The sequence below is a fragment of the Mangifera indica genome, chromosome 9, assembly GCF_011075055.1.
Source record: "Mangifera indica cultivar Alphonso chromosome 9, CATAS_Mindica_2.1, whole genome shotgun sequence".
Taxonomy (NCBI): Eukaryota; Viridiplantae; Streptophyta; class Magnoliopsida; order Sapindales; family Anacardiaceae; genus Mangifera; species Mangifera indica.
This window is the reverse complement of record NC_058145.1, coordinates 4,107,078-4,179,166: the sequence shown is the minus strand read 5'-3', so window position 1 is coordinate 4,179,166 and position 72,089 is coordinate 4,107,078. Positions and strand designations below refer to the sequence as shown.

Below are 72,089 nucleotides of genomic sequence, written 5' to 3'. Positions count from 1 at the left end.
TTAATTACTTCATATGGAATATCAGTGGCCTTAAAAAAATCCATTTTTCTAAAGTTCGTGCGTAAAAAGTCAGATGGAGACATTTTGACAAGCATGAAAGATGACAACCCGAGGGTCTACATATTGCATTCCTTACTCCAGCTAGGAGAAGGGGGATGAGAAACAAATGACATGTCCAACTGATGAAAGTATTAGAATTAAAAGACTTCATAGATTGACATCAATTTAGCAAGTAAAAATTTAGATATAACCTCCTCCTCCTCTTCTGCCTCCTCCTCCTCCGAATAATAATGATAATAATAATAATAAGATTTGAAACAATTGATTTGTGAGGACAATTGCAATGCAACTAAAATAGCAAGAGTAAGAACTAGATAATGTGCATTTGCGGATTGTAGTTTAAGCCTATTATTAGTTGTCACTAATTAGCGTATATTCCTTTGATAGGTTTAATTGTGACTTATTTTGACAAGAACTTATACAAAATAATTTTATCATCGTATTTGATTATCTAACATGATAGTGATATTGATAAATAATAGACTATGGGTATTGATCAATTACAGTAATATTTAAAAAAAAAGTGAATATACATACATACATACATACATACATACATATATACATATTTATATATGCACACACAAAAATGTTATACGTACCCAAACCCGGTACATTAAATGCTACCCACTGATATGGCAGCTAACATGATAGATGTCATCTCATCTGCCACGTTAGCTTGTCGCCACATTAGTGGTTAAAAAATTTCTAATAAAAAATATTAAGTTGCTATTTCTAAATCAATTCTCTTACGATTTTGAAGCAAGAATCACACAAACTTTGGACCATCATTTAGTGTAAGACATTGGATTGAATTGCACAAAAATAAGGAAAGTGGTTATTTGGTGAAAGACATTGGATTGAATTAATTTTTAATTACCTTTAGAATTTCCTAGAATATACTTATCTTTATTTAATCCATAATTGAAAAGAAACAGTTGATAAAGACATCACTTTGTTGGGTGTTAAATCAACAAACCTAGCGGCGTGAATTGAATTTTTATCCAATTTACATTTTTTAAGTTAATTGGATGTGGGTTTTTTAAAACCAAAACCAAACCTTTCAAGGCAGTGCATGTGTCCAATTTAGGCATTGTGGGACTTTTCTTGTCTTCAAATTACACTATTTTGTTGCTGTTTATACTACTGGGTGGTTGATTGTTGACTATCATTGATGTTATTGTCTTTTGGTTAACTTGTCAAATGATCCAAACATAGAGAAAATATTTAAAATTATTTTAGTCAAAGAAGAATTGGCACCAGATGTTGATTTGGAAGATGGATACTTTGATAGTGATATAAACGAATGGTGTTTCTTCTTTTTTATTTTTTTTAAGTTTTGTTTGCATAATCTTTATTTTAAAATGGAACTTTTTTATTATAATTAAATAAATTCCATGTTAATTATTACTTTATTTTGAAACTTTGTGCATGTTACTAGTACACTAAGTGTATAGTGAATTTTTAGATGGATGTAAGTTTGAGACCTTACAGCCAAAAACCTCTCTTGTTTGCTAATTTGGCTATCTATTGTACTTCTGCATTATTTATTGCCCTTTTGCCCTGACAATTTCATCAATTTCTTCCAAATGATTATCCTAATTCATTGATATTAAATTAGTTAGAATTAGAATCGATAATACTATAAAAAGGTTGAAACAAAATATGAAAAAGAATAAAATCATATTGATGAATAAAAAGATTATTATAAAGGAATAAAAGTACCCCTATAATATTGAAATAAGAAGAAACGTTCTTGGAATGTGTTTGATTGTTCTGTTCACTTTTTGAACTGTAATGCAACACCAAGTTTAAAATTAGTGAACGAAGAGTAACTAATTTTAACATTTTTCTAATTTGTATTTTCACTTACATATCATGTTACATAATCTTTCAATCTATACCATTTAAATATTAAGAATGGATAAATCAAAACTTTTGTTATTTTACAACAAATGCAAACGATCATATAAATTTGTATTTATGTTGAAAGTTAATTTTCTAAATTTAATATTACATAAATTATTGCAAGAAGAAGAATTAAAGAAAAAAATAAAAAATAGAATGTTTGTTGGCAATCAGAGCTAAAAACTAAATCTACAAGATTCGCAAACGATTTTGACATCAATTTAACTTATTAGAATATATTCTTTTTTTTATATTAGAATATATTCTGAATATTCGGCTTCATGTTATGTGTAATTATATATTGATTAGTTTGATTATATTTCCTTGTATAAAATTTAGGACATGTATAATCAAACATTATGATATATACAAAAAATTATTTCTTCAATTATTCGAATGGAATCATAGCCTTAATTTTTTTCTACCACTGCCCATATTTTTCTCTATTACAGCCACCTCCATGCAAGTTGAGGAACTTTGCTTCACCCCTACACAAGGGAAGACACTCTTTCCATCCTCAATTTGTTTTTAGCTTATTATATCTGTTTTTGGTCAGCAACTTGAGGGTTTATGGGTCTTTCTCACTAGGTTATCCCTGTTTTTAGCTTGTTATTTTTTCTCTCCCTAGATTGGTTTCATTCCTTTCGGCTGTTCCTTTATTCTCCAATTATTTACGGGTGCATAAGAGGGATTCGCCGTACCACTAGTTAGGCAACGGAAGATTATTGGTTTTGCTTGGGACGAGTTCTCTAGTAGATAATCTTTTCAAAAACCAAAGCGTTTGGTACTCTCTCTCAAATTTTGGTTTTCTTTCTAGCAACAACCAAACAAATCTCTTGGTCTCGTGGGTTCCTCTTCTTTTCCAGAAACCAATCTTTCACACAAAGCTTTTGTGAATTGTTGTTCGGCCGGAGAAATCCATGAGTTCAATTTTTGGAATTGTTTATTGGCTTAGAGTTGGTTTTCCTTTAATGCCTTGAAATTATTTATTGTCTTGGAGATTTGCAATTATTTGTTGCCTTGGAGATTAAATTACTACCTTCGAAATTGGGTTGTTGACTTTCCATTTAGTTACTTGGATAACGTGATTTGTTTTGAATTTAATGATTTATTTTTGGAGATGAATTTCTTGGATTGGGCTTTTTTTTTTTGCTTTCAACAATTGGATTATTGGATAATATTGGGTTATTTTGGGCTTTGCATTATTAGATTCTTATGGTGGAATACTAAATTATGTTGGGCTTATTGGACTATATTGGATTGTTTTGGTTTGTTGTTGCATTTTGAATTATTAAGTTGTGTTGGGCTTGCATTACTACTATATCTTGGTAGTGTTGGAGTTAGCTTATAAGTTAATATTATTTGGAGTTACTTATCTATGGAAAAGGTAGAAATCTCACACCCTATTAGTATCATCCTTAATGGTACGAACTATGTTATTTGGGCACAAGAAATGTCTAGGTTTCTTAAGGGTAAAAAATTATGGTGTTATATTATTGACGATATACCTCAACCAATCAAAAGAGAAGACATGAAGACATCCAATTATATTATATTGCTCAAAGATGAGATGGCAAAAACTACCAAATTATTACTTGCTTTCGTAATAATTGTGTTCCAATAATCAAACTTCAATTTGGTCTTCTTGAGACTGCTAAAAAAATATGGGACTTGTTTGCTAAATGCTACTCCACTACCAATGTCATTAATCAATTTCAACTTTATGGTAACCTCAGTCGCATGGTTAAAAAATCGGGTCAGTCCATTCATGAATTTCTTTCAGAAATAATAACTTTATGGGATAGTTATCATTGTCTGAACCAAAATGGCACGATCCTTATGATGTTGTACTCTATGCAAAGGAAAAAGATGAATTCCAAGCCTATTAGTTTATTATAGCATTGAATGATGAGTTTGATCAGTGAGATCCCTTTTGTTACATAGTGATACCTTCCTAAAGCTTGACACAATGGTTATAGAATTATATGCGGAGAAAACTCGTTTAACTACCTTGAAATCTCAATAATCTTTATTCTCTACTGATACTGTTTTGGCTACTCTTGCCTCTTATTCATCTCAACATAAAGTATTTTGTCATTATTGTCATAAACCATGGCATGTTGTTTCTGACTATTTTAAGTTACAATCGAAAAAGGTACTGAATGACATAATCAACCTAACTCTAAGTCTAGCGAGGCTTCTAATTCTAATGTTGTTACTGTTGCCACTGAAGGTTTGCTTTTAAGTCACTCTTTTGCCATAGATAAGCTTCTCAGTAAGGTAAACATTGATACTTTAAAACAAGCCTTAGCTTAGTCCATCACTAGTACCTTAACTTCTTCTATTTTATCTATCACCCTAAGTGCATCTTCATCTTAGTACTTTAACTTTGCATGTTGCAATCATATGATTGCCAATTCTTGTCTTTTTAAATCTAAGAATATTATGTTATATTCTCTTATTATTCATACTATTGATAACTTTGATTTATCTGTTAATCACGTTGGTGATATCTACACTTTTACTTTATTGTTATCTAATGCCTTTCTTGTTCTTAAACTCTTACTAAATCTTATTTTTATTGGATAAATATGTGATCTTGGTTTTGAAGTACATTTTTCTCATCATAGTTGTTCTATGCAAGATCCTAAACGAGACAAATCTTTGCTTTGAGACTAGACGTAAAGTTAGTAATCTGTTTGAGTTGACATCTCTTCAACTGTCTTCCTATATTACATCTAATGTCTCAAAATGCACTATTGTTGTGTCCTCTTCTACTTGACCATCTAGATTAAAATTTTTATGTTCTAGTGGTATTTTAATAAATGTTAAAAATGATTATTTTGATTGTGTTTCTTGTGAACTTGGCAAAATTATGTTTTACTGTTCAATAATATCACTTTTATTTCTTCTATTATTTTTTATCTTCTGCATATTGATATTTGGGAACCATCTCCCATACCTATCATAAGAGGTGTTATTTATTTCGTGATTTTTGTTGATAATGTTTCTCTATTTACTTGGATATATTTTATGAAAAATCACTATCAATTACTTGAAATTTATGCAACTTTTGCTGCTCTTGTCAAAACTTAATTTTTTTTGTCATTAAAATTCTTTGAAAAAATAATGCTATGGAATATAGAGTTACTAAACTTCTTAATATTCTCTCCTAACATAACACTATTGTCATAGGTCTTGTTCTGGTACATGCCAACAAAATGGTCATGCAAAACATAAACATAGATATATTTTGGACACTGTCTATGCTATTTTAATCTTTATATCATATTCTAAACAGTTTTGGGGTGAAACAACTCTTACAACTTTCTACACAATCAACTGCATTCCCACTACAATGATTAACAACCAAAGCCTTTATGAATGGTTGTATGGTAAAACTCCTAATTACAATATTCTTAGTCTTTTGATCTGTTTGTTTTGTTCTCCTACAACCACATGAACAATCAAAACTAGAATTTCGTTCTAGACTATGTTGCTTTTTGGGTTATGATATTGAACATAAAGGATTTCATTGTTAGGATCTTGTTTCTAAACATCTTTGTATCTCTCACCATATTACATTTTGGGAACATAAAAGGTTCTTTTTTATGTTTGACTTTTCTTTGCCTAAACACAACTAACCTTTTTTCACAAATCCATCTATTGAGTTGTTTTTTAAGGCATTGCTTTCTACTGATGCAGTGACACTACTATACTTTTTCTTGATATTTTTAATACAAGTCACACAGATGATAACATTACAACTATTTCTAAAGCATTTAGTTCGTTTGTAGATCCTAAGCCTCCATAAAGTTTTCCCTCACCTTCAAATAATAAGTCCACGCAAGTACGTCAGCCACGTATTTATTTATGTGATTATCATTGTTACTTTACTACTGTCTCTTTGCATAAATCTTCTTCTTACAAAAGTGAGTGTTAATCCTCTTTGGCAGCAAACAATGCAAAAAGAATTGCAGGCCTTAACAAAGACTCATATTTAGGACTTGGTTGACTTACAGCCTGGTAAATCTACTATGGGATGTAAATGGTTTTACAAAATTAAAACTTATGCTGATGGCTCAGTAGACTGTTATAAAACTTAGTTAGTGGTAAAGAGATTTACTTAAGAGTATAGGAATGATTATGAGGAAACATTTACTCTAGCAGCTCGAATCATTTCTATTCGCAATCTTATAGCTATTACAGTTATCCGAAGGCCAAAGCACTATTTCCCACCCAAGGTTTGTTGTTTTCTCAAATATCCACCTTTTAACTACGGAAATACTAAAAGCCCACCCACCAATGGTTAATTTTAACACTTTCTGTTAGGAAAAAGGGTAATATGGTAAATCTGGTTCTCTATTTTAAAATCAATATAAAATATTTTCAAAAAAAAAATCTGCAACATTTAATGTTACAGGGGACGCGTAAACACGCAACGCACAGAAAGCTGACACATGGCATTGTTATTTTAAAGGCAAAACGATTTTTTGACGATTTTTGGTGATTCATGGTTTATAAATCTTTGGTGTTGACGTGGCAGCCAAAAAGGAAGACACCTGTTGAAGACAGAAAAAAATCAAACACACAAAAAATGAATCAACCGTCGAAAACTCTATGCTCAAAGGACGTGCTACAGTTGGTATTAAATGCAGAATGATTATTTTAAAATCAATAGTGGGAATTTTTTGGGCACAAATCGATGACAATGGATTAGTCTAAGGAAAGTGAGCGAATGAACATGCAACACGTGAAAGGCCTTTGTGCCATTTCATTCCAGTTTGAAAAAAAAGATTTTTCTCTCTCACCAACGAACGAGTAACACGTCTCCAATCGGCGTCAGAATTCAAATTTGAACAAAACTAAGGCAACACCCTTTAGCCTTCATTCTTTCGTTCGACATTTCATTCACGTTAGTCTTTTGGCTACCTTGTTTCATTGTACTCCAGTATGATCGCTGATGAACTTTTAATGGCAACAACAAAGACGACCACAATAGGACATCGTTCGACATTACCAAGGGTGAATGAAGTAGTTTAGTACCAACAAAGACGAGAAAGTACAACTTTTTTAGCTGGGTATGGCTTGTCTGATCACCAACAATTTTGACGACAAGCGTAATGGCTTTTCATGGTGAGTTAAGCAGCAACGACGACGAAGTCTGCTCCAAGTGAGGCCTTTAGAAAATATTTCATGTTGTCGAGGTTTATTCTTTCATATACCTTGTTTATCGATGTTGTTGAGTACTATAATAGTCTGTGTTATGTTAAGGTTAGCATTATATGTATATTTTGGGTACTATAATAACCTATATTATGTTAGAGTTATGCATTATATATATATTTTAGGGCCAAAAAAAAAAATTAACGTAGGGGTTTTGCATGTACACTGTTTACATATTATTTAAGGTTGACTTCTATTTTCATGAGTTTTCAATTCTGTGTGTGAGTATTATGAAGTTAAAGTTTGTAACAGGTTTTGGTTTTTTAGGGTATTTGGGTGCTATAATGGTCTTTGTTATGTTAGGGTTATGCATTATATGTATATTTTAGTGCAAAAAAAAAAAATTTAATATAGGGGTTTTACATGTGTACTGTTTACATATTATTTAGTGTTGGGTTATATTTTGGTGAACATTTAGTTCTGTGTATGAGTATTAACTGCTTTGGTTTGGCTTGTGTATGAGTATTTTTGGTAGCATTGAGTTCTATATATGAGTTATATGTTCAGTTTCTATGTATGAGTTAGGACATGATCAGTTTCTATTTTTAAGTATTATGTATTAGTTTTTATTTCATAATGTAGCATACTGTTTTTAAGTATTCTTCTATGATATTGCATACATACTGATCATCTCATAATGTTGCATACTGCCATGTTTCTGTATATGGGGGGTGTTGTTTTTGTGTCATTGGGTAAGTTACATCATTGTTACATAAGTTGGGAAACCTAAGAGTGCAGTGCTACTGGGGTGAAAGAGAAAGTTCCTTAAACTTTAATTTTCTCTAGTGTAACAAGATTATGTAACAGTGTTGCAAGTTGCAACAATGATTCAACAATAATTTAACATACTGTCGGTCAAGTGTATACCCATTTGCTTGCTTTTTAGAGTCATTCTACATCAATAATATTCTTCTGTGATATTACATACATGTTAATCATCTCCTAATGTTGCATACTATCATGTTTCTGTGTATGAGGGGTGTTGTTGTTATGTCATTGGGTAAGTTGCATCATTTTTACATAAGCTGGCAAACTCAAGAATGCACTGCTACTGGCACGAAAGAGAAAGTTTCCTTAAACTTTAATTCTCTCTGGTGTAACAAGGTTGTGAAACAGTATTGCAAGTTGCAACAATGATTCAACAATAATGTAGCATACTATCTGTCAAGTGTATACTCATTTGCTTGTTGTTTATAGTAATTTTACATGAGTGATATTCTTCTGTGATATTGCATACATGTTGATCATCTCCTAATGTTGCATACTTCTATGTTTCTGTGTATGAAAGGTGTTGTTGTTGTATCACTGGGTAAGTTGTATCATTGTTACATAAGTTAGGAAACCCGAGAGTGCAGTGCTATTTGCGCGAAAAAGAAAGTTTCCTTAAACCTTAATTCTCTCTGGTATAACAAGGTTGTGAAACAGTGTTACAAGTTATAATAATGATTCAACAATAATATAGCATATTGTCTATCAAATGTATACCCATTTGCTTGTTATTTAGAGTAATTCTATATGAGTGATATTCTTCTGTGATATTGCATACATGCTGATCATCTCATAATGTTGCATACTGTCATGTTTCTGTATATGAAAGGTGTTGTTGTTGTGTCATTGGGTAAGTTACATCATTGTTACATAAGCTAGGAAATTACCTTCATTGTTCTAACTGTTAAGCAAAATCAATCCACCTTAATTCTTAAATTAATTGTTATTGTTTAAACTAATTTTGTGTGTTATGTTAGGATGGGTTCTACAAAGTTGTTCACTCTTAAATTTGAAGCTTGTGGTATACCATGTGAAATAAGAAATGTTGATCCAGAAGAGTATAGCTTAATTTTGTTCATCAAGGATGTGAAACATTGTATTGCAAATGAAAATAAGGAAGTGCAGCTTTATCCAGGTGAGTAGATAAAAGTAGAAGCTAGATCAACTAATGGAGAGGGTAATTACATCATTGACAGTGATAAAGACATGGTGTAAGTCTTTGAAGAGTATTATAAAACAGATCAACAAATTATTCAGATGTATGTTGAATTTATTCTAGTACATAATAGATATATTCCATCTCTACTATTTCAAAATAGTCAACCTAACACCCAACCAATAGAACCTAACTCGCCCAACACCTTCGCAACACCTGTAGCAATAAGCTTGTCTGAAAGTTCTGATGAGAATAAAGTATTTACCTAACATGATGATGACTTTCATTGGAGTGATGCATCGCATGAAGATGAGGCTGTTAGTCATGTTGAAGTTGAAATCAGATATGAATCTGTTGAGGATGATGAGGAGACACAAGGACTTAATTATGAATTTGACAATGGTGATGGGGAAAGTGATGAGGGAGAAAAGGATGGTGCTAGTAGATTAGCTAGACATATGAGGGGAAAGACTTTTAAGAAAGGTGCAGATAGGAAGATTTATTTTAAGGTTGGACATGTTTTCGAGAATATTGACCATTTCAGATGTGTTCTCAAAGATTAGATGGTCAATCGTGGGTTTGCTACAAAAAAGATATACAATGAAAGAGAAGAATAAAAGTTGTGTGTAGATCTGAAGGCTACCCATTTCATCTCTATGCAGCTCTAATGGTAGATGGGCATTCCTACCAAATACGTTAGTACGAGCAAACACACACTTGTCTAAGGGTTCATAATAACCCAGATGCGAGTGTATCATGGATAACAAAGAAATTTGGAGGTTTATAATGTCATAACAAGAGAGTAATATTAAGTCTCTAACTGCCCAGTTGGAGCAGAAGTATTTTTTACGGATAAATCATAAAAAGTTTTATAGGGCTAAGAAAATTGCCACTGGTTTGTTAGCAAAGGAGCATACAGAGTCGTATAACTAGCTGTTTAAATATTGTCATGTTGTGTTAATGACTAATGCAGGATCAAAGGCTGCCTTAAAGGTAATTAAGGATGAAATTCTCTCGACACCGCGTTTTCATCAGTTTTTTCTAAGTTTTACTACGTAGAAGAAAGACTTTTTAAAGGGATGTCATCATTTTATAGGGGTTGATGGATGCCATCTGAAGGGGTATTTTGGGGGAGTCTTGTTGTCTGTTGTAGCGATTGATATGAATAGTAGGATATTCCCATTGGCAATCTATGTTTGTAAAATAGAAAACAATGATAGTTAGGGTTATTTTTTAGAGATGTTGAAAGAATTCATGAGTGATATCTTGCATATCACTTTCATGAGTGATAGGCAAAAGGGAATAATACATGCCTTGTAAACTCAGTGGCCTAATACAAAGAGTCGATTTTTTGCAAAACATGTATATGCGAATTTCAGGAAAACTTTCCTTAGGGTACATCTTCGAAATCTGTTTTGGGCTATTTCTAGAGAATCAAATAAAGTGAATTTTCATGAGGCATTAAATAAAATGAAGACAGTAGATGAAATAACTTACAAGTGGATAATTGACAATGAGCCAGATCAATTGTCTAGATTTGGCTTTGACATTAAGGCTAAATCTGATCATATCACAAATAATATGTCTAAAACATTTAATAGTTGGTTTGGAGAAGATCGAGAGTTGTCTATTCTCAGTTTGTTGTAGTTGTATCGAAGAAGAATAATGAAAAGACTTCATAGTAGGCGAAAGATAGGTATTGAATGGGTTACTACACTGCTCTCACTGGTTGTTAAAAAGTTAAACAAAAGTATTGAGATAACTCGAAATGTCTCTATTTTATATGTTGGATTGAAAGAGTTCAAGGTGATTGATATGAATGGTATTTTGAGCAGAACATACACCGTGAATTTGGACAAAAGAATATGTGATTGTAAGATGTGACAACTGTCTGGGATTCCTTGCCAAATATGCAGTCTGCTCAATATTGCACATGAATTTCCCCACCTTTGATGAGTTTGTAGATGACAGGTTACAAATTTTAGCATATATGAGAACATATGCTGAAATTATTCATCCTATTCCAGATAAGAGAACCTAGCCAGAGGAATGTGAAGAGAAGCTGTAACCACCTGTTAGGCATGCCTAACCTAGCAGACCTAGAAAGGCTAAAAGGAAAGACCCCACTGAAGAGAGAAAGAGAAAACTTGTGTCTACACTTAGGTTTAGCCACTGCCATGAATTAGGGCATAACAAAAGGTCCTACCAACACAATCCAAATAATGTAGGAAGACCAAATAAAAGGATATTGCTTCTGTTTATATGTTATTATTTTGTATGCTACTATTTTTTCTGTTTTACTTAACCTAATCATTTTTTTCCTTTATATCAAAGAAGAACAATCCCAACAATGGAAAGTCAGTTAGCTAAAAGTCAGTTTGCTTCATCTTCTTCCTCACAACATCCATAGTCACAGATGTAATGAATATTAGGGGTTTTGTTGAATATATGAAAGTGGGGATTTTGAACTATATGAGAGGTGGATAATTACACCATATAAAGTTGTTGGGTTATGTAAATTTTTTGGATTATTGCTTAGTTAAATATTTTGTGCATGTAAATTTTTTGAATAGCTCAGTGAAATATTATGTGCATGTAAATTTTTTGGATAGCTCAGTGAAATGTTCTGTACATGTAAATTTTCTAGATTAGTGCTTACTGAAGTATTATGTGCTCTTCATTCAACATTTATGAATCTAAATTGTCTGTAATTGCATATATTCCAGTACACAACTCTTTGCATTTCCAGGTTTCCAAGCAGGCCAATATTGTCATTTGCATTACACAACTCTTTGCATTTCATTCCATCATAATCCAAGGCAGTTCCAAGAGAAAATCTGTAATTCAAACCCAAATGCTGCATTATTTTCAGGTCATAGAAGAATTAGGGATGAGCTTACCAAATGAACATTGTTGCTGGTTAAATTTTATGGGGTTAACTGATTATTAACAGTAATTTGGAATATGAAAAATTGGTTATTGAATTAAAAGGTCATTTTGGTCTTTTTATTTAAGGATATTTAGCTCATTTTAATGAAAAGAGTAATATAATCTTTTGGCATGTCGGACATTTCTTTCATTTCAATTGAAAAAGGTAAAATAGTCATTTTAATCATTCTCTATAGAAAAGTGTTAAAATTAACCACTTGTGGATGGGCTTTTGGTATTTTCGTAGTTAAAAGGTGAATATTTGAGAAAATAGCAAACCTTGGGTGGGAAATAGTCCTTTGGCCTTATTCGAAAATAGTAACTTTTTTAAAAGGATGTAAAGAATGTTTTTTCAAATAGAGATCTTATTGAATAAGTTTATATGAAACCTACACTTGGATGTACACATCCACCTACAAAGGTTTGTCATCTTTGCAAAGCCTTATATGAACTTAAGCAGGCTATAATAACATGGTTTGCCAAATTCAGCTCTACCATTAGTCAATTTGGTTCTCCTTTAGCTCTTGTGATAATTCTCTATTCATCCACGAAATTGAGAAGGGATGTACTATGTTGTTATTGTATATTGTTGATATGATTAATACTAGAGACAATATACAAATTATAATAGAGTTAAAGCAGTTCTCCAACACACTATTTGAAAGTACCAAGCTGAATATGTTCTTTGTCGTTATTGTATGTCGATGATATGATTATTACTAGAGACAATGTATAGGGTATAGTGGAGTTAAAGCAATTTCTCAATACACAGTTTGAAATAAAGGATCTTGATTACTAGAGTTATTTCCTTGGTATGGTTTATTACTTATGCCAACAAAATATGCGACTGATCTTTTATCTTGTCTCGGTTTGTCAAATAATAAAACTTTCTCTACTCCACTTGAAGCCAATGTCAAGCTCGCTCCTATAGAATGAATGATGTTGAATAATCCCATTGTTTATAAACAACTAGTTGAAAGTTTTATTTACCTAACTGCTATTAAACCAGATATTGCCTATATCATTCATATTGTTAGTCAATTCATGGTTGCTCCTCATACTACTCACTTGGCAATAGTACTTTGTATCTTTTGATTTGTCAAGAGTACCTTGTTCTATGGTCTTTTATTTTCTGCTCAATCCTCACTTATATTATGTGCATATTTTGATGCTACCTGGATGAGTGATCCTACAAATAGATGTTTCATCATTGGTTATTGTTTCCTTTTAGGATAATCTCTCATCTCGTAGCATAGTAAAGAGCAAACAATTGTTTCTCGTTCAAGTATAGAAGCAAAGTACAGAGCATTAATAAACACTAATTTTGAACTTCTCTAGCTATGATGGTTGTTATAAGATACGAGAGTCTCTCAACCAAATGTTATAAGCATGTATTGTGATAATCATAGTGCCATTCAGATTGTTCATAATGATGTTTTTCATGAGTGCACCAAACACATTGAGATTGATTGTCATTTTGTTCATCATCATCTTATCAAAGAGACCCTTCATCTCGCTTTTGTACCTTATATTAATTAAATAACTGACATCTTCATTAAAACCCACTCTCTAGGATGCTTTCATGACTTACATCACAAACTCAAGATAACAAATTTTTTGCTTACTTGAGTTTGATAGGTGATGTTAGAATATATTCTACTTCCTATATTAGAATTTCTTTTGAATATTTGACTTCCCGTTATATGTAATTATATATTGATTGTATATTGATTAACTTGATTTTATTTTCTTGTATAAAATTTAGAACATGTATATATTCATATATAATCAAACATTATGACATATACAAAAAATTATTTCTTCAATTATTCACATAACTATTTCTTATAATTAATCTCAACTCTAACAATACACCATAGGATCTTCAAATTTTACACTAGATCGTAAATTGATTTCTTCATAAAATGAGTATAATTTCTAACTATGTGTAATGTCTTAAAAATCAAATCTCATCATTAGTGACTCACCAATCACAAATCACACAAAAATATTACTATTTCACATTAAAATTGAAACATTAACAATCATATATATCACTAAAAAAATTCTGACTAATGAATACACAATTAAAAAGTCTTAAAAAACTTAAACAAAAATAAAAACTAGCCTTGACCCAACTTTGAAGAACAAAATTGAATTTTTATCCCGTATAAGATTATACTAAAAATTAAAACAAAAATTTCTCCAAAAATGATATATTTCTCAATATCAAGACAGGGAAATATAAGGTTTGGTTTTGGTTTAAAAAAACCCATATCCAATTAACTTAGAAAACCTAAATTGGATAAAAATCAAAGCCACACTACTAGATTTGTTGATTTAACACCCAACTAAGTGTTGCCTTCTTCAACTTTTTCTTTTCAATTATGGGTTAGACAAATATGAATATATATTGCAAGGAAATTATAAAGAGAAAAAAATTTTGAAGGTAATTAAAAATTAATTCATTCTAATGTCTTACACCAAACGACCATTTTTCTCATTTCTGTCATTATCAAGTTCTTGTATCTATCAAGAGAAGAAGATTAAAGATTCAACTATTTAATGTTTCAAAAAAAATAAGCCAACCTTAATTGCTTTGAAGAAGGCTCTAATAAAGTCTTACTTAGTAATGATTCTAACATTGGAGAAAATAGTCGACAGTGGTGAAATCCCACTTAGAGAAGATAGCCAATAGTGGTTTTGATAGATAACGGTTGGTGGTGGTTCCAATGAATGACAATCTATGGGTGGCAAATGATAGTCCAAAGTTTACATGATTCTTGCTTCAAAATCATAAGGGAATTGATTTAGAAAGAGCAACTCGATATTTTTATATAAGAAAATTTTTACTCAGTAATGTGGTAATAAACCAACATGATAGATGAGATGGCATTTGCCATGTTGGTTGCCACATCAGTAGGTAGCATTTTGTGTACCAAGTTCAAGTATGTACAACATTTCTTTTATATATATATATATATATATATATATATATATATATATATATATATATATATATATATATATATATATATATATATATATATATATATATCAAGTGTCATTATATTAATAGACAATCTCAATGGATCAATTATTGTTATATATTACATTATAATTTTATACTTCCCTATTATAGACAAAAGGAGGATAACTGTGTTTGAAAAAATCATCACTTATCAAGTTTATTCCAAGCCAAACACCCTTGGGTCACGTTACAACCAGAAAAAGACTTGACTACTTTCTCAAACATATAAGGCCTACATTAGTGGAGATTGGGGTTATAGTCTTGTTATAGGGTTGAAAATCACGATAATCCATAGAGGTCATGATGGGGAGCAAGGTGTACATATGCTCGATTTGAAGTGCAACAAAACTGAATTCGGAGGTTATGTGAGGAAATTTGTGGGACCGATTAAGATGGTCAACGAAACAATTAAGCTATGAATTAAATGCTAAACAATTTGAGCTTTTACGAGGAAACCCTTTCACAAATTGTATTTTCATCAGTTGCATAAATACTTAAGCTAAGGAAGGACCAAAAGCTATGAAGTTACATATTCTCCTCGTGTTTCAATTCTAATTTGCTTAAAGTTAAGCAAAATTTAAGTTTGTGGGAATTTGTTGCATTAAAATATGTGCTTGTATATAACGTTTAAAAGTGTGAAATTTGCATTTTAGTAATAAAATAGTTCATGATTTTAGTTAATTAATAATAAAGTTCCTAAATATTTTATTTAATTATTCTATTTTGTTTGTAGAAAAATAAAACAAAAAACAAGAACAATTGTGGAAAAGAAATAAATAAAACAGAAGAATCTCAAAAAGTTTCTTAATTGCATTTGGATAAAATAGGCCTAGGAAAAAGGAAAAGGAAGGAATCTAAACCCTTTAGCATCAACAAATTGAGAAAAAGCATATTCAATGCTCTAAGAGAATCAGGAAAGAATTCACAGTAGTCCTGAGCATATGAGAAGAAGGAACCATCTAAAAGGCAGCTTAGTTCATTAGTAACACATTGATTATTCCTTTAGAATTTTCAGCCATAACTTTGGGTGATTCATTGTCTACATTTCATAAACCATTATGAGTACTAGTTTTAGCATAGGATAGCAACCGATAATGACAACCAGACATTTGGAGCATGCATATATAGCTATATACTATCTTTTCATCAATTTTCTCTAAATACAATGTTTTTATATATTTGTTAGTGCGTACTAATTTTAGTATGAGTGACTAATTTCCTTTGTTCTAGGAACTAAGGGTAATCCGATAACTCTCATAAGTCTATATTACATTATTCTATAATTTTATAAATCATTGTATTTTGATTCATTAAATAGTTATTCTTTGTTTATGAAAACGATAAGGGCCCATCTTTGCATATGTTAATAGACTCACATAGATTATCGAAAGGTCTAGATATTAGGTTAGTTCATGCATTCATTAAACCTGAAAAACTTATATTAAAGATAGGCCAGCTCTTTGCAGAATAATTAGAATCACAGAGTGTAATGGGTAGCTATTGTTTGTGTTATTGCGAAAGTAAAAACTTATTCAATGTCTGCACAATTAGTCAACCTTGCAAGGGGAACTAGGTTAATACACGATATCCAACCAACAATTACATCACTATTACCTTAACAATTTTATCAAACTACATATTTATGCAAAAATTATCAATGAACCTGAAGTATTAGAAATCTTTTATTTATATGAGTATTAGTAGTAGTGTTTTGATAATGTTTTGTTTATTATTCTGATTGCATATTAGTCTGATTAGTTTAGTATTAGTGATAGTTGCATTCATACAAATTACTATCTTTTATTATGATTTTCTTAGTTAATACAGGCTTCGAAATAAATTAGTAGTTAGTTTCTCAATCTCTATGGGATCGATATCTATTATATTACTTGATAACTCGTGCACTTGCGAGTGAGACGTAATAGTTGTTCCAATTTTTATATAATGTATTCTCTTAGTGAATAGTGGTACATGTGACCTTTAGACTTGAACTGACTAGACAATCTTGTAAAAAGATTGATAGTGACACCAACTCGATGTAGTCTTTATATAGGGTTACCAAAAAAGTGGTTATTGGTTATATCAAGATATGTATGATGTCTATAATAAATTAATAAAGGATTTGTCACTCCCAAATATGAGAGTTGATATTTTTGATAAGCCTACTGATGGATGACAATGACCATTTAATTTTGTGGCCACAATAAAATTGAGTTGGCACTCAACCAAATACCATTCAGTTATTGATATAGATGCTAGTCCATGTATATTAAAGGTCCCTCAAGGTAAACACTAAATTATGTCTTAGTCTTAAAGAGATATCATATGACAAAGAGATTGAATTGTATAAGTAACTGCATTTCTACTAGGTTAAAAGTAAATTGCTAATACTTCGTTAGTTAGGTGGTCATGATGTCTTGCTAGAGACCAATCTTGCTCTATATGCAGATGACTTTTAGGTTGAGATCTTGATACAAATTTGTCCACTATTGCTCTAACAAATAGTTTATAGTTCACACATAATAAAAGTTTATCAAAGTATAAAGACATAAGGTTATTCGAGCTAAATCTGGTATGATATTTGGATAGACGATTTTGAGTCTCAAAACATCTTTGGGATCAAAGTGTATTACACCTATTGACCAAAATGTAATAATCCTAAGGTGTTTGAATTTATAGAATTTGTGGAAGATGGGCTTTATCCAATTAGACGAGTATAAAGTTGTAGGGATAATTTTAGCTTATGTACGACCATGCATTGATCATGCACAAGTATGGATCATCCTCAAGTAAGGAGTATTTATGATGTTATCTGCCCTTAAATCTAGATAATCACATATTATATGGATAAGATAAATGTTTGGGTGCACAACCATGCATCTCTATAAATGGACATGCATTATCTCTATATAAAAAGATGCAATTTCACAATTTCAAACTTTTTTGTCCTAAACACATCACACACGCCTAGGCATACCAAACACTTACCTGTTCATGTATCACTCAGCAATCTTCTTGTGATTGTTTGAGCCGCATTCCATTTTTGATTTGTATGAATATTGAGGTGTAGCCTTACACTTAGGTTTGGAAGTGATTGTAGCCTTTTCTATCACCATTAAAGATGAATGAGCCTAGAAATATTAGTATGGTTCTAAACAAGGTTTTAAGAACCAAACCAGACTATAAACCATTTTGAGGTCTAGTTCTAGTCAAATCATTTAGGTTGTTTTGTCTAGCTGGTTTAACTAGATTTTTAATTTTATGTGAGAACATAAAATTATATAGTCCTCAATATACATAACAACACATAAAATTACGTGGTCATCAAACCATCAACATACATAACAACACAAAAAAGTATATGGTTATCATACCGTCAACATACATAGTAGTGGGGTATTTTTATTCAATAAAACTATGTATACCTATTTTTGGTACATAATTTGTGTACACAGATGATGTGTCATCATGTGATTGAATATTTATTTATCATATGATGACACATATTTTAAAATCACCTAATTGCATGATGACACATCACTGTGTACATGAATTTATACCAAAAATAAGTACACATAGCATTGCTCATTTTTATTTTAGTTCACAAATTTACAAATCCATTACTTTACAAAATACAAGTCATAGACATATATAAAATATACATTCAGATTACACTATCAGCAACCACTGTGATAATAAATGTGATTTCCGTTGTCAATGTTTTACATATATTACACAACCTAGAAATCACATTTATAAATTACTCACTGTGATAACATTCCAATATACCAAGTGAGATTGAGGTGTTCGCAAGAAGCATGAAAAACAAACAAATAAAACAAAAGTACAGTAATTCCTGCCCACTTGGGGCTTCAGATAAAAAAGGCATAGTGTCATCGGCCTTATCACCCTTTCTTAATTTTATAAACCCAAAAACGTACGCGTTGTCGACGCCGATGATTATAATTTTTATGAAATCTTCAAAACCAAGTACAAGGCCGTTCAGTGCTGCAACAAGGGCAGCAAAGCAGAAGAAAGGGTTAGAGAAGACGCGTTTTTGGGTTTTGCTTTCAGTTTTTCTTTTTTAATTATAAAGGAGAATAGACCGAGAACTAAAAAAGAACCACCAGTCTAGCCGCCGCCCAATCCAAAAACATGCTTAAAAGGGTTTTTTCAGTTTCTGAACCCGTTTGAGCTGTCAGTTCACGGTCTGGTCTGTTCTTTAAACCAATGTTCTAGAAATTTTCTATAAATGTTAATATGCATGTTTATGAGATTATTAGTATCAAAAGGATCCTAGATTTGAATATGGTGTTTTGTGATTATTGTTTTGTAATTTTTTAAATTTATAATTTCACCACGTCGGTATGTTTTGTGCCGTATATTCGAATAGGACGGTCATGTGTCCCTTCAAATATTCTAATGTTCACTTTGGTAAGATGGCATTAGATGAGGGGACAAATATCATTTATGCATAATTGTTTATCAGCTTAAAATCTTGATGTAATACTTTTTTCAAACCTTAACTCTAGCCACAATCAATTATAATTATAAATGCATGCAAAAAGACTATTTTACTCTTGAAATATATTTGTAACTGTTACAAAATTCCATAGGAATTGGATTTGATCTAGGTGGAAAATGCTCTTCTCGCAAACAACACCAGAATGAATGATTCTTTGAAATCAATTGAACTGTGATCGGAGGTAGAGTAGAATTGGCTAGTGGTGAAAATGAAGGTAATTGAAGTTTGTGTGTGAGTCCATTGTAATAGAGAATTTTAGTGTTGTATTGAATTTGTGTAGAGTGATTTTCAAATGAAATGTGTGCTGAGAATTGTCGAGAAAGTGCCCATGGGCTCTAATACCCAGAAGAAGTTGACAAGATACAAAGAAATTACAACATTAAAAAAAAAAAACAACTTATATACAATACTAATCAAGTAGCTATGTGGCTGTTAACAACAAATTGACAACTGTAAATTAACTAACAATTTTTCTGTCGTTGATTGAACTACTCTCATTATAGATTGCAACAATCTGTCATATTACAAGATATGTCTACCCATTACAAGCTGCATATAAAAAACAATAATAATGTTAAAATATTATATATATTGCTATGATAGTTATTTAATAGTGATAATATGTGATAGATGAAGAGGTATTATCATGTTATTGTCACATTAGTTTATGAAGAGGTATATATAAAAGAAAAGTCGAGCGAAAACTGTTAGAAGCAAAAAACTAGGCCTTAATTTCGGGAGTTGATGACAAAGAATAGCAATGGTGATAAAGAACAAACTAACACATATGACAGTCAAAACTCAAAACCAACAGATTCACCCATTATTCAAGCCACTTTTACGTCACTTCTTACACCAAAACATCATAAACTCTTATTTGGCAAAATTGTTTCATTATTTCACTTCTGCTAATATTTCTTTCTCGATCCATCGTTGAACCTTTTCCATTAATTAATTTTGCCGCAGAAGAACATGTACGGATCAACAAGCTTTAACCGAGTTGCCAATGACTACTTCATGCACACATCACAGAAGGCGGTGCCGGGAATGAGAACGGTGTCGTGGCCGATGGAAGTTGATGAACAGGTGGCGCATGATCCCTCTGAGGAGATGGCGAAAAAGGAGAAGTCACCCACCAAGTTTGCTGAGAATGCAGTACACGCTATCCCATTTGTCTTACTTCTCTGTTATTTTGTTCTATGGTTGCTTTCTAATCCAAGTAAGACCACTAATGAGTAGATAATAGATTTTGACTCATTGATAGATCGTAGGTCTCTGTGTGTGTGTATATATATATATATATTAATTAATTTTAAAATATATGCAGATGTAAATGTGGGAATAAATAAAGCAGATTCGACTGTGGCGGCAAAAATTGAAGGACTGACGATGGAAGGAGACATGGATACAGATCATAGTGTGGACGGTACTCAAACCAGCATATTACCTGTGGAGTTAGGGGACATGGACAAACCAGCAACCAAATTTCCAAAGAAAGCTTTGAGAGGAAATATATATAGAACATCTTTCAAGTGATCATCATATATCAAATTTAGTTTGGGATATTTATGATCAAATTTATGCTCTCCTTTTTGGAATTTTGTATCGTTGAACCCAGTTTGCTATATTAGATGGAACCGATATTTCCAGGAAGTGAATTTAAAGATCATTCTAATATAACCCATGCTGCAGTTCAGATCAATTTTCTGAAAAAAATAATATCTCAGAGAGTGGGATGAGTTAGTCCGAATTTTTAAGAAGAAAATAATGTTGCATAAGATGATGACTTACGATAATAATTTTGGTTTTGCATTTATGTGGACTAATTGTTTGAACAAAATTAATATGATAATCCTTCAATGATTAAAAATTCATCAATTTTACTCTCTCATATAATAAGAATAAAAATATTTTTTGTATGTATAGATTTACAACAATGTTTATTTAAACTTTTTCCTTGCTTTTATCATCACTTCAAAGAAAAACTTTTAATTCTTACAAGATTATGGCAACTTGTATCTGTATGTCAATGTTTGTAATATATATATTTATATTATTTTACACTTCCTATTAAAGAGAATTCTATTTTCTAAAGAATTCATTACAAGCTTATCTTCACATGGTTGTGGCGATTCCACCGGCCAAAATCTCCTTTCTAACATCCAAGGCTCTCACCCTTTCTTGTGTTTTTTCAACTACTCTTTAGTTCTTATAGAAATAGTGTACGCATATCAAACTTTGCATCTATTTTTATTTTACATATCTAATGCAACACATGGATGTGTATGACATTATTTAATTGAGGCAGTTTCTGAAATTGCCATGAAATGAATTTTATCTAAAAATTCAAACTTTCATAACAACACACGGTTATGTGCTCTTACACACACGGGCGTATGCCCTTACACTTGCTTAATGTGAAATGACTTTTCTACCCTCCTAAGGCACGAATGAGCATCATCCTTGTGGCGCACGATCGTCCCAACTAAAATCTCATCACAAACACAATTAAACACCAAGAAAAAACTAAAACACCTTTTGGCTACACATGTCTATCTCAATAACTTCTTAATATGAATTGATACACACTAATAATAGAATGAATTGGACTAGGCTTTGACCCAATCCCATTATGGACATAGATTCAAGTGGTTATGACGTCTTTCAATATTCTCATATGAGATACCACCTCCTGTGTTCGATGAGTGACAGATTTTCTATTGATTCACCTTAACCTCCATATAAACTCTCGATATTACTAATCATTATCTTTATGGTTACCTTAATTACGGTAACAAGTTAGATAGTGTCAAACCATACTAATCATTCTACGAGACAATTTAATGGCCTTAAGTCTAAAGATTAGATGTACCAGTGAGTTAAAGAATTTATTCCATAGATACATGAGCAACCATCTATCTAAAAATTCTCTTGTTAGGTTAGTCTAATAAACACATCTACGCATTGACCCATGTGTTGCATAAAGTTGTTAGTTGACAGTTTCGACATATAAAAATTGTTGTCACCTTTTAGTGTGGTCACTCAATTCAATGATAATCTCACACTATTGTTTATGTCCTTGGTCATAGTAATATTAAGATTATGAATGTTTCTAAAATGACTATATAATTAATGTGTGCACAGAGTTCTCATGTCAGCTGTCTAATCCTTTCGTTACAATCTACCATTATAAGGATATATTACTTGTACAAACATATTATTTGAAACATTAATATGTATGAATAATATATCACATTTATGAATAAATAAATAAATTATATAGTTACAAATGTAAAAATTGATTGGCTCTAAGGTGATACCCTAATAGTATTGACTCATTCAGTACTACTACAATAGCTCAATAAGGTTTCCTTTACTAGTGAGTTTTGGTTTCCCCTTCTTAAAATGGATGTGTGTTTTAGTACATGCGAGTTCACCCTTCTCATTGGTGTGAGATTCAATTACCTTATAGTTCTTTCTAAATAAATTCCCTTGTCAGATCAAAATTAAATATAAGAAATGCATTTTTCGAATAAGAGATTGGTAACTAAGAGTGATTTGATCTTTAAGATGAATATGAAATATAATTACATTCTATGGATTGCAATGGGCAAGGTAAATTATCGTCACTACAATTATAGTGTTAGTTGTTCAATCATTATTGAATAGAATCTAACAATGAGTTAAATGTTTGCAAGTGTATATACTAGTCAATTACAATTGCAAAATTAGGTGTGTTGGGAATATGACCTAAAACGGTGATCCATGATCGTATACAACTTAATGAAGAGGTACATCGATGACCCTATAAAATTTATGAAGTTACTGCATCCATGTCTAACGTACATTCCAAAAATGTTAAGTGACTCATCGTATTGGAGAGACTTAGGACAACCTATTCATGTTCATTCTACTAACATTGTTAAGGCAAAATGACATACCACAACACAAACCAAGGTTGGATGATTGTTGATATACATAAACGATTTTGTTTTGTATATATGAATTTTTACACATATAATGTTTTTAGAGCTAGACCATACATCAACCTAACAAAGGAGATGGTTCATTCTAACTAGTGGTCAGACTGATTAATCAATGGTCACACTAATGATATGTATAATACACCCGCACCCCACACTTGGAAGTAGTAATGTAATCTAACATTTCCTCCTTCATTTTGATAAAACTTTATGCTGACCTTCCCTTGTGTTCTTTTACCTTTTGTCTATCATTTCTCATTTCACATATTTATATTTCATATTTCTCTTTTCAATTTTTAGTTATTCAAATACATTCACAACATAGTTGAAATTATTTTGTTATCAAACTAACTAAATAATGATGATAGGGCATTGGCTGATTAAATTGTGGAAAATATCATGCCCGCAGTTCATCTAAGTTGTATGAAAGGTTTTAGGTAAAGCCCATTGGTTAATTTAATATAATATAATCTATTAAAAATTAAAAATTAAAAATATACAAAAATACAATCTAAGAGGTTTTAGATTGTGTCATAAGTCTAACCATATTGTAGGCTAATCTGACCCACAAAACTTATCAATTGATGGGTTTTAGCATAACAGGTCACACAATATTCGGTCTACCACGGCTCACAACTGTCTAATTAAGAAGAATAATTAGTAAATTAAAATAGATAATGTGGATGAAATTGGCTTTATGAACGACGAAGTAACTACAGTTGGTTTGACATGGAAATCAATGTAGACTCTCAAAGCCTAATAAGATTTGCTATTTTTGTGGGCAGTTTGTACTGTTTTGTTTGGAGCTGTTACCTACTTATCAATAGTTTTGTAATCTTGTCACTTAAATTTATAATATGAAGAGTTAAAATATTTATTTAATTACTTTTTACTCTTATTTTAAATAGAAGATCTTTGTTATTTAATTATCCTTTAACGAATTAATGTAATATGAAGAGCTTTTTTACAAGTACTATTATGAACCACTACATTTTGTTATGTAAGGACCGGTTTGAACGAACTGTGTTATGTTCCAAAAAACAACATTTGAAAGTGGGAAATTATAAAAAAAAACAGGCAAAAGTAAGGGGGCTTAAGTGAAATTGCTCAAAAAATTCATATTAAAGCAAAAATGCCCAACATTTATGAAATGTCTAAAATACCCTTATATATAAACAAGGCAAAATTTCATATTTTCCACTGTGAAACGTCCACTGTCATTGTGCAAATCCAAAGAAAAATAGACATTTTTCCCACTGTGAACCGTCGCCCACTGTCATCCCACTGTCAAGCCGATTTCTATCGATTTTCTTGCTTTCCAACGAGCGAAAATGGTCAAGAAGGTTAGTATATCTTCCGTAATCTTGTTTGAATCAAGTTATTGTTCATATTATTGAGATTTGAGTGAGATTTTGCAGTTTGAAATATTAGGGTTTCGATTTTGTACAATGCTTAATATGTTTTGATTCTTGGTTGTTTTCGTTGAATTTGTTGAGGGGTTTTGTGTTATAGAGTATGTAGATTCGATTTATGTTGAAATTAGAGGTCGAAATGACCAATTTTTGGCCCAAAAATCGGTCCGAAGCATTCAGCACTCCGACGCTTTCCCACTATGACGAAGAACAGTCCCACTGTGACAGTGGGTTAGGAGGGTTAAGGGATTTTTTAAAAACTTAGGGATCTGGTCGTAATAGTTTAATCCACTGTAGGCGTTTCTGAAATTTCCCATGTAACAGTGGACTGCTTGTGAATAACAGTGGGTTGGGGTGAAAATTAACTATTTTGAAACTGCAGTGGCGGTAATAGATTCAAAAATTACTGAGGGGCCAAGGGATAAATCTTGGACCGGTTTGTAATAGAAATTTTCTCAGGGGGTAAATTGATATTTTTCACATCTAGAGTTTCTCGATGTGTAGTTTTCGAATTTTATATCCGTTTTTTCAATTTTAAGATTTTTCAATATGTAGTTTTCGAATTTAAGATTAAGTTTTTCGATTTTTGTGCCTTTCAGACACATTTTACTATGTAATGATCTCGTATTTTTAAGATTTCCGAAGAATTTTTCGATTATTATCATTCTAGGCTATTTCAACTTTTAGAATTCAAATTTCAGTTCTGTTTTTTCGAATTTCACTGTTTTACAATATATCGACTCGTACTTTTCAGATTTTCGAAAAAAATTTCGATTGTTGTCATTCAAGGGTATTTCAACTTTTAGAATTCGAATTTCAGTTTCGTTTTTTCGAATTTCACCATTTTACGATATATCCACTCGTATTTTTTAGATTTTCGAAGAATTTTTCGATTGTTGTCATTCTAGGGTATTTCAACTTTTAGAATTCGAATTTCAGTTCTGTTTTTTCGAATTTCACCGTTTTACGATATATCCACTCGTATTTTTCAGATTTTCGAAGGATTTTTTGATTGTTGTCATTCTAGGGTATTTCAACTTTTATAATTCGAATTCCAGTTCTGTTTTTTTGAATTTCACTGTTTTACGATATATCGATTCGTATTTTTCAGATTTTCGAAGAATTTTTCGATTGTTGTCATTCTAGGGTTTTTTCAACTTTTAGAATTCAAATTTCAGTTCTGTTTTTTTGAATTTCACCGTTTGACGATATATCAACTCATATTTTTTAGATTTTCGAAGAATTTTTTGATTGTTGCCATTCTAGGGTATTTCAACTTTTAGAATTCGAATTTCAGTTCCTTTTTTCCTTTTAACTGTTTTACAATCCTGAAATCTTATTTTTAAAATTTTTCGATCACCTTTTTTATTGTTTTGTATTTTTTTTCTTTTTATGATTTTTCCATGAAGACATTTGTTTACATATTTGCTATTTATGAATGACTAACGAATTTTGTAAATTTTCGTAGGATATTTCTCACAAAAGAAGGCGTGTTGAAAGCGAGCTGCGAATCCTCGATGAGTCCAGACACTTTCGGACAAATCTGATATGTCGTGCACAGCGCACAATATTATCTAGGATTACGTCTACACTGACCCCGAAGCAGCTACGACTATTTGAGAGGACATGTTTCAGGTATCTTCTTCGTTTATCGGAAACCAAATTCTCTGGTATATTAGTTCATTCATTTCTACCCGAGAGTCGTCTACCTCTATGCGTCGACGTTTAGTGGCGCAGTTATATTTTCACTATATCGAGTAGCTCGCGGATGTATATTTAGTTGACTCATTGTTTATTTATCGTTCTTCTTATGTTTACAGGTATATATTTATTGTATGTGCATATGTGTATGATATACTTTATCTGTGGTTATATATGGATATGTGATTTGAGTGATGTTACTATTAAGCATGAGTTGATATATCCTAAAATGATGAAATTCGAAAAAATAAAACTGAAATTCGAATTCTAAAAGTTGAAAAACCCTAGAATGGCAACAATCGAAAAATTCTTCAAAAATCTGAAAAATACGAGTTGATATATCGTAAAACGGTGAAATTCAAAAAAATAGAACTGAAATTCGAATTCTAAAAGTTGAAAAATCCTAGAATAGCAACAATCGAAAAATTTTTCAAAAATCTGAAAAATATGAGTCGATATATCAAAATGCCCCCCAAATTTTAATAACATTTCATTTGACCTCTCAATTATCTATTCCTAAAATTTCATTGAGAAATTTATAATGCTCTTATAATGTTTAATATCAAAATACTCCCCTAATTTTAATAAAATTTTATTTAACCCCTTCTAGTGAGTGAGGAGGTTTATATAAATGAAGGAAAGGGTAATTTTGGTATTTTAAAAAAAGTCATGAGCATTTTTGCTTAGGAATAGTGAATTTAAGCATTTTTGCTTGAAAATAGTGACTTTGGGCATTTTTGCTTAGTGGGAGGGTATTTTGGCCATTTTTAATAATTTCCCTTTGAAAGTACCCAGTTATAATTTTTCCTTTTTAAAGAACCGAGTTTTCAAATTTTCATATAAAATTAACCAAAAATATATTATATTACACAAAAAAGAATCTAACATCTAATGTTTGTAGATCTATTGAATTAATCAATTTGTCTTGAACAAACAATTAATATCCATCTTGTTATTTGAAGAAATAGAGACTTAGAAATGAGTTCAACAACAAGTGACTGGATGATAGCATATTGCTTAAGTTAAGAAATATTAGTTATATCTTCTTTTTTTTCTTTTTTGATAACCGAAGATCACGCTCATATTTATTGAACAGGTAAACTCAAAGCATAATGATCAGATCTACAATTATTATATCAAGATTTTACAAACATAATAAAGGCTTGAACCTAGAGTCTATATCTTCTAGTTTGGTTTTAAGTTAATAAATTTTAATGACCTCGACATTCCTCCTCACCCACCGTTCATTGTCGCATGTCTCTTCATACTTCCTCTCTTGATATAATCATCAAAACTATCTATCGCTAGCTTCCATGATTATTGAGCTTGGCTGTCATAACAAGACTGCAACCTAGTTGAAATTGGCTTTAATATTTTAATTTGATGATTAAAAATTGATTGAGAGATTGAATGGAAGAACACGAAGATAATAAGATTCTATGATTGTGAAAATTGATTGGGAGATTAAATGGAAGAGATAGAAACAATAAAGTTTTTTAGTGAGAAAGATTTGAATGAAGTTGAAGGAGTTGTTGTCGTGGGGGAGGGTAAAAATGTATTTACATAATTTTATTGTTAACACGACAATTGCAATGCACATAACAATTGTGGCAACTACTCAGAATTCAATTCGATCCAAGTTTAAATTTGTTTATTGTATTGTATTACATCTCTTAAAGTAAGAATAATTTAAAATTTAAACAAAATCCATATTATCATAATATAATAAAAATTGAAAATGGGCCAAATGACTATTTCCCACTTAAGGTTTAACACAAAGCTAGCTTTATATTCATAAACTATTGAAAATTTAAATACTTATATATCTATTAAATTTTATTGTTATTATCAGGGCTAAAATTATTATTTATTAAAATATTTAAAAAATTAAAAATTTATCATATTTTTCTACTTAATTTTAAAAAACTAAAAAAAATTTTTTTACTCAAAATTTGAAAAACAATATTTTTTTCTAGAGTTTTTTCAACCACCAATGTGGACAGTCAAAGACAGTGATGATGAGGTTCTTCTCTCCGCCTCACTTCTTTCTTTGTCTATTGATTTAGTTGATCGGTGATAGTCAAAAATAGAGCGAAACTGAGAGAGAAGTCATTTCAGAAGGAGAACATTGTTGTTGCTATCTCTGGTAGTTGGTAATGATAATTGAAAAAACTCTTAGAAAAAATGTTAAATTTTTAAATTTTGAGTGGAAGAAAATTTGTTAAATTTTTAAATCTAAGGGGGAAAATATAATAAATTTTTAATTTTTTTAAATATTTTGATAAATGATAATTTAACCCCTTATAAAATTTAATAGACAAATAGGTATTTAGGTTTTTTATAATTAATGGGTGAAAAGTAATTTATATCAAACTTAGGTGGGACATAGTCGTTTGCCCCTGAAAATGATATAATTTGACCGAATGGTAATTTCATTACAGTTTGACGTTGACATTTCCTTTATATATTCTTCAAACTTTTCGCTAGTTTGTTTCGACATTCTAAATGTTACCTTTTCTTGTGTCATTTGTTTCTTCTCTCTCTTAATCTCTGCTTTTCTCTGCAAAACCCGGTCCAATCTCCTGCTGGGCCGGTCTGACTCTAGGCGTAATCCTACCTCTTGGAGACATGAATCCTGACTAGTAAGCTTCAGATTTTTACCCGTTTATTTCAATTTTAGTATTATTTTTGTTTATCTAGGATGGGTTTCTCAAAGTTTTTTAAATTTCGTTGGATCTATGATTATTTTGTGCTAAAAACTGTTGGGTCTCTTTTGATATGTATGTTATTTATTTTTGTGTTCGTATTTATGATTGTGCTTTTCTTTTGGTAGTTGTATGATGTTCTTAAATGGGAAATGAGATTTTCAGGTTTTGTTTAGATTGGTAATTGTTTCAGTTATTGGTGATCTCTGACGAGTTAGAATTTATCGATTTTAATTGTATAATGGATAATTGAATTAGGGATGTATTGCATATGTGTTATGAAAAATACAAGTTGAAGTTTCTTGTTCGTTCAGCCTTATTAGGCTTATTATTTGCCAGAAAATATGATTTGGTTGGAAAAAGGTGTTTCAGAGTTTTTTTTTTTTTTAAAATTCTCATATTAAATACTGTTGTCATTATTATTTATTATTATTTTGTTCTAAGCAGTGACTATTTGTTCAAGCTTTTGCTGATTGGAGATTCTGGTGTTGGCAAATCGTGTTTGCTCCTGAGATTTGCTGTAAGCTTATAAAATGATAATCACTTACATTCGGTCAACTCCTTTGATCGCTCTCTCTGTTTCGTTACTATAGTTTGTCTTTTCTTTTTTTAAAAGCTTTGTTTAATTTATGTACTCTACTATTTCTAAGTTGTGTACGTTTAATTTCTAGTTCTTTAATAGATTAAGACCCAGATGCGCATGTGTTTCTGTTGAGATAGCAGAAAGTATCTTACCCTCATTTTAAAATATGTTTTCTTGTTTGTTGAATCAGTAAAAGAGAACCTAAGGGGTCGCTTGTATTTGTGTCAAGTTGTCTGCATTTTCTGTACTGTGGAAACTGATGATTATTTATGGTTTGATTATATTTTAATATGATCAGTGAAAATGCCATGCTATGCTTCTTTTGTAGGACTAGTGGACTTGCATATTATGTGTTAATATCTGATCTGTCTTATATGCCAGTCATATGATGGATGTTTTCTAGTGTCTCCAGTGATTGATGGCACCACCTTTGATTAAAAGTGTTTTGGTTGCTTATGATGAAGAATTTTGGTGCACTAAGCTAATTATGTAGAATTTATTTCATATTTATATGCATGTACAGACTTTTATCATCTGTCACTCTGATGCAGGATGATTCATACCTGGACAGTTACATTAGCACAATTGGAGTTGACTTTGTAAGCATCAATAAGCTGTGGATTCAAGTAAATATTGTCTTGATTTGAAGTATACCATCCTGATATGATATCTGTTTTTTGTTTTGTAGAAAATTCGCACTGTAGAGCAAGATGGCAAGACTGTTAAACTTCAAATTGTGAGGCTTTCTTATTCTTTTTTTTTTTTTTAATTTTTGGATTTGTTGATGATGTTGGAAATTGTCTAGGTTGGCTTTTGGAAATTTATTAATTTTTTCTAATGAATTCTGAATTTGTCCTTGTTTTTTGACTGGTGCATATTAGTGTCATATCTTATGTTTCTTACTGTTAGCCAGTTTTGGTTTGAAACATGCAGTGGGACACTGCAGGACAAGAAAGATTCAGGACAATAACTAGCAGCTACTATCGTGGGGCTCATGGCATAATAGTGAGTGTTATCTTTCATATTTGATTTTTAGTTCCATTATCATTGCACTCAAGTGTCATTACTGATTTCATCAAAAAATGATATTGATGTATGTGAGACAGATAGTTTATGATGTCACAGACCAAGAGAGTTTCAACAATGTTAAGCAGTGGTTGAATGAAATTGATCGATATGCAAGTGAGAATGTGAACAAGCTTCTGGTTGGAAACAAGTCTGATCTCACTGATAAGAAGGTCGTGTCTTATGAAACGGCCAAGGTAGAAAAATGTCACAGTTTTGGTATATATTCTTTGACAAAACTATTGGAAAGATTATTGACCAGATTGCCTTTCTTTTTATTGTAATTCAAAGGCATTTGCTGATGAAATTGGCATCCCCTTCATGGAGACCAGTGCAAAGGATTCTACTAATGTGGAGCAGGCATTTATGGCCATGACTGCTGCCATTAAAAACAGGTATATTTTGAGTAAATCTTTGCATTTTTATTGTTATAACAGTAACAATCTCCCAGAAATGTTTTGGATATGATGCTCTCTCTTGCAAATTTTTGTTTTCCATATCAGTGGGGTTAAATGCTTGTTTGTGGATTCTTGTATCATTGGTTTACCTGTAATATGTTTTCACAGGATGGCAAGTCAACCTGCAATGAACAATGCGAGGCCACCAACAGTGCAGATAAAAGGACAACCTATTAATCAGAAAGCTGGCTGCTGCTCTACTTAGTTGGTTGTTGTCTGATCCTTGCGAGGATTTAGTAGCTTTCTCAATTACTCTTTAAGGATCAAAGACTGTTCCTGTCTCATGAACCATATATATGATTTGCATTTTAAGTTGTTTTGTAGGTTATTGTGAAATTTCATTCTTTCAGTTCATATTACTATTAAATGGCCTGTACAAATGATATGTTGCTTGATAGTAGTAAATGTTATTCAATTATTTTCTTTTTTCAATTATACCATGTTCCTCCATACCAATGCTTTGCTATTTGAGTTGCAATATAAGGTTCTGCCAGGTTGGTTTCACAGAGGGGATAACATAGATAGATAGAAATATATAAATATATATGTATAAATGTTTGATTGGACATGGAGATTCAAATATTTTATTGGCAAAGTTTGTTTAAAGGGCATTTAAAATCATAGTTGCGGCTGTCTAATTGCATCAAGTTCATGTCCATATGATAATTGGACTATAGCATATCTAGTTGTTTCACTTAATGTAGCTCTTTTTTTTTTGTTCCTTTTTTAAAAGAACAAAATTATTTATACAAATAATTTTATTTTTTCTCTCATTTCAAAGTTATTGAAAAAGATATTACACCATACACAAAAAAAATTGTACAATAAACTCCTTCAAGTAAGGGAAAATTGAGCAATATAATATGTATCTATTTTGAATATATAAATAGATATACACTTATATGTGGTATCATGTAATAAATATTATTTATTTTTAATTCAAAATTAATTAATCATATAATAATACAAATCAAATATGTATTTATTTATGTATTTAAAATGAATATGCATAATTTGAGTGAAGAAAAATTATATTTTCCTAACTTTATTGAATTTTGTTGATAGGCATCATTTGCCCAATAGACTTGATCACTCTTTCTAAGCAAATAACGTCTATTAATAGATTTTTCACAATTTTATGTAACATCTATTATTATATACCAAAAATTACGCTGTAATCCTTTTTAAATGAATTTTCTGTCAATATTGGAGTAATTTTCTCGTTAAAATATAACACTTTGAAGTTTCAGAAATTCATACACCAAACCTCAGTTGCAATTTTAGACAATAAACAATTAAAAATCAAGACCAAACTCAAAGTAACATTCATTTAACACTTTATAATAAGATCAAAACCCATCTAAAATAGTTTGAGTTAAAAAAAAATCGTGATTTTTTTATTTATCATCATCCAATCCATGTGTCAAATATCAACACTTTGTCTTCATCGTTGTACTTGTTTGTAAAATCTACTTTATATATAGAGTCATTGTTCAACTCTATTCGAATAACTACATTTGTATAATCTTTCAAGTGTTGGTTAAAATCATAAAAATCCTTATTTATTTGAAGTAATTAACTACTCTAGAAAGAAACAAAAACTAACCTTCTCATTTACGTATATTTTCTTTAGAATGTCGTTTTCTCCTCACTCTAATGATATAAACAGTGGAAAAAAAATAAAAATCATGCAAAACAACCCAAAATTCAGAGAATCAGACCATTTAGACTTTTTTTAACAGTTGTTGGAAAAGGAATCTCTAAAGAAGAAATGCAGCCAACGAAATGGCATCTATGTAGAAATAAAACTTATAAACTTATTTCTTGAATGACCTTGATATATTGCTGACGAGATTAGTAGTAATTGTTGAGATGGATCATGTTTGGGTCAATTAGATTGTATTCGGATTGACATAAAAATAGCTCAAATTTGCATAAATATATTAAAAAATTGAATGAAATAAAATAGATACCAAGTTAACTAAACTTATTCGATATTTGTAATGCCCCTCTGTATGTACGTACTTTTATCTAAAACTTTTCCCAAAAAAATAGCAGAATACATGATTAACACTTAAACAAACAATAGAATATCAAACAACATGCAAGAAGGGGTAAGAAAATTTTGGATTAAACAAACTCATAACATAAATAGTCTATAGTATCCATCCACAAGTACCAATGTATTTGAAATCCACAAATTCATAATCAATAATGCATAAACATGAGTCTCAACTCAATATAAACATAATAAAGGTCCACATGCTCAAATGAACAAAATGCCTCTCATCTCATGCAATGTCCCAAGTTGACCCTTGGCTCCCTCGTTGCCCCACTGATTCACAAACCTACTTGAAAAGTCACAACGAGGAATACAATGAACAAAAATATTCAGTAAATAGATGACTTTTTGACACCTTGCATATAACATAAATCAAAACCCAAATATTCCTATCATCAATCATATTGTGGTACTTCTCAGACTTTTCGACACCTTGCACATAACATAAATCAAAACCCAAATATTTTTATCATCAATCATATTGAGGTATTTCTCAGATGTTTCCCCAACACCTAAATGCCTATCAAAACTATTTCAGCATCCAATGTCATATCTCCATTAACAGTGTTATCTCAGATGACTAATAATACCAAACGATGTATGTTAACGTCTCAAATGTCTTACAAAAGTATACAAAATCCTAGATGTCTATATAAAAGTGCATCCAATATACCTCTTGGTTGGGCTTTAGGCTAAAGATACCCTAAACACATGAGGAGTTAGACCCCTGGCTTTTCTCATATCACACAAGCATCTCAAATGTTAAGACATCTAGCGTCAAGTGCATGCATGAGCATCCTAGATGCTAAGGCACCTAGTGCTAAGTGTATAATAAATCAGAGAGGCATCAATGTCATCTAGATTAACCTTAATACTTTCACTACCGCATTGCACAAACCTCAGTGGTTAAAACAAGGAGATACATTGTTTCTTGTTTTTTACTCAAATTCACTTTGATCAAGGTTTGTGTTATTATCTACATAGTCGAGCATCCAAAAAATGTATAATTAACTCAATTTATCTTCGTTAAAACCTAGGTCACCTTATTCCCCTTATCACAACTCATAAAGGTAAAATTATCATTTTTCATATTGTATGAATGGGCGTCCATTGCCCTTGCTTCACATTCAATTCACATCTCCCATGAATGGTTGTCACCTTATTATCCTGAACGATAATTTACTTAGACCTTTAACTAACAGTTGACTAATGACGTTACTCATTACGCACATTCACTCGCCCTTACACTACTCATTCATTTTGGATCACCAAGAATGAATGTTCATCCTATAGCAAATGAACGTTTGCGGTCTCACTGCCTGACACATGTTCTTACGGTGAACAAAGTTCATTGTCTCTAACCTAGAGGATGAACAAATGTCACAGTACACTGGGACAATCGTTCACCATTGTCTACAAATTGTTGATCAACCTGTTCCTTACAATTTTCGGCCAACCATAACAAGTCCAAGCCTAGAACTAATAATGCGTAAACCTGCATATGTTTCTACTCAAAACAACCATCAAATGTACATTCATATCTTAAATCATAAATTGAGTATCAATTTCTTCCAACACATTAAATCAACACAAATATATACATATCCATTAAGCCATTAATATCTATATTTGGGTCAAATTCAAACACAAACCAAGATTGGCTTCTAACAAGGCATCATGGTCACCTAGTCAATAAAGTGTCAACAAATAACTATAAGTCTTGTCAACTCTATGATTATATACAATAAAATCCTTTCATCAACCAACATTTCTCGAGGTTGAGAGGCAGTTTTGCCACTACTTTCATCTCACGTTTTGACTGTCTTAATAAGGATTTATGAGTGCTATTATATCTTGTTGAAAAGCTCTTTGAATTTTCTTTTCAGTGATATATAGCTTGTATGAATTGGGGATCATTTGGATTGTTAAATATTGCATGAACCACAAGGACTGCTTTATCAAATAAACAAAGGAGGCAGTTTTTGCCACTGACTTTATCTGCTGTTTTGACTATCTGATTGAATGAATTATGAGTGCTATTATAGCTTGTTAGAAAGCTTTGTGAATCCTCTTTTCAACGATATATAGCTTGTATGAATTAGGAACCGTTTGGATTGTGAAATTGTATGAAAAAGAAGGTTGTCCTGTCAAATGAACAGGGTTGTGAACAGTATTTCACAGTTTGGAAAAGAAAGGAAAAGAAAAGAAAGGAAAAGAAAAGAAAGGAAAGGAAAGGAAAGGAAAGGAAAGGAAAGGACAAAAAAAAAAAGAGAAAAAGAAAAGCAAGAAAAGGTTGGGACTCAAGATTCAAGGGTCGTCCCAAGAGTAATGTCTGGTGAGTTATGAATAAATTTAGATGGAAGCAAAATTAGTAAGATATAAAACTCGCATGCATGCTATAAACTATGAGGGGGCACTTTACACTACACCGCCTGCAGTAGGGCACCTCCCCAGTAGAACACGTTCGTAGTAGGACATAGACCCCTAGTAGGGTCTGCTCGCAGTAGAGTATGCTTGCAGTAGAGCTCAATTCAGATTCAGAAATGGTGTAGTAAAAGAAAGAAAGAGAGCTCGAGCTTAGAAAAGTGTCAAATCCCTATAGTTAGCTTCCAGAAAGTATCAAATAGATACCAGATGGGACAAAGTATGACCCAAATAGTAAAAAGTGAACTAAATTACCCCATCAATCTCTTATAGAGGTTAGGATGTGAGGTTGAGTCCCAAAAGTGCGTTAGAACAGGAAAAAAAGATAGTTTACTTTATTCTTTCCCCTTACTGAGTGTTCTTATCACTCACTCCCTTTTCTTTCCTGATTGCAGGTACAAGTGATCGAGGTAGCTGCGAGGCAGGGTCAGGTCAGCGTAGATATATCCGGCTAGAGCAGGTTATCTCTAGTTTATATTACATGCATACAGTGACATGTTCTTGTCGACTTTTGACTTTTTGAAATTATGGTACAGTTGCATATGATTACTCCATGTTTTCAAATGCTTTCAGATGAGTTTTCATATGAGTATATACATGTTTTGTTCACTTCCAAATTTTCAGTTTTCTTGGAATACTTCCTAAACACTTTTAATGATGCGTTTATTTTAAAGTATTTTTAAAAAAAGAAAAAAAAATAGATGCTCCGAATATTAATTCGTAACATTTCTCCTTCGGTGGGTAGTACTTCTAGGGAGGGATATTACAACAGGTTGCTCGTTAACTAACATGTTTGGGCAACCCTTTGACCAAATAGGTTTTCTCGACCTAATTGCACCTAGGATCCCTAAAAACAAGTTCGTTCAATTCTCTATTTTCTAACCATTTATTTGGCTAGATAGCATAGGGCTTTAGAAGTACTCATGTCGACGATTCTATTCAGAGCATTGTATGGCGTCAACATTGTCGAAATCTGACAAAATTGCGACATGAAAGTCACGGTATGGATCTCAATTTTTTGAGAATTCTGACCAAAATTTCATTTAGTTCAACTTTGAAATCATGTATCATAATTCCAAGCATCATCCTAATATGTGTTTTATTATTTTTTTTTTTTTGGTAATTTAATCCTAACGTGTTTCTCAATCCCAATTTAATACAATTTTGCACAAATTAATTCAAACCCAAAATTCAAAATTTGCACCAATTTCAATGCAAAATAAAAAATCTAGATAACAAGAATTTATAGAATTTTGGGCATAGGCATTAACCTTAGGCTCTGATACAAATGTTAAAAAATTCATGCCAAATTCTATAAATCGAAATACAATAAATTGACATACTCGGATTTCGCCTCTGTTTGATGCATATTAAAAGTTATTCATGGCGTGATTAATTAGTTTCCACAACACAATTTACCTTTTGTACTTTGATTCTAGATTATGTGGGAAATCAACGTATTTGGGAGGATTTATTTTTTTGTCTGCTCAGTTTTATATTTCTGTAACTTTTGCGCAGGGAGAAAGAATGTGACAGTTTTGGGACTGTAAATAGGTGTCCAATTGCTAACTTCCTCCAACTGTCCATTGGTAGTTAATGCAATCAGGATAGATCGATCTGTCATAAGTGGATTCACACCCACTTTTTTACAATTCTTTGCCTAGTCAATTTGAGCCACAGAACCAAAAAGGTTATTATTGCCTTTGCTCCTTCATGATACTCTACAAATGATACTTATGTATTATCCTTTCTTCAATTCGTGCATACAAAATTTGTACCAAATCACGTTAAATTATCATTCTTTTTTATGTGCTCGATAGATTATATCCTTGCGTAAATTCTCAACGATTACGTAAGTCTCAATTTTTGTTCATATTAAGTATTGAAATATTTGGGTCTGGACCATAAAATTGACAAAATTATACGAGTAATAGCATTTAAATTAACATATAATTTTTTTATGTTTCAATAATTATGAAATAACAATAAATTGTCATGTAATAATCAAGTAATATAAAAATATCATTAAAAATAAAATACTTAAATTAAACTAGAGAAAGTTCAAGTATTACAATACATGCATGGTTCAATGACGAAGCCAATCAGCCATATGGAATTGGAAAATATATATATATATATCTTCAATAACTTTAGGTATATGCCATGAGCAAGCACAAGCATTTATTTGGAAAGCCCATGAGAAAAATAATCTCGAACGTACTAAAAAATTAAAGCCGATCAGTCGTAATATTTGTAGAAAATAATTCTAATAAGAAATACCAAAATTATTTGTAAAATAAATGTTGATAGATACGACCAAAATGGTCAAAGAAATGTAATATAATAAATCTTCTATTGACGGGGGCATTGAGGCAGTCCAATTTGAAGGTCCAGAGAATCATCATCTCTTGCTTCTAGAGCTTGGGATGACATTGGCATTGGTGAAGCACTACAAGCGTTATAATAATGAGAGGCGTTACACCTTGACATATAAATCGGATAGTACTTCATTGCTTCTAAGAAAGAGAGAGATGGCACATTACTTGTTCCCTATTAATTAAAACATGCTTCCTGGAATTAGATTTACAGAATTTAAAAGAGTCATATCTTTAATTGGCAATACTCAAATTGGTTCTTACCATACATGGAATCCCGCCATAGTGTGGAATTCTCATGAGGGATTCAATGTAGCAACGTGAGAATTCTTTTTCCATCTGGTTATTTGATGTGCTCCCCTTTAAGATTAAATCATGAGATCAATATAATTGAAATAATAATAATAATAAGCATGGTGTTCTTTTAATATTGGGTGGAAGAAAACTTACAGGAGATTCATGGAGAGGCAAATCGAACATGCTTGATGTACGATTCTTTTTATCAGCTAAAGCTTGCCTGAGAAAATACTTCTGAGCATGGCTAGCGATTTGCGTTGGGGTTTTAGTGTGCAGATATTCCATTGAAATCTTTTTCCAATTTCCTCTTCCGACAATATTCAACGCTGTTAAGAAGCGTTGGTGTTCTTCCTCCGTCCAAGGCTTTCCTAAATACACAATTTAAATGCGAAAGTAAATTTCCAAATATCATCAAAAACAATAAAGAAAAAGCCTTCAACATATGAAAATACCCTTTTTCCTTTCATATGGTTGTTGATCAGCTTCATCTCTCTCAGGATGAACAGAAATATAGACACCAAAGAGTTTAACGCAGACCTTTTCATTACAAGTTCTTAAGTTATGGCCACTGACGCCACAACGCGAACAACTTCTTGCTGTTTCCTTCACCATGTTTCGTGTTTTCACATAAAAAGATATATTGGTAGAGAAATTAAAGAGTGTGTTACATTTTTTTTAGGGTAACTGAATTGTCTCCTTGGTTGGTATCTTGTCTTAATACACATTTTGATTTTCCTTTTCTGCATGCAAATATTCTACATTCCAAAATCTTTGATTTGTTGATATGGAATTTAGGATTATTTCTCGATCTCAGCATTTATTATTATATATATCCAACTGGCTTAAGCCTTAAGTTATATATTCTTTGAATTAAAATTAAGATATATATAATATAATTGCCAATAAAAATTGAGTGGACAAATCCAAACAAAAATAAACAAACGAAAATTTCCCATAATCAAACAAAAATAAACCCGTTCCCCTTTAAAGTTGTTATTTTGGATAATTGGAGATTTCATTCTTCCCCTGCAAGAATAGTTATTAAAAGAATATGAATAATTAATTGAAGTTAAAACTTGAAAATTTTTTTAGCTCAGCATTTTTTTTTTAACATTATCGCTTTCCATATTTTGTTTATCCAATTTATGAAAAATAGTCCAATATCAAAGTCTAAATTTATATCTAGGCTTTACATAAATAGATTGATTAATATCCTTAAGAAATTGAATTTCATAAAAAAATTAAAAATAAAAAGAAAAGAATAAAAAAATTTTGACGAATGTAATCTTTGATTTTTAATGCTCAAATAATTAGAGAATGTACAAGATTAACAATTGGATCCAGCTTAAGCTTCGTTTCTCAAATTATTTCTCGATAAGACAAACAATAAGGCGCTATTATTTTTGTCCAAGATATATCTTTTGGCCAAAGGAATTTTTCCCACCCAAGGTTTACTTTTTTCCTAAGCTTTCACCCATTAATTTCAAAAATATAAATATTCACCAATTAGTCGGTAAAGTTATCCAAATCGGTTAATTTAAAAATTTTATTTCTTTTTCACCTAAATCCAAAAAAACTAATTTTTTTTCTCACTCAAACATTTAAAAAGTTACATTTCACCCTTACTAAGGTTTTCAATTTCTTCCCTTCTTTTTTGATGATCGGAGCTAACCGAGAGCCTCATCAATCCATCCTCTACCTGTCATAGATGACCCTAACAAAAGAAAGATCGAAGTACGATGAATCAACAGATTTCCCACCTTTGAATGTGATCGAATAGTGGTCGAATTTGATCAAATCATGGTCAATGCATCCATCGATGGCTTTTGTGGATGCATTCGGTCGTCCATCGATTCGCTGTCTTTCGGTCTTTCTTTGGTCAAGGTCGTTAGCAGCAAGTAGAGGATGGGCTAAAGAGGCTCTTGATCAGCTCTGGTTGTTGGAGAAGAAGACAAAAAATTGAAAACCCTAGCAGGAAAAATGTAACTTATTAAACTTTTGTATGAGAGGAAATTGTTAGTATTTTATGGTTTTGGATGGAAAATAGATAAAATTTTAGTTTTTTTAAATATTATAAATTAAATAACGATTTTATTTTCAAAATTATTAATTCTAATAGTTAACATGTGAATATTTGAGTTTTTGAAAGTTAATGAGTAGAAGTTTTCGAAAAGAGTAATTATTGGGTGGGTATATGTCCTTTGGCCATGTTTTTTTCATCCAGACCATGGGTTCTGATTTGAGTACAAATTTAGTGCATCCTTTTTCCCGGTCCCAAGTCACGCTCTCATAGTGATACTTAGAGGATGGAAATATCATCGTATGTGAAAATTCTACGTTAATTTATCTCAAAATGTGTTTAACTCTTTATTTTATTGTGATGGTTTTTTAGGGTGAATTGGGAGCCCTGAGATTCACTAAGGCTGGTCAGAAAATCTGTCTTTATCTGCTGAAGAACAATTGAAGGCTTTGATCTTTGATGATGTTCCTTATTTTTATTATTATTATCTTTTTAGGTATAACAGGGGCAGAACACAAAACAAAAAAAGAAAAATAAGTGAAGGGAGCCTAAAATCACATTCCAAGATCTCTTGAAGCTCAGGAGGAGCCTCAAAAAATATAAGAAAAGCATCTGCAGAAATAAGACTATTGCTTATAATTCAATCAGTAATACAATTTGTTTCTTGGGTAGAATAAAGAATGCTTATATTTCAATTTATAGAAAACATGTTCTGTACACTAATAATAAGATTGATATTAGGACCAATAATGGAGTCCTCACTAAGAATGGTGTCAACTGTTTTCTTGCAATAAAACTCTACCTAAAGACTTGGTAGATGATACACCTAAACAAACTTGAGTCCATAGTAGATGACTCACAACTCTACAGTAAAAGGTGTGTAAATTTATAATGGTACTATAAAGCCACTTATGAACTTACCTCTGTTGTCTCCAATCAGCCTACTAGCAGAAGCAGAACCTGTAACAACATTTACAGTAGCATCCACATTAAATCTATACCATCCAGCTACAGTAAATGCCTATTCTTCATTATGGGACAATACATGAATGCTAGGAATACTTTTAAAAGAAAGGTTCAGAGCTTCCAAAACTCTAGCCATGTATCTACAAATCTGAAGGGGCCATCATGCATGTGGTCTTAAATAATTTGGGCTACGGATGTCCTGGTTTCTCCGAAATCATAATAAGTAGTGATAGAAAATATAATGTCTCAATTCGAATAAGTTTGACTCTTAGCTAATAAAAAATTACATCATAACTAGTCTTCATTACTTGACATAAAAAACGAGCCTCTCTAAGTGGGGCGAATGAGACTCAACCAAATAGACATAGTTAGACATGGCAATGGGCCGAATTGACTTCGGCTTAGCCCATCGAGCTTTGGGTTGGATGAAAATGGGCCTTCAAGTCAGGCTAACTTATATATTTTCTAGAACCCAAAGTCTGACCCTATATATAAATTGGTCAAGCTGAGCCTTAAATAGATTGGGTTATTTAAACAATTTTTTTTTAATTTTTAAATACAAATTATTTTTCAATTATTAAAATCGAGAACAATACTTTGAATATTTTATTTATAATCTCTTATTTATGGCAAATAAATATTATGATTATATGATGAAAAATATTATAAGTTTATAATATAGTACAAATAAATTGATTTATATACTGTATAAATTACAAACATAAATAAAATATATATACTATATCATTTATTTACTCATTTTTAACATCCAAATCTCTGAATTCTTTTGACATTGGATTCATCTGTAATATTTTGTAATAATAAAACTGAAATGAAAATAAAATTATAAACACAAAGAAGTATTATTTGGGAATTTAGATAATTTTTTAAAAAGAGTTGATAAGAGAAAATAAGATTAAAAATATAATGAAAGAATTGAAATTGAGAAAAACTGAAATCGATAAACAGTTAGATTGATTTATATAGAGAAAAATAAATAAATTTAAAAAAAAAAAGAGTTAAAGGCTCCTGCCACAAAGGCAAAAAGTCGTGGCTGCTGCTTTAAGCCCTTCTGTCATCTGATTTTTTTTCTAATTTTTATTTTTTAAATAGTAATAGGTCAAATCAGATTGATTCATGGGCTTAATATTAAAACTCATGGCTCAACCCAAAAAGCCCATAGGTTAGGCCCGACACGCTATAGTATTAGGCTAAGTTTTATTAGATTGAACTTTAAATTCATATTTTGAGTCGAGCTTTTATTTGGTTTGACCTAATTGATATGTCTAGACATAGCATAATAACAATCTCTAAGCATGTGAATGTCACTTTTAACCTTACGACTACAGAAAAGCCCAAGAACTGGTATTAGAATGGCCTAATATGAACTTTCTCTCATTTGTAAGCAATCAAACATGTTTAAAAAGCCGTGGAAAAATTTTCATTCTCTTTGGCACCTTGAGATGCCAAATCTTTCTCCAAAGTCTATCCGAAGGTGTCAAATCAATTATTATTAAAAAATGATTTTCATGCTGTAAATTGGTGGCGTGAAATAATGTTTGTGAGCGGAGACAACTCCAGCATGGCAAAATGAGAATGCCAATAAATTTTCTGTACAAAAATGTGAGACACTTATACATTGTAGAATCACAAAGGAAAATTTTGGACTTTAGATTTATTTAAGGATAAATGAAAACAGGGATTAAAAAAAATAAAGTATTTAAGATAAAAATTTACATATTATTATAAGGATAAATAATATTATCTTATTATTATATTTCAACAAAATGAGATAAATATTTCATGACTATAAAAATTATAACTTTGACAAATAAATACAAAAATTGTTTTTTCAAATTTCGATAGTCAAAATATGTTGTTTCATCAAACGTGGGTGGAAAATAGTCACGTAGAAAAATTGTTTTTTCTTGCAGTGATCAATAAATTCGGAATGAAGAGGTGTCAATTACTCACCTGGTCATCGGAGAATCTCTCCGAATGTGAAGAAATCGACCCTGAACTCTCCGTTTCGCCTGGACTTCTCTCAGAAGACTTCCTCTTCCATAACCATTTTCGCTTTTCCATTGCGCTGTCTTGTAGTCCAACAACAATTAGCACATCACAGAATGTTCATCTGCCAAAGAATCAGCAAACCATTACTCCACCAGTAACACATCTTAAATTAACTTTGAAGTTGCAGAAGAAGAGAAGAAACAAAATTTCCTCCCTGTTTGTATGTCATATTAGCCATTTCACTAATATAAAACAGAGCAAGGAACCTCTTCAACTATCTCAAACATTAAACAAAAGGATGACTTGTCTTATCACCTTTGTTTCTTTTCAAATTCACTTTTAGGGCATTAGTTCAAATTAAACTTATCACCTTTCACAATAAGTGTAATACTTGGTGAACAGTCTTTCATTCGAAATTTTCTAAAACTTCGTTGATATTGGTTTCTTGAGATAGACCTAAAATACCTTGAGGTATGTTCCTATAGATATTAATACTACTGTCATAGAACACCCCACCTATATCCTTCATATCAAAATTTTTACACAGGAATTGTTTCACCTCATAAAACAACCTCTTATCATTGGTTGCAAGTAGAATATCATCCACATATGGAACAAAGAAACAAATTTTACTCTCACTAACCTTTTAGTATATACATTGATTTATGATGTTTTTTACAAAACCGAATGAAGAGATAACTCATAGAATTTGAAATATCATTGACAGGTTTGTTTCAATCCATATATGGGTTTTTTAAGTGTACACACCAAATGCTCACTATCACTTAGAGGAAAATCCTTCAGATTGTTTCATATATACCTCTTTTTCTAGATCACCATTGAAAAATGTCATTTTCACATCTATCTAATGCAGTTTTAAGTCAAAATAGGTTACCAATGCCATAATTATATGAAAAGAATATTTCTTAGATACAAGATAAAAAGTCTTGATGTAATCGCTTCCCTTCATTTTGAGTAAAACCTTTATCAAAGAGTCTTGTTTTATATCTCTCAATGTTACCTAATAAGTTTTTCTTTGTTTTAAAGACTCATTTGCACGCAATGACCTTTGCCCAATTAGGTAACTCGACAGGATCCTAGACTCCATTACTCTTTATAGATTTCATCTAATCTTTTATGGTATTGTATCATAAAACAGATTTACTACACTTCATTACTTGTGAAAACATGATAGGATCATCTTCAGCTCATAAATTATGGTCAATTTCTTATAAATACACTATGTAATCAATATAAATTATTAATTTCCTTATTTTAGTTGATCTTCTTAATGTTGTATTAGCATTCTCTTATGGAGTAGATTGCACAACTAGTGGTTCAACAATATATTGAAATTACAGGACAACTTGATCTATTAGACTATTATTAGTAACTGTGGAACTTCATTAATTAGTTGTTTAACATTCATTTGAATTTGAGGGGTGTTATGAATAACAACCAATATATTACTTAAAGCAAATGGGTAAACATTTGAATGATCTTTCTTAGAAATTAGGTCTCGAGATTGATCACTCCCATTAGTCAACTCATTTTCAAGAAATTTTGTATTTCAAGATTCCACAATTCTAGCGCTATGTGATGAATAATAAAATCTATTATTTTTAGACTTTTCAACATATTTAATGAAATACCCATTTATAATTATTGAGTCCAATTTCTTTTCATGTGGATTATACACTCTTACTTCAAATGAGCATTCCGAAATGTGTATATATCACAAACTTAGTTTTTAACCTTTAAATTACTCAAATGGTATTTTAGAAGTAGCTTTGGTTGGAACATGGTTTAATATATACACAATCATTTTAAAAGCTTCAATCCACAATGATTTAGAAAGTTTGGGGCTATTAAACATACTCTACACCATGTCCAATAAAGTTTGGTTTCTTCTTTTTGCTACACCATTTTAGCATGGAGAACCAAACATAATATATTGGGCAACAATCCCATTCTCTTTAAGAAGCCTTGCAAATGGACTAGGTGTTTATCTATCCTAAGTGTATTTACCATAATATTCTTCACATTTATCTTATCTTACGATTTTAATTTATTTTCCAGATTATTTCTCTACTTCTACCTTGAAAACCTTAAAGGCATATAATGTTTCACTCTTGTTATAAAATGTGTAGAGATACATGTATAATAAATAATCATCAATAAATGAGATGAAGTATTTTTAACCATAAACATCCATATCCAGACAACATATATATGCATGTATGATTTCTAATATATTTGAACTCTTCTTGAAACCTTTCTTTGACTTGTTAGACCAATGTAGAAATATAAAGATCAGTGAGAGCAAATTTGTCTTCATGGTATGGTTCAATATATTGGTTATAGTGCTATTAATATCAAGTCAATTTTATCTAAGACCTATGATGTGAAAGATCTTAAAAATACATTATTTTATTTTGGCATTGAGATCAACTATGATAAGACTCGTGAGCTTTTGACTTATCTCAAAGTGTACATATGAAATGCGTAATTAAAAGGCTTAATATGCATAATTGCAAGACAATGTTATGTCTAAGGTGAAAAGAGATAAGTTGAGTATCAATAAGGTATATATTATGAGGTTGAAAGGGAATCTATATGAAATATCCTTAATGATGATACTATTGTAGCTTACCATAGGACAACTTCTCATGTGTGTGGTTGAATGATGATTTCGTTAAACTATTTAGTATCGACTCTATTTATCATAAGGGTAGTGCAATTAGGTAAAAGACCACCAATAGAATGACGCGTACAAAATAAAATATCTTAAAGTCAAAAACCTTTTAAAAAAATGAGATATTAAGGTAAAGTACACAAATATAGAGTTGATAAAGTTTAAGCCTCTAACAAAAAGAATAAGACTTGTAACCCATAAAGTCATGTTTAAAATATGAGTGTTTAATAGATATTGATCATGTCATGTTGACATATTTATTTATCTATAGATATATGCACATATATATGATTAAGGTACAATATATCTCTCAAGATAAGGTTTTGTTAAGTATGACAGTTATATGTGTATATTTCATGAGTCTCGAGTAAGGTTGAATCATACATGTTTAATTATAACTAAAATGATTTTTCTTGTTTATTTTGAAACATAAGATTAAAGAGAAATCATAAAGATGACTAACAAAGACATAATACATGTTTGTGATCATTTTGTTGGGTGCTATTTTTGTAACACTCCTAGATTTGATCCATATTGCTTTGATTATTAGTAATTCTGGTCAAAGACGATTTTGTATCAATAGAGGACATAAGTAATGTTTTGGTTCATTATTAGTAATCATATTAACTGGATTATTTATTAAAGTGTAATTTATTTTTTGATTATTTTGTTTTCGATAATAATGGTCACTTAAAGTTAAAAATGTTGATTACCCAAAAGTAAAAAAATATTTTCTTTTTTAAAAATAAAAATAATTAATGTTGCCTCAATAGAAGAATGTTAGAAATTTTTTGATGTGCGCTAACATTAATTATGGTTTTAGTTTAATAAAGTTAGGTAATTGAATAGTCTAATGTCAATTTACAAATGAATTTAAGTGATCAATAAAAATAAATCTAATACACTTAAATGTTATTATCTGAGTGGACAACATAAGTGTAAACCTTAAAATTTATTAAAATTTGATAGAGGGTCAATTAACATACTATAAATTAGCTAGATTTCTACTTTAAAACCTAATATAGTATGCTTGTAATATAGTTTACCTATTCAAAGTTGTCGTTGAGGGAGATTTATAGAGTAGAAGACCAAGTCGTGTGAAAAGGTGATCTCGATAGGGAATTTCAAATGTTTTACGGTCTCAAATTGTGTGAAAATCTAAATATTTTTATACACTCTAAAACTTAATTTAATATTTGATGATCTATACATAAATATTAAAATGGTAGTTGATTGATTGATTTTATTTAATTTACATGAAATAATCTTACAGCTGCTGCCCCAGATCATTTCCAGTACCTATAATCTGCCCGGCCTGATTTTATTCCCAAAAGCCTTGAGCAATGTCAATTGCCAGGATTCCAGACTTACGCCTATTTTGTTTGCTATTCACCAGGGTGTAGTTCAAGTTTGATAGCACTAGATTTGGACTGGTATGTCATTTACAAGTTATATTTTGGTATTTGTGCAACCAGAAGCTTTTGTTGGGCCGTCTTCTTTAATTCTATCTCTGTAGGAATTGACATTTTTCTGTATAGCTTTGCGTTTGCAAATTTGCCATTTTTGCTATCCTTTTCTCGGGAAGGATGAGCTTAAGTTGTTCGGAGTTTTTCTTGACTCTTTTTTTGTTTTTTTTATTGCATACTCTAATCATCGAAAAAAAAATTGATAAATATACATTATTCCATAGGTTTACAGTATCACCTAGAAATACCAATCTTTTTTAATTAATTGAGAAATCTATTAATAGATTCTGCTTTGACTAAAATTGCTTTCCTTTTTTAATTAATTGAGAAATCTATTAATGGATTTTTTTTACACCTCTTTTTTCTTATTAATAAACTGAAATCCTTAAACTTTGATACATTTAACATAATAGTTTAATTTAATCTGGTGGAATTTAGGAATAAACTCTAGCACAAGATCACAAGTGATAATATTTAAAGTATAAATTAGAGCTCAATTAAACATGACCGTCAAATTATTTTTACCATCCAATCACATCATCTTAATATCCAGTTTGATACTCAAAACTTGAACAAAAATATATAATTTTATTCATAATAAAATAACTCAGTTTATTTCTAATCTACTCCTCATATGTGAATCAAAATTGCATAGAGCACAAAAGCAAAATTTCATATGACTTGAATTGCTTCAGGAGGTCCAATTTTAAGCTCCAAAGAATCTTTTGTAGTTGAAGTTGTAGAAGCAGTTTTAAAGGATCTTGGAACTTGTTGAAATGAACGAGATGGTGGAGGAATACCAGAGGGGCGGTGGTGGGTGGTGACTGGTGCACGAGGAGGCAGGTACACATAACCTGCCCTCTGATAATTCACAGCCTGAAATCCTCCAAAGTTCTGACCATTGCAAGGGTTCCTCTGTGTAAAAATGAGAAATTCATACTTCCAGCCATAGATATTTTGAATCCAAATAACATTCAGATTGATCAAATGGGTTCTTACCAAGTGAGGAATAGCGATTGTGGCTTCATTCAGGCTGATATCTGGGAATTGATTTGCAATCTGACTTAAGTTATTAGCCTGTAAAGAAAAACGACACTAAGTCTCAATTAATGCCTGCAAAATGCATAAGAAAAAGAAAGAAAGAAATTACAGGTTCTGAACAACCAATGTCAAAGACACTGGCTCTTCGATTCTTCTTGTCGCTCAAAGCCTGTCTCAGAAAATATTTTTGTGCATGACTTGCAACTTGAGTTGGGGTCCTGGTGCGTACAAATTTCTTTGAAATCCCTTTCCAATCTCCTTTTCCCAGCAATTTTAACCCAGCTAAAAAGTTCAAATGTTCCAATTCATTCCATGGTTTCCCTGATCACAGAGAAGATTTACTTCATCAAAATGAAAAATTATGCATCTAAACATCCAAAGAGGCAAAAGAAATATCAGAAAGGCTAATGGATCTCAAACAAAACCCACCATATATTCAAATAGAACCAGATACATTGATCACAAATAACAGCATAATAAATACATCTCCAAAAATAAACAGATAAAACAATAAAAATAAAATGGAAAATCCAGTATTACCCTTCTTCCTTTCATTTGCAGTCTTGGCTCTCTTAAAATGAACCAGGCCATCAGAGAGATACCCATTATAGTCATCATCTCCATTGGAGTTTGCAGAAAGAAACTGCAAATTTCTAACGCTAGCACTTTCCTTAAAGGATGGATCAAGTTTTTTATTCAAAAGTTGCACCCCGAAAAGCTTAAAACAGCCCTTGCCATTGCAGGTTCTTGAGTTGTGGCCATTGCTCCCACAGTGAGAACATTTTCTGGCGGTTTCTCTGGCCATCATAGAAAATGAAATATGATTTATGGGTATTCAGAGTCCGAGGATTCACTTTCTTTATCTTAAGTTTTATAGGCTTCTACTTGCCTTCCAAGTAAGCACACAGCAAAGATTTCACTCAGAATATTAATGTCTTATCTGCCCATTTGCCATATAATTGGTCAGGATTTTCAGATTTATACTCACCAGCTGTTGACAACAAATCAAATAAAATTACTTGAAAGATAATTTACCCTAAATTAAAATTTTATTTTCTTTCAAATAAGAAAATATTAATATGCTTCTCAAACAGTAAATAAAGATAAATACACCCAATTTGACATAAATCTAGTTTGACTGAGTGGATTATATTTATTTAAACACAATTATTGATTTTCTAGAAACTTTCATCATATGACAATAGTAGTTTGGTTATTTGGTTGAATAATTAAATAATTATTAATATTCTATGGGACATTATTGCGGCTAAACATCCTATAAAAATTATTTTATTCAAAAAATGATAGTTGATGGTGGTTAAGGTAAAAAATGGGTTGATGGTAGACATTACACTGTTGTTTTAGAAAGTTTAGGCAAATTTTTTTTTAAATGATTTTTGTCTAATGTAGCAATAAAATAACGATAAATTCTTTTAATGACTTTTGTCTGAAACGACAATAAAACAACATAGTAGATGAGATGACATTTGTTGTGTCAGTGGTTACGTCAGTAAATACCAGTTTCTGTATCAAAACTATGTATATATAACATTTGTGTTTAATACATGACTTAAATTTTTTAGGTATATATTTATTAGAAAAGTTATTTTCAAATCTTTATTCAAATCGCTCAACCACTTAGCATAAGTCTTGTTTTTCTTTTCAAGAAAATACTATAAAATGCCATAATTAATTAGCATTAAAAATTTAATTGTTGTTAAATTATTATATGAGTTTTGTTAAACGTATCCACTTTTAAATACAAATGAGCATATATATTATATATCATTATTTGATTGACTATTACTTTATCTTTAATTCAAAATCACTAAATTATTTGATGATATATATCAAATATATATTTATTTATATAATAAAAATATTTATACATAATTTTATTGTTATTGTATAAAACTTAATATGTATAAATTGTATTTCATACAAATAAAAATTCCAATATCTAATATACTTTTGGTGATATATAATGTAATCTAGTAATTCATATAGAGTTATTTTATCTTCGAAGATCTTGTTTTGGTTTCGACTGGTCATATCGATTAGAGTCATAGTTTGCATTATTAAGGGTGTTTGATTCAGGATAATTATTATTATTCCGATAATCTATGTTAAGTTAATTATATTATTTTATTTGATTTTTTATTTCGGTAATATTTTATTATCAATGAGATTGTGATTGATAATATATGGTAATTTGGTTACTATCTCTAATTTAAATACTAAAAAATATCAATATAATCTTAATTTTATTATAATTTTCATCTTTATTTATTATAATTTTTTTAAAAATATTATAATTTTTAATTAATATAATAAATAAGATAAATAATATTTTAAAATAATTATGCTAAATAATAATACCTTTTAATATTTTTTTTAATACATCTAAAAAAATTATATTATAATAATTATAACTTAATGATTTATATCATTAATCTTTTAACTAATCTTTTATTTATGTTGATAATTATCTATTTCAAAAACACTTTTATATTACGGTATGGTACCGTATACGTCAAACGAGAAGTTTCTACCCAAGGTTTAATAAGTAAACGATTTTCACCATTAAATTTGGAAAATTAAATTTTTCACCTACATATTATAATTTTTAACAAATTATAAAAAAAAAGCTAAGTACTCTGCACTTTCAAAATTTTTTAAATAATTTTATAAATTAATTTATATTAATTTTAACCCTAATTTATATTAGGCCAAAGGACTATTTCCCACCCAAGGTATGCTTTTTTTACAAATTCCCACCCGTTAACTTTGAAAAGCCTATTTATCTACCCATAGGTTGTTAAAAAAAAGTCAGGTTGACGGATTCAAGGGCAAAATCATCATTTTATCTGTAATATTAAAAATAAACTTAAATTTAATTTCTTTTTTACCCCCAAACCCTAACAACTAATAATTTTCTCTCAATTCAAGTTTTAAAAAACAACATTTTTCTCCCTAGGCTTTCCAAACTTTCGGATTGAATTTTTCGACAACGATCGACGATCTCTAGGGGACATCTCTTCCTCCCTAGCGTCTCCTCTTTCCGACCATGTGGCGTCTTCCCCTCCTAGGCATCGTCGATGTCAGAAGTGTACGACTGGAAGGAGGGGCTATTAGAGAGGGAAAATAGGTGCTTAGAGATCGTCGATCGTTATCGAAAAAATTGGATCTGAAGTTTAGAAATCCTAGGGGGGAAAATACAGTTTTTGAAAACTTTGGTTGGGGGGAAAGTGTGAGTTTTTAGGGTTTGGAGGAAAAATGATATGACCAACGGACTCAGTTAAGTTTAACGGCCCATAGGTGGATAAATAAGATTTTCAAAGTTAACGGGGGAACTTTGAGAATTTAGCATACTATGGGTGGGAATAGTGCTTTGGCCTTTATATTATTAAATAATGTTGAAATTTGAAGAAACTGTCTCCTGCTTTTGTGAATAATTTTCTACACTTTCAAACACAACTTGAACTGTTTCGTCACTGCCATTGCCGCCATCGTTGCTGCTGTTGCACTTTCCGGTCATTACCACCGTGTCTGACCACCACCATCACTCTTTCACCACTGTTACGTCAGCCCGTTACTCCTTGCTTATCCTCCTGTGATGTCAGTTTGGCGTGTGTTTCGTTTGTGGATTTATTTTGTGCTTGAATCTGATTGGGGGTTGTGTTCTCTGTTTGATCGGTGAGTTTTTTGAGTTTGGTTGAGGATTTGTTTGTGATTAGGAGTTGTATTATTGACCAGGAGTTGCATTATTGAAGTTGGTTGTCTCTATGAGCAGAAGGTATTTGTGGAAAACCCTGTGTGAGCTAGCACACCGGGTGTTTGTGCTTTTGCCTGGCCGAATGCCCTTCATCTAGCATTCCAGCTTTTGTCCAGCCAGCAAACACACCCTCCTACCCATCCTGTTCTGACTTGAATCCACCAATTGCAACATTTGTCTCTTGTTTGCGTGAATAATTTTCTGCATTTTCAAACACGATTTAATATTTGCCTTTAAGCTTTTAAAAATAACATTAACACCCCATAATAAATATTTATTATAATAATACTTTACAAAATTATAAATTACCTTTTAATTATTAAAATTAAAATTTCAAACTTCAAAGTGAAAATTGTCTATTCATCAAACCTTGGGTGGAAACAGTTATTTGGCCGATGCCAGGATATCGTATAAACGATCTTATCCGGACAACCCAAAAAAAAAAAAAAATGGGTCAGTGAAGAAAGGATAGACATTAGACACAGACAAGCAGTCCACTGGAGAAATCAAAAAGTAACGCCCTCAAGTGAGTGCAGCGAATCATAGCTGGTGCGTGCTTTTGCTAGAGACCTCGAATCCACCTCAAAGTGCTGAACTAACAAACCTCGTCTTGGCAACTGCGTTTTTATCATCTTTTTTCTCTTTTTTTTTTTCTCTCACTCTCTCTTAAAATACCCAATTCCTAACAAAATTTCTGGTAAACGAAAAGCTTCAAACCTCTTGCATTTACCTTAAACAATTTCTTCTAACTTTTAGGGTTTCTAACTCGACGAGGTCCCTTTTTTATTTTTTAGATTTTCTTAACTGGATTATTGCTTTCTTTATTTGAGTTTTGATTTTATCGTGTATATTGTGACTAATGGATTCTGTTGAGTAATCAATATTATATATAGTTGAGGAATTGTTGCTGGTTGTGTTTTTAAGATTAGTTTTGTTTTTAATTTTTTGATGTAGATGTTTGGTTTGGCTTACTGAAATGGCCGTGCAATCATATTCTGGAGCTCTCTAGCGATAATGCCGGGCGTTCCATTGGTGGCATGTGAAACGTCCTCGTATGTTCTTCACAAAACGTCCTGAATTGCTACTTTTGCTATGTTCTTCTTGTCATTTGATTAAATTATGTTATTTTTTAAACTGGAAATGGCTGCCAATGAATGTACAGAGACTAGCTTTTATGATTTGGATAGTATCATTTTCTTCATTAAGGCATTTGGTATGGTTTGTTTTTTAGTTTCTTTCTATCTAATGCTGCAAATGAGGTACCTCAGCTTAATGGTTGGAAATTTTGATAACTCATTTGAGCTTTGCTTATGATTCTCAATCGCCTAATACTCTACATGTGACTTTTTAGTTGTAGGATTTTCTAATTTGTAGAATTATAATGGGAAATTTTCATTGGATATGAAGGAGGGTTTGAACATTTGGTGTAAATCATTGTTTATTTATCTTTCATTACCTTGGTTTTTACTTTTTGATGATGGGAGTTTAGAGAATCTCTCCCTTTTCTATGAGTTCATCTTTTGGACTTCTTTTTTGCTACTGCAGGTACTCTAGAAGCACGGATCAGATGTGCCGGGAGGACTCTCATGTGCATTTAACTGCAGAAGAGGAAAATGCTGCTGAAGAGAGTCTGTCTATCTATTGCAAGCCGGTAGAATTTTACAACATTCTTCAACGACGTGCTATAAGAAATGTAATGCTTTTGATCTGTCAAAATTTCCAAGCTCTGTTTCATCCCATTAGATGGTATTTTTGTTGCTGGTATGTGTTACTTGAGGGCCCAATGCAGAATTAGCTTTGTGTTTTGAACCATTTTCTTTTTTTCGTTGGAATAGATTATTGATTTTACAAAGCAGTGTGGAAATGGATGTTTCTTAGTGCGATTGTCTTGCTTTTGCACCTTGCACATACTCATATGCATCCATGATACTTTGCATCTTTCACTCCAATTTGCATATTCATAGATTTTTTCTGTCATTTGCTTTTTGTTTCTAACTGAGCATTATTGTCTGATGTAGCCATCATTTCTTCAACGATGTTTGAACTACCAAATTCAAGAAAAGCACAGAAGGAGGTAATAATGTACTAATACCATTCTATATCTAAAAATAATTGTGTTGACAAAGTTTTTTATGGCAGTTTTAGGTGTGGTGGGATGATATGTTGTCATATGAAATTTTTGTGTGCAAGAGTTTAGTAGTTGCCTATGAACTTTTACCAATAATAAGCTTATAGTGGTTTTCCTTGGAAAATTGAGTGGCAAGTTGGAGTAGCTACATGTTCTTAGAAGTTATTATCGTTATTATGTTGTATCTCCCTTCGAAACAGATATGTTGGAAAATTTAGGGGTTTATTGGTTCCATTCTTGTCTTTTATGTTTTCTTCTCTTTTAAAATGTGAAAGACTTGTCTGAAACCTGTTTTCATTTTCTGTTATCAGATATTCTTAATTTCTCTCCTTTTGACTAAACGGTAATATAACAAGGAAGATGATTTTTAATTGTTTTTTCTGTTTGTAAGATTCATTATAACAGTCAGAAAGAAATTTTGAGTTATTTGTTTGATTATGGATAAAGTTGTCTGGTTTTGGTTTATGAAATTATGATAATTGCAATAAAGTATTTTAAAAGTTGTATATCTAAAAAAATCAGATATTTGTTAATTGTTTTTTAATGCATTCTCAAATCATTGTGAAAGGCTTACCAATGAGACCCATTGCCCTGTAGGTCTTCTTTGTGCTTTTTGTCAGAGACTTAAAAAATTAGTATAGACTTAATATTACTTACTCTCTTCAAGAGGAAAAAAAAAAAAATGTTATTTGTTCTTTTTGGGCTGTCCTTGCGCAAAAAACATACCCTATGCAAATTTATGCTATATAATTTCTTCGTGTATTAAATCAATTTTCAGATAGTTCTCCATACAATATGGGATACTAAGTCTGTGGTTTTCATAGGAGCTACTAAACTGGAGTACCTTTTTTGTAATACGAAACACCAATTATATTGAGAATGAGTAAATGTTTACAGTGGTGGACTAGGTATCCATGGCTGGAGAGCTAGATATTTACTAAAATTCTTAAAAACCTTGTTTAATTGTGCAATATGAACAGCAAGACAGATAGATTACAACAGCTTGCTAACCTTAAAAAAAGTGGAATGCATCCACTTGAAACCCCTTGCCAGATGAGCTGGATTACCTTGAGGTTTTCATATCAAGCTATCTTGGATGGCTTGTCCCAAACATTCATCATGTTGTTTAATAAGGCTTAATGATACTTATGGTTTAATTAATAAATCATTTTTTGCTGATTAAATACTATTTTATTAACACTGTCAGATGATTGCCTGAATATTTGATGCTATTGTGATTGAAAGTGTTCTATTTAAATTACCAAAAAAAAGAAAGTGTTCTATTTAATGATGTTGGCTTGTCTGTATTGGCCACATGTTTAGCATAGATAATGAATTTTAGGTACTGACTATGAATCTGTTGGTTGGATTTCTAGAATACAAATGACAATTTCCTTGTCAAAAACTGTCAATGAAGGTGTACAAGCTCAGTGCCCTTTTCCTTTGTACATTTTGTTGGCAAGACTAGGGTCTATAACAGAGGTAGGGATGATTTCTCTAGAGCTCACTGATATAGCAAATGTTTTTGTATATTTTCAATATATGCACGTGAAAATCTCTGGTGTGGACATCCTGAAATTTTTAATGTGTGGACCAAAGGTGAGTTACTGGTCATTGGTCTTGATTTTTGAAAATTGTGAGGTAGTGATTGCTCAGTGACCCTTGGTCCACGAGTTTGAAACTTCAGGACATTTGCACCAGAGATTTACTCTTTCTTTCTTTCTTTATATGTGTGTATGTATGTATGTATGTATGTATGTATGTAAGTATGCATGTATGTAAGTATGCATGTATTCTATTTTGCTTACTTTGATGTCGTTGGAGGCAGTGTTCTGCAGAATATCGCTTTAATCGAGCTTGTATTTTGACAAATTTTGCTGGAGTTGAGGGGAGTACTCAAGTTCAGGCCAATTTTATTCTCCCTGACATTAATAAGCTAGCATTGAAGGCCAAATCAAGCTCACTAGCTATCTTGCTTGTCAACTTTGGTATATTCATATATATATATTCATTTGTATTTTTGATTGATTTGCTGGTATTTATCTGCCAAAATTAAAATTGAATTTTGATCTTGGTTGTTCTTTGCAGCTGCAACCCCAAATCCTTTGTGTGGAATTGACTTAAACAAGGCTCGTTTGGGTATGACATCATTTCCGTGTGAGATATACTCTTGTTGCTTAATTTTTGCAGATCAAACTTTGTGCTTTTTTACTTCTTGTGATAGGAAACTCCCTTAAATATTAATATGATTTGGTTATTAGGCATTTTGGGAGCTCACATGTCTGCTGGAAACTGTTTGTTGGTCTAATTGAAATTTATTGTTCTTCAAAATTCTAAAATTTCTGTGTTTCATTATTCCTACTCATTAAATGGAATAAAGTAGATCTGGCTATTTCCTGTAGTCTGGATTATTGTCTCTGTGTCACTATATATCCTTGGCAACTTTGGGATCATTGCTGTCAAGTGCTTAACCTTTTTTGTTACCCTTATCCTTGAATATTCTTCATCCCCTTCTAAATTCCATTAAATTTTATTTTGCAGCAAATGATGGAGGATGCTGCCTTTGTGGCAAGATACCATTGGAATCACTCTATATGTCGTGGGAGAATTCCCCAAATTTGAGTCTGGGACAGAGAGCTGAGGTGAAGCATCCAGTTGACATGCTCTCTTGCTTCTTGAAGGTACAACATTTGTAACCCTCTTGTGGAACTTTTCTTTCTTAATCTTCTTCACATTGTGAAATCTTGAGTCAATATTGATTGCTTGCTAATGCCATACGATTTTGCTTGGTCTGTCATTATTCTTTGACACACTGCACTTTATGAAGATGACTTCTTGGCACACTAAATTTTGCTCTTTTGGATGCTAGTTTATTTCTATATGTTGTTACATCTAGGGATATTGTGAAGCTGCAATAAATGAATAATATCTAGGACATTTTGTTGTCTAAAGCATTTCAATTCAATTTTCATTTTGATATGGAGTATATTAAAACTTGACGTTCATCTTGTTGACTGTGGATCTATAAATTAACCCATATACATGCTTGTTTGTGCCCTGAGTTAAATTGCCTTTACTAATAAATTTGTACAATCTTCAAATGTTTCAGTATATCTGTTGCATCCTAAATTGTTTTGCCATTAATGAGTGTGATCGCATTTTGTCTATAAAAGTTTCATCAATTTATGATTTTTTCATTATATATTTAACTTGGAAATTGTATGAGGATAAATCATGGGGTCTTGGTAATGGGTTTGATATCTTTTGGATTCTTATGATTTTTAGTTCTCAGTTTTCCTTTGCATGGTAGTCTTTGTTTTTACTAGAAAGCATTGAAGCCACCTGAACTAAGAATTTCACAGATGAGACAGAGAGAAAGAGAGAGAATGAGAGGTTTCAGAGTTACAAAGTGTAGAGAGAGAGAAAACTTTCATTTCAGTATTCATGCATAACCAATGTTTACAGGGGTCCCACTATTTAACAATATTCGAAACCAACACATTCCAATTCTCCTGTCACATTACTTAATCAAACGAAATTTAACTAATTGTAATATTGAATAAAATTGCAGCACGCGATGTCATCTTGAGATGGACAAAATGCAGCGTCTCGACTTGGCTCTCTAACGACTAAACAACAGCTTCTTAAACTTGTCGATTCAAATACATAACACATTATTGAAATTTAGTATTCCATTGACTTAATGTTTCTCTTATCCTCCTTTCTTGGCAAGTTTTTTTGAAGATTCCTTTAAGTACGCTTGGTGAATACTGGAGAGACCTACCCCAAAGAATTAGAAAAAAGAAAGAGTCAATTCCCACTAAAAATTTCATCATCCCAATATCGAAAAGGATAATAAGAGTCCTGAGGACAAAGACTGCTAAACAAATGTTGATCTCAAACATTGTCTTTTTGAAGCTCTATGCCATCAAATTTGTGTATTTTCCTCAGAAACCACCTGTAATTTAGCTTCTATGCCTCCATTTCCACATTTATGTGACAATTGATGAAATAATAAGGGTTAGAATATGTTATATATGACTAAATGAAAAGTAGTCTGATTGTGCTGACAAAAGAAGCAAATAAGAGCTATTAGTTTTTGCTAGAAATTTAAACTGAGAAAAAAAAATTTATTTGTATGATTTGTTGCAATTGGCTTTTCAGGACTCCTTAGATTTTCTATATTTAATTTTTATCTATGAAAAATATTCCCTGACTAAATTGTATTTATATTATTTCTGTTTCTTGTTGCAGTTGAGTTGTTTGAATAAGGATAAATGTGTCTCAATCCAAATACCCTTTTCTAATTGTACCTCGGTTTGTTCTATTCTTCATGTTTTCTTATTTCTTTTTTGTTTGTGTTTTTTCATGTTGACCACTTCTGATTTTCTTTACTTTTCAATTTTTGTTTTGTTTTTCAAAGTATACATCACAGCAGGTGCATGTCACCATTTCTGCAGAAGAGATAGGAGGAAAGGAAAAATCGCCTTACAATTTATACACTTGTAGTGATATTACTTCTTCAACATTGTCTCGTATCATTCGGTAATAGTCTCTCTCCTAAGATTACTATGTTAACACTATGGTCACTCCCTCTATTTCTTGCTGTTACTCTGGAAAGACTGATTAACAAGTTTCCCCTTTTTTGTGTTCTTCTGTTCTTTATGTACCCAGATTCCCTACAGTTGGGCATAACTCCCCCTTTCTTTCCCTTCCTTTCCCTTCCTTCCCCTCCTCATATGCCTATGTATCTGTCTGTATATATATGTGGCTATCTAGTTGTAGTTTGCTTCCATGCTTCAGGTTTACCATATTATGTGTTACCTTAAAGAATAGTTGTTGAAGTTGTTTTTGAGTACATAATTTTAGAATTTTAACCCATAAGTGAACATTCAATTTTCTCTGCACTGGGAAGGCATTGGCTTGTGTATTAGTATTGCTACTATTTGGTGCTTCATTGGGTTCCCTAATTGATCCATAAATAATTATGTGACCCATGGGTTTTACATTATTATTTTCTACTTCTGTTATTAGGTTGAGGGCTGGAAATGTTGTCTTCAACTATAAATATTATAACAACAAATTACAGAGAACTGAAGGTATGTAAATATATTCTAACATTTCCTTCTTGTTCCTAATATCGATAGGTCTTATATCTATATTTTTGCATTTATTTATTTACTTTTAAGTTAATTTTTTATTTAATAGTAGATAATTGGTTCTTCCTAGTTCAGGCACATTGATACCAGGCTTACTGTCATTGTTCAACAAATACACAATTTAAGGTTTTTTGCTTTTGTGTATGTTAGAATGCATAAAAAGGGTCGATAACGAAAGTACATGTGTTTTCTTTTTCAAGTATTTTGCAATTAACTAGAGTTGCATTTAAATTCTCAGTGAGCTGAAGCAATTTGATAGGTTCTAACTTTAAGTGAAATGAATATATTTATCTGTGAATTGTATTGTATGGTTTCTGTTCAATGGATACAATACTTTTGGTGCCTCTAATTTACTGAAGGGTGTCTGGTTTTGAACACTTGAAAACTTTTCGTTTTAAAATTTATCCGTATCAGTGCTGTAGGAAATTGTTGCTAGAATTGTGGTGTGAATCTGATTCATCTTTTAACTTGCAGTAACTGAAGACTTTTCTTGTCCATTCTGCTTGGTGAAATGTGCAAGCTTTAAGGTAGAACCTTTTCCTGATTTATATTTATATCATTGTGGTTCAAATTCAGTGACCTTATAGTAGCTAAACTGCTCTGGCTTGATGCTTAGTAACTTCTTATGTGGTTGTAGGGTCTTCGATACCACCTGCCTTCATCACACGATCTATTCAACTTTGAATTTTGGGTTGGTAAACCTCTGGAATCTTTAGTGCTGTTCTGATAACTTCCATGTGTTGTGAATTGCTATTGCTAAATCAACAAATACTTATATAGGTTACTGAAGAATATCAAGCTGTAAATGTATCTGTGAAGACTGACACTTGGAGATCTGAGGTCAGAACTTTTTCATACTAAAAGTACTTTTGCAGGGTTATTTTGCGGTACTATTTTTGTTTAGACTTGTGATTGTTTGTGTTGGAGTATTTAACTTGAAGTTCCAAACCTTCATGCAAAATTGGGATACTTTATTTGAATTTAACTTTTACCATATTTAACTAAGAATTCTTGTGTTTAATCCCAATTCTAGAATTATACAATGTTGAAGAGGAAGATGAGCTTGTGTTTGGCTTCACATGGATAGTTTTGTGTTTGGATCTCATTGACAAGTTTGTTAATTATTTTTGGTTATTACATTCTTTTGTTGGGTTTCTTCCAATGAGACTATACATCTTGCAATAATTACTGGACACACATTTTGATGAAGTTTTCATTTTAAAATTGTTATGCTAATGAAGCTATTGCTTTTTTTTTTCTTTGGATTCACTTTTTTCTTGTGTTCGTTAGAGAATTGGTATGTTCAATAAATTTAGGAGTTATCATTTATGTGTCAATATGTTTATTCAGGTTGTTGCGGATGGTGTTGATCCTAAGGAACAAACATTCTTCTTCTGGTAAGTTTCTGTTTCCTTTTTATCATTGTTTGTTCTCTAGATCTTCATGGCTTTATCTAGTTATGTTCATATATGTGAATGCCATGAATGAAACTGAATAAGATCCTTATTATGCACAGCTCAAAAAGACGAAGGCACAAGAGATGGAAGAACCTAATTCAACATTCAAAGCATCTGCATCCACTTGTCTTAGAGTTGGGTAACAGTATGTGACCAAAAATTAATTTTCAACAACTTAGATACTGTACAAATCTTTAGATTCATCTCAGTTTTATTAATACTGAAATTGTGTTTCAATATGGATTTCTTATATGGCACCATTCCAATAAAATTCATGCTTTCTTTCCTTTGTTTCTCACTTGCTGAGGTTTTAAAACATGGCTTTTGTTTCTGCCCTAACAAGTACTAAACTGATGGGCAATTAGCAATTCCTGGTATATAATTTTTTATTAGGCTGATCTGCTGCCCTCAGACCAATCTTGAACTGAAAATGTATCTTATTTGATGAAAATAAAGGTATTCTTCAGCATATTATATACAGATTGCGTTTGGTACTTGGTTGGATGTAAGCTAAAGTTGACTTCTGTAGTGTTTTATCTTAAATGCTCCTTTTGTGAAATTCTTTATTCAACGCTTAATCAAGAAGGATCATGTCTCAGGTGGGAATGATTTTTGGAATGCTAGTGTTGGGGTTGTGGAGTGTGCACAGAGTGTTACTCCCAGCTTTAATGCTGTGGGAGTTTCAGGTGTTGCAGCACAATCATATACTGATCCTGAGTGCCTTCAGTCTGTATCAGAAAACAATTTTAGCCCCCCTGCCATGCTACAGTTTGCAAAGACAAGAAAATTATCTATTGAATATGCTGATCCCAGAAAGTATGTATTACGTCCTAGGATTTTCTCTTTCTAAAGGCTTTTACGTGGAGGGACAATGAAAAGAAAGAATAGTTACTAGGAAAACTATACTGTCCAAAACTCTCATATTTTTTCTTTATGCTGTTGATATTTATTATGAAGAAGTTCCTTACAAGATTTGTGTTATTGCTTCAGCATACATTCTAATTTGTTTAAATGTGGAACTTTATAACGGTCAAATTCATGTGATGATTTGATTCCCATCTGTTTTGGGCGGTATGGTTTATCTTTTTGAAGTGGTTGTAGTTGCTTAATTTGTTCATATAATGTGGATTTGGAGACTAATAGTTGTAACAGAACTAACTAGAGAGTAACTTACCATTAAATGCTTAAAAGTGCTGAGCTGGTTAAGTCTTTGCCAAAAAAGCAGGAGCATAAGGCCATTTTATTAGTGCTGTATTAGGTTTACCGTTAGTATGAGGTTACCCACATGTATTGCAATAATTTGAGGTGTTGTCACATGACCTGTTAAGTTCATTTCTAGAAATCTCATATTGGTGTGGGTTTGATCTAAGTTTTTATTCTCTCTTTTCAGCTGTACTCTCCTTCAGAAGCAACAGTTCTTTCACTCACATAGAGCTCAGGTAGTTAATGGTTTGTAGTTTGATTGATAATCTGGTTTCCCTTGTGATATGCTTCTTACTCTCTTACAGGAAGTGTTGGATTTATCAGGCTTCTCAAAAGATTATTCTTTTCTTGAAATTGATTGATCCTTAGTTGTTCAGTAGTCTCATCAAATTATGCGAGTAACAAATTTATTAACTGCAATATATCTTGATCATCTTAGGTAAAATGGGGCTTAGACCATCTTAAAAGAGTAATATTAGTTTTCAATCTTCTGAAATCTTTAAATATTTAAGCTTATAGGTTTGTCTTTGCCCAGAGATGTCTTGACTGTAAACAGTAGTCCATTATATTGTTTGTCTCTCCTTTTGAGTGACTACCATCAGTAGATCACAGTGCCCTGATTACTGGCAATTATGTGTCAAACATCTGAAAATGGTTACTCTTCTGTTCACAAAGCTGATGGCACCAGAGCAAGTAATGTCAGATCGGGATAGCGAGGACGAAGTTGATGATGATGTTGCAGATTTGGAAGACCGAAGGGTATGTAAAATGGTTGTAAATATACCATGTATTATGTTCACCTTGTAATTTTGATGTGTGCTAAAAAAAAAAAAAGCTTTTTAGACATGGATCTATCAATAACATATAGCTTATTCATTGACAAATCTTCTGTACATTCTCAAGCAGCATGATTTCCTCAGCTCATTCTGTGAGCCCCATAGAACTCCTAGATTGAAACTGAAACTGTCTTTTCTATATTATTGAAAACTATATATTTTTATGCTGGAATGAAAGAGCCTAGGATATTCTGTGCATAAATTTTCTTTAGTCTGATTGTTTTTAAACATGAATGCATTTCTCAGCGATGCTAGATGAATGCTTTAACTGATTAGTTATATTAGTTTCCTGATACTAGAAAAAAATTTGGTATTAAATTTATGAGGAATCACAAAAAATGATGTGAAAATAAAATAGGTGAAAATGTTATTTAGTGCTACTTCGAATTTTTATTGTTCAAAAGCTGTTTGGTTGATACATTTCTTATCTCAATTGAAGGTCCAAGTAAGTTTGCATGTACCCAAACTGTAAGGGCCACCTGAAAATCCAGCTATTTTTACCTGTGCCCTTGCTTGGTTTTTGATCATTTATTGCAAAGTAATGCTGCATTATTAGTACTATCACTTAAAAAATGTATATGCTTATTACTGGCCATAGTCATGAAATTTGATCTGTTGTCATTGATATAATCGTAGTATCAATCAATGCTTGATCTGACCTTTGCATGGATGAAATATGCATGGACTGAGCTATATGAGCCTTTGTCATCAATTCATTTTTCCTGTTGTTAGATCTGATCTTGGCATTGATGAATGAGGGATGATCTGAGTTATATGGGTTGTCATCATCAATTGAGTTTTCCTTTGTGCCGGCTGGGCCTTACTTTTACAAGATTTGATGTTATGCTTTATTAGTGTTTTCATCCATGGTAGGATAGCCATAATATATTCAAGTATGTTTCAGATGCTTGATGACTTTGTTGATGTAACTAAAGATGAGAAGCAAATGATGCACTTGTGGAACTCCTTTGTGAGGAAGCAACGGTATTTTTCACTATCCATTTGGTTTTAAGTCATTTATTCTTGTTGTATAAGTGGTTCTCTTGATGGGTTGGTTGTAGGAATCATTCTGTGCCATTCTCAATTGAAGAAAGAAAATCCTCAATTTGTTTTTATCTTAATTATTTCAATTGTTTTGTTTCTTGAGATTTCTATTGCTAACCTCGCTCCTGTGGGTCAACATGTGAGTTCTTTAACAGTTAGTTGATCCTTGCCAAACTTATTTTTTCAGAACATTTTATGACTGTACCTGGATTTCTAGGCACTTTTGTATCAAATCTCTCTTTCCTTTTATGTTTTGATTCTTTTGGTTATTATGACTATAATCTATAGCTTATCCTGAGCTATTATCTGATGAATGATTCTTTAGTGTTTTCACTATAATATTAGACATTAAACCAAGTCAATGTGATTGATAGTTGCTCTGTTTGATGGGTCTGAATTTAAAAGTTTCCTAATTATCAGACCTAAAACAAATCTAATTAATTAGTCTGGCAGTAATTCTAATGTAATTAAATTCAATTACAATTGGATTTGAGCAGGTAAGCATTCAAAATTGATGGATATAAAAGATATTGTGGTTATAATTTATAATTTTTCTATATTCTCTATACAGATACTTTCAATAATTTCAATGCTATTATTGAATCATTTCTAATGAGCTACAGAATTTTAGGTTAATAAATCTTCTTTTAGCAGTGTCAGATTCAATTTTATTGTGAAGTGTGTTTAAATACGGACTGTAATGCGGCCAAGAATTTCATTTAGAAGTAGCAATATGAATCATATAAATTGAAAAAATTATAAAGTTGTATTTTATGTGTCAGATGTAATGATCATTTTCTGCTTGCTTATGAACACAAATTAAACTTTTTGATTAGGATGAATTATTTAAATAAGATATATTTTAATCATAATCAAAATAAAAATTCTGGTTTCTGAATTCATTTATATATCACTATCAGATGTTAGATTGAGATTTAGATCAAACCTAAGCTGACTAATCAACTGTCCTGGTTGCTCATTTCATACCGTACTGCATGATGCATTTGTATATGGTTATCTCTGACATGCTTAGTGTATAATAGCATATATCCTTTGTGCCTATATGTGATTCATTTGCTTGAGTATTTTTTAAATTTTGTTCTGTGGTTGTATATGGCTATCTCTGAAATGCTTGCAGGGTGTTGGCTGATAGTCATATTCCCTGGGCATGTGAAGCATTTACGAAATTGCATGGACATGACTTGGTCCAAGCCCCAGCCCTTATTTGGTGAGCTCATCTTTTTCTCATTGACTGTAATTGTTAATGAGCGTCCAAATATTCTTTCCCAATAGTTTCATACTTTTGCCTTTCTACCTCGCATATGCCAACTGATTTTTTCTTTTTTTTGCAATATTTGGTGGAAATTTATTTTTAATGAAACAGCTCAGTATGAGTGTACATAAAAAAAAAAATTAAAAAATCATGTAATTGTTTAGGTATAGCAAACATCTGGAGGTATTGAACTATAACTTTTATTGAAGAGACTGAATTTTATTTTATTTTTTTCTATTGAAAGGATTAAATTTTCAAATTTTCTTATTGAAAGGATAAAGCTTTTGTATTTTCCTATTAAAGAGACTAAATTTTGTTTTTTTTTTTCTATTGAAATGACTGAATTTCCAAACTTTCTTATTGAAGGATAAAATTTTTATATTTTCCTCTTGAAGGGATTAAATTTTTACTATTACCTATTGAATTTGCCAAATTAATCACCTTGCTAAATAAAAAAAAATCAATAATCTTAATTGTGTTTATTCGGTACATCAATAGGAAGTACTGAAATTTTGGTTCTATTATAAAAAATTAAAAGTTTAGTTCTTTTAATAGAAAAATTTAGAGTTTATCTATCCAATGGTTAAAAAAAAAAAATTTTAGTCCTTTCAATAGAAAAAAATGTGATAGTTCGATATCTTCAGGTGTTCTTATCCCTAATGTTTATGGTCAATTTATTAAAAGCTTGTCATGAAGGTTTTCTATCTTACCTTTTAGACCATTAGAACTTTTATCATCGAATAGCTGCTGTATCAATTACACAGTCTGTGAAGTGCAACCAAGTCAACTTATCCAATAGTGTTACCCATTTGTTTGAATTAGTGATCAACTACTGTCAGCGTTCTCATAATTGCTGATTTGGGTTATTGCTACTGCACCATATGTAAACACTTGGTAGTAATCTATATAATTAAAACTTGAGAATATTTTGTATTGTCTTATGTTAAAGTTTTGTTCTTGTCAATGTACAACTAATCTCATACACTGATCCAGGGATTTATTTTATAGTCTGCAAAATTACCTACCATGCTTGTCGTTTGGTTTAATAATTTATGGACGGTAATACAGTTTATAGTAGTATTGAAGGATAAGAATGTTATGTATTAATTAGTATTTCATTGTGTAGGTGTTGGAGACTGTTTATGATCAAACTGTGGAATCATGGACTGCTTGATGCACGCACGATGAACAATTGTAATATTACTCTGGAACAATATCGAACGCAGGATTTGGATCCTATGAGAAGTTGAAAGGTAAATTTTTTTTTTTTCTGTCAAATATGAAGAGGAAGGGTTCCCATTTTTTTAATGATTTATATAATTCAAAAAATGTTGCCATCAGTAACTTATTTTAAATACATTTAAACAAATTATAGAGAAAAAGATTTAGTGCAAATATCTGGTCTTCTAATTTTATATTGGAGCTCAAAAATGTTTGATTTCATGATGCTTTGATGTCATGGGAGTGTCTTTGTGTAATTCTTTGTTAAAAAGTTATAAGACAAGAAATGGTCAGATCAGAAGTTGCATATAAGCCATGTATGAGTGTTGTGGCTGACGAGTTTCGGGGATATATTTTTGAGTAACAAGCATGGTTGGTTTGGTTATTTTGAATGAAATTGGTTGATTTGGTTCTTGCTGTAGAATCCCCCAATTATGAAGGGGGGAAAAAAAAAAGAGGTAATTAACGCGTAAAACAGATGATAAATTGCTAATTGAAACCATTACCATTATGCTACAAAAGCACAATGTACTGTGAGGTCTGTGTTAGGGATGGCAATTTGGCTATGATTTTAAGGTCCCGACCCTCTTCGACCTAATAGAGAGAAGATTTTTCGATATAAACAGGGAAGGGGACGGTGACGAAAATGAAAAAAATCTTTACAATCGGGGACGGGTTAGAGATAGGGATACATGTCTTCTCTTTCTGTCTCGCCCTATCTTCATCTCTTTATATTAATATATTTATTTAAAATACTGATATATTTTTATAGTTTTAAATTATCTATGTTTTTTAAATTTATTTAGGTTTTTATTGTACATATTAAAGTAGTTAATATATTATATTTGTGATATTTGAAATAGTGGGTTAATTTTAATTTTGTTATTTAATATATTTATATTGTGTTTAGAAGATATATAGAAGATTTTTTTTTTTTTGTGGATATGGAGAGCGGATTTTTTTTTCGCAAGAATGGGGAATTATTTTTATCCCCGTAGCGAGAACAGATTGAGGACAAGGATTGAAATCCCCTCCCCGTCTCGCTTCGTTGCCATCCCTAGTATGAGGTATTCCCGTCATGCTAAATGTGTATATTTCTTTGCTTAATTGAAAAAAAAAAAATAGTAAGTGTTGCTTGAGAAAAGTCGCAGGTAATTTATCAAACAAATAAAATTTACGGGTGTTTGGTTTAGAAAATATTTTATTATTAAAATTAAAAGGTTATTTTGAAGATAAATTATTTAGAAGATTATTGAATATAAATAATTATTATATTTGATAAAATTTAGTAAGTATAAATAATTATTGTGTTTGGTTAGAGATAATAAAAGAATATTAATAAATTATTTTATTTAAATATCTTTGAGTATAATTATCTTAAAATGTTTTTTATATTATTTGTTATATTAATTGAAAATAAGGTTATTTTTGTTAAAAAAATTAATAAATAAAAATATAATTATAATAAAATCAAAATTATCTTAACAATATTTTAATATCTAAGAGAAATGTGATAATTAGATATATTACTGATGTAATCTTAATCACACATTAATCAAATGATGCTTTAGTGTTTGTCATTTCAAAACATAAATAAACAATAATGATCTATAATAAATTATATATAAACTCAGAGATATTAAGTGCACAAACGTTGTCAAAAGTTTATAAAGTTATAAGAAATATGTTGATTAATATATATACATTAATCTGTGAAATAATTCTTATTTCTTTAAATTTTTATAAGCTTGATCTGACACGAATTGAGAAAAATGATTAGACTGACCTTAAAAGAAATTTAAAAGAAGATGTCTTAATTGTAAGCCCTTATGATAGTAAACCACCACGTGTTGCTGCATGTGCTTACTGTTTTTAGCAAATTATCTGTTTTTCCACTCACTAAGCCCAAGCCGTACTTCACAATCCAAGTGTTCTTAATGTTTTCACTTGGATCGGACACAAAGACAGACATTATAAATAATATTTAAAATTATTTTACTTAACAAATCTAGTTTAATCTAGCTGCACATATTATTGTAGGTTTGATGAGGGTCCCAAATCTCGATTGGATCGCATTTTGAAGTTGACACCAAAGTTTGAGTAAGCCTGGATCATCATGCTTGTCCTCGGGTGTTGACTAGTTTGATCCAAGGTTCAATGGATGCTTGTTTTCTTCTGTTTCTAATTTGCCATAAATTGGATTGTCTGTTTACTTTGAAATTGTTCAATCAACTCTACATAAAACTACATGTCAACATAGCCGCACGAGAATGATAAGTGATTAACACTTTTTAAACGTTAAGGTTGGACCTAAAAAAACTTGTATGAATAAAAAATTTTCACCCAGATTAAACTTTATTACTGAAAATTAACCTTGACATAGGTGTAAATATTAAGTTATTACATTACTCCCATAATACTCTCCATCATGGAACTTTGATAGGATCTTAAGAGGAGTGCCCTCAGGAGATTGCTGTGTTTGCTGGTTTTGCCCTTATTTGTTTCTTGCTGTTCTACCTTTTGGTTGGCCAGCTTTTTGAGCAGGAAATTGTGAATTTTGCGATCAAGGGATGAAAAAGTAATTTTAGGTCAAATTTTGAGTGAAAAAATATTAATAACTTTTGTTAAAATGATCCTTTGCAATTCTTGAACTAATTTAGGATCATTCATTTATTTTGTGTGGGTACATGATGCAACTCAATAAACTAAAGTCTGTTTTTCGCAGGAAGTTGATAGAATATATCCTATTAAAAATAGGAATGAAGTATTTTAATTTAAACTTGTTTCTTAAATTGAGACATCAATTTGAAGCCGTGGATATTTTGCAATCTATTAGACGTGAGAAAAAAATGTGAATGTTGTTATTTTGTCTGCAATCTCTGTAATTTCTATAAACATTAAGCTATGTTAATCTATTGGTGTGCAAGTTTGCACCTACAATATGTACACTGAATGATGGAGGAAATAGACGGCAGGTCCATGTTCAAACTTGTGTCGATATTGAATAAACTTAAAGTTGAATAAAAAGGAATTCTGGAACATTTCAAAAAGGTTATAAACTTTCAAAGAAGAGCTAATTAAGGTTCAAACTAAGTTGATGGAAGAACCAATGGATGGTAGTTTAGTTTCTTTAGAAAAGGAGAAGGTCGAGATATTTTGGTGCTAAGCAACAAATAGAGGAGTTACTTGCCAAGCAAAAGTCAAGAATTCAATGGTTAAAGGAGGGCGTTCAAAACACTAGTAATTTATGTGTCAAAGGGAGGACAAATAGGAATAAAATTACTACAATACTAAGTAAAGATGACTCTATTTTGGTTAATCCTTCTTGCATCAAAGAAGAGTTGCTGAACCATTTTGAAGTCATATTTAAATATGAGAATGAGAGTAAAGACTTGAGTGGAGTTTGAGAGGTTATCAATAAGAAGATCAATAAGGATCAAACGACCATTTTGGTGGGTGAAGTATCCATTGAGCAAATTAAGGATACTATATTTGGGATGACCAATAACAATGAGTCGGGTATGGACAAATTTAGATCATTCTTTTTCAAAAAAGTTTGATCTATTGTGGGTTATGATGTGATTAGTGCTATTAAAGATTTCTTCTCTACATGTACTTTGCTTAAATAGGTCAATTTGACTATTATAGCCCTCATTCCCAAGTGTTCAAACCCCTCCACATGCAACAACTATCGACCTATCTCTTGTTGTAATATCTTATACAAGTGCATTACAAAAAAATTGGCTAATCGATTAAAAGTTGTGCTTCATTCCCTTATCAATCATGCACAAGTGGCTTTTTATTTTTTGGGAGGAAAATTGTGGATAATATCCTTCTTTGCCTAGAAATCATCCATAACTATCACTGAAAGTTGGTAAAGGAGAAAATATGCACTATTAAGGTGGATCTCATGAAAGCTTATGATTCGGTGAACTTTGACTTTTTTACTCTTGGTTCTTGAGGAATTTGGATTTTTGTGAAAATTCATTTATTGGATCTAAGTTTGCGTCACCATTCCCAAATGCTCTGTAGGTTTTAATGGAGAGCTAGTGAGGGGTTTTTTGGTAGCTTTAGGGGATTGACACAAGGTGTTCCATTATCACCATATTTGTTTGTGCTTGTAATGGAAGTACTTTCTTGCCTTTTTGAGAGAGTGGCCAAGAATTTGAGCTTCACTTTCCATAGGAGATGTAGGAAGATGATGCTTACACACCCATGTTTTGCTAATGATTTAATGGTTTTTAGTCATGCAGATGGTGCTTCTCTTCGGTTGTTAATAGAGGCTATTGATACTTTCCAAGGTTATTTTGCGTTGAAATTGAATCTTTTTGTGGATGGTAAACTCTTGATCATATATCTTGGATTGTCTCTTATTTTGACTAGACTCTTTGTTAGTGATTGTAAGCCTTTGGTTGATAAGATATTAGGTAGCATCACTTCTTGGAGGAGCAAACTTTTATCCTTTGCTAGAAGGCTCACTCTTATTAACTCAATTTTCAGTATACAAGTGTTTTGGTCTTCTTTTTTCATACTTCTGGGAAAGATCCTTGATGTTATTGAGATTGGTTTGAAGGCTTTCCTTTGGTCAAGAGTGGATTTGATTAAGACCAAAGTCAAAGTAGCTTGGGGTGACGTGTGTGCATCTAAGGAGGAAGGAGGGCTTGGAATTATTGGATTTGGTCCACCCATGATAGGTTGACCCCATCCATTAGGGTTAAAATACAAAATTAACTTTTATATATATGAGAATTACTTGTTTTACCCTTAGCAGTTATTGAAGTTAACTGCTACTCTCATTTTTATATAAATAAGCGTAACTTCCATTGGGATACAAGTAACTTACACTAAAAATTACAGAACTTTTTCCACTTCAATACTTTGTCATATGGAAGAAATTTTACAAAACATAAGGAAGCAAATCCAACAAAGTGTGTTGTGGATTCCGTCAGGAGGGCATTACATCACCAATGATCACCAAAGTTTTAGATTTATAAACCGAGTATATTTTCAATGATCTTGGATTTGTGTTACTTCCGTTTACATTGGTATTAGAGCCAAGTTTTGTCTGTGCAATTGTGATGTTGGTGATATAAACATGATTAAGAAGCATGTTTAGAAATTAATT

At 31.3% G+C, this 72,089-nt stretch overlaps 5 protein-coding genes across 16 annotated transcripts; 3 read left to right on the top strand and 2 right to left on the bottom strand.

Moving 5' to 3' along the window:
* The first annotated feature begins 20,574 nt into the window (after window positions 1-20,574).
* On the top strand, window positions 20,575-21,138 carry LOC123225687. The gene is made up of 2 exons (XM_044649797.1): window positions 20,575-20,821; window positions 20,957-21,138. The coding sequence occupies exons 1-2, from the start codon at window positions 20,575-20,577 to the stop codon at window positions 21,136-21,138; spliced, it is 429 nt and encodes a 142-aa protein (XP_044505732.1).
* An 8,043-nt stretch (window positions 21,139-29,181) lies between these two features.
* On the top strand, window positions 29,182-31,941 carry LOC123224912 (ras-related protein RABD2a-like). The gene is made up of 8 exons (XM_044648680.1): window positions 29,182-29,340; window positions 29,851-29,923; window positions 30,538-30,585; window positions 30,675-30,722; window positions 30,920-30,991; window positions 31,093-31,248; window positions 31,343-31,446; window positions 31,618-31,941. Exons 1-8 carry the CDS (start codon window positions 29,327-29,329, stop codon window positions 31,712-31,714), a joined length of 612 nt encoding a protein of 203 aa, XP_044504615.1. The 5' UTR covers window positions 29,182-29,326; the 3' UTR covers window positions 31,715-31,941.
* A 6,406-nt stretch (window positions 31,942-38,347) lies between these two features.
* Window positions 38,348-39,279, bottom strand: LOC123225686 (probable transcription factor At5g61620). The gene is made up of 4 exons (XM_044649796.1): window positions 39,120-39,279; window positions 38,821-39,035; window positions 38,635-38,730; window positions 38,348-38,545 (listed from the first exon to the last, which is right to left on the bottom strand). Exons 1-4 carry the CDS (start codon window positions 39,277-39,279, stop codon window positions 38,348-38,350), a joined length of 669 nt encoding a protein of 222 aa, XP_044505731.1.
* Window positions 39,280-48,462: 9,183 nt separating this feature from the next.
* On the bottom strand, window positions 48,463-49,692 carry LOC123224716 (probable transcription factor At5g61620). Its single transcript, XM_044648413.1, has 4 exons — window positions 49,409-49,692; window positions 48,978-49,189; window positions 48,827-48,904; window positions 48,463-48,742 (listed from the first exon to the last, which is right to left on the bottom strand). Exons 1-4 carry the CDS (start codon window positions 49,674-49,676, stop codon window positions 48,500-48,502), a joined length of 801 nt encoding a protein of 266 aa, XP_044504348.1. The 5' UTR covers window positions 49,677-49,692; the 3' UTR covers window positions 48,463-48,499.
* Window positions 49,693-52,325: 2,633 nt separating this feature from the next.
* Window positions 52,326-69,223, top strand: LOC123225740 (polycomb group protein EMBRYONIC FLOWER 2-like). 12 transcript variants are annotated; one of them, XM_044649881.1, is made up of 23 exons: window positions 53,124-53,192; window positions 53,598-53,695; window positions 54,189-54,336; window positions 54,662-54,717; window positions 56,148-56,253; window positions 56,600-56,759; window positions 56,860-56,928; window positions 57,313-57,452; window positions 59,026-59,088; window positions 59,195-59,316; window positions 59,806-59,870; window positions 60,405-60,457; window positions 60,568-60,621; window positions 60,711-60,770; window positions 61,281-61,327; window positions 61,447-61,532; window positions 61,987-62,203; window positions 62,778-62,826; window positions 63,266-63,349; window positions 64,331-64,410; window positions 65,609-65,698; window positions 66,870-66,996; window positions 69,005-69,223. In XM_044649881.1, exons 2-22 carry the CDS (start codon window positions 53,658-53,660, stop codon window positions 66,991-66,993), a joined length of 1,911 nt encoding a protein of 636 aa, XP_044505816.1. In that variant the 5' UTR covers window positions 53,124-53,192; window positions 53,598-53,657; the 3' UTR covers window positions 66,994-66,996; window positions 69,005-69,223. The 12 variants fall into 12 exon arrangements, with proteins under 12 accessions (XP_044505815.1, XP_044505816.1, XP_044505822.1 ...); XM_044649880.1 differs by lacking the exons at window positions 53,124-53,192; window positions 69,005-69,223 and adding an exon at window positions 52,326-52,564 and having other exon boundaries at window positions 66,870-67,379; XM_044649887.1 differs by lacking the exon at window positions 69,005-69,223 and having other exon boundaries at window positions 56,860-56,910; window positions 66,870-67,379.
* The last annotated feature ends 2,866 nt before the right edge of the window (window positions 69,224-72,089 follow it).

What these genes read in the sequence shown, in the direction of transcription:
- LOC123224912 (XM_044648680.1), top strand. An exon ending in GTTTGCTCCTGAGATTTGCT is followed by an intron (nt 29,924 to 30,537) that starts GTAAGCTTATAA and finishes ACTCTGATGCAG; the next exon opens with GATGATTCATACCTGGACAG. An exon ending in GCACAATTGGAGTTGACTTT is followed by an intron (nt 30,586 to 30,674) that starts GTAAGCATCAAT and finishes TTTGTTTTGTAG; the next exon opens with AAAATTCGCACTGTAGAGCA.
- LOC123225740 (XM_044649881.1), top strand. Translation starts at nt 53,658, where the DNA reads ATGCCGGGCGTTCCATTGGTGGCATGTGAAACGTCCTC. An exon ending in CTGACACTTGGAGATCTGAG is followed by an intron (nt 60,771 to 61,280) that starts GTCAGAACTTTT and finishes ATGTTTATTCAG; the next exon opens with GTTGTTGCGGATGGTGTTGA. An exon ending in TCCTTTGTGAGGAAGCAACG is followed by an intron (nt 64,411 to 65,608) that starts GTATTTTTCACT and finishes AAATGCTTGCAG; the next exon opens with GGTGTTGGCTGATAGTCATA.
- LOC123225686 (XM_044649796.1), bottom strand. Translation starts at nt 39,279, where the DNA reads ATGGTGAAGGAAACAGCAAGAAGTTGTTCGCGTTGTGGCGTCAGTGGC. An exon ending in ACCATATGAAAGGAAAAAGG is followed by an intron (nt 39,036 to 39,119) that starts GTATTTTCATAT and finishes TTGTGTATTTAG; the next exon opens with GAAAGCCTTGGACGGAGGAA. An exon ending in ATGGCGGGATTCCATGTATG is followed by an intron (nt 38,546 to 38,634) that starts GTAAGAACCAAT and finishes TTTAATTAATAG; the next exon opens with GGAACAAGTAATGTGCCATC.
- LOC123224716 (XM_044648413.1), bottom strand. Translation starts at nt 49,676, where the DNA reads ATGATGGCCAGAGAAACCGCCAGAAAATGTTCTCACTGTGGGAGCAAT. An exon ending in ACATTGGTTGTTCAGAACCT is followed by an intron (nt 48,905 to 48,977) that starts GTAATTTCTTTC and finishes TTTTCTTTACAG; the next exon opens with GCTAATAACTTAAGTCAGAT. An exon ending in CAATCGCTATTCCTCACTTG is followed by an intron (nt 48,743 to 48,826) that starts GTAAGAACCCAT and finishes ATTTTTACACAG; the next exon opens with AGGAACCCTTGCAATGGTCA.
- LOC123225687 (XM_044649797.1), top strand. Translation starts at nt 20,575, where the DNA reads ATGTACGGATCAACAAGCTTTAACCGAGTTGCCAATGACTACTTCATG. An exon ending in ATGGTTGCTTTCTAATCCAA is followed by an intron (nt 20,822 to 20,956) that starts GTAAGACCACTA and finishes TAAATAAAGCAG; the next exon opens with ATTCGACTGTGGCGGCAAAA.